The sequence below is a fragment of the Rattus norvegicus genome, chromosome 8 (assembly GCF_036323735.1).
Source record: "Rattus norvegicus strain BN/NHsdMcwi chromosome 8, GRCr8, whole genome shotgun sequence".
Taxonomy (NCBI): Eukaryota; Metazoa; Chordata; class Mammalia; order Rodentia; family Muridae; genus Rattus; species Rattus norvegicus.
The window spans coordinates 94,339,825-94,411,913 of NC_086026.1; the positions used below are offsets into that span (position 1 = coordinate 94,339,825).

A 72,089-nucleotide genomic window follows, 5' to 3' on the forward strand; every position below is an offset into this window, starting at 1 on the left:
TGTATGAACACAACACTGAAAGAGTAATTGCCCTGAAGTCATCACAGAAGCTTACACGACTACAGAAACCAGAAGCCAAAACAAACCAACAAACAAAAATTTTCTTTGGATGGCTTTTGCATGTTCCTGAGCAGGAATGTCAGAAAACCCAATCCTAATGTGAATTCTTTGTGCTCAGGTTGGTGGCAAATATTTCTTATATGACAGTTTCTCCTCAGCTGACTCTGCTACTCTACCTTGAATCTGCTACTTTTGAAACACCTAGAGACCTACATGCTAGGTGTCTGTCATAAGTTTCAGCCATTATAGTGCTAATGTAAAAGGACAAATTCTAATAGTGTGTACATCATCACATACTGCACACATACACAGTGTCAAGTACTCAGAGGGAGAATTGGCTGTGGGGTTCACTCTTCGCCATCCCTCAGGTGAAGCCTATTGTGCAGGTAGTCGTCAGCTAGAAAACAGTGTTATAATTAGTCATAATGAGTTTTAGAATCTGGATTCCCCTATTTTTATATTACTCAAAGACATTTTTATATTTTTTATATTTTATATGTTTTATATTTTAAAACATGCAACAACTCTTTCATTCCCCCATAACTATTATTACATTTGTCTATGTCAAGGTAGATTAATGTTCTAAAGGTTTGAGTATAATTTACTCATTAGTAATTGACACCTTTCTTCAAGAATTAAACTATAAAGTGCTTCTTTTAAACTTTATTAACAAATTTCACCTCTTTTACAATTTGAAAATAAATATTCATTTGAAATTCATTAAATGGGTTTCCTTTGGCAAGTTGCTAAGTATATTAGAACAGTGTTACCTAAGGATACTTAAAATATCTGGTTGATACTTATTGCTTGTTTAAACAGTTTAACGGCAATAGGAAAATAAAAGAATCCTTACAAGCATACATCTGCTAAAATTATCCAATCTTCTATATTTTTCTTGATTAAGGAAATACATTTATATTCTATCCTTAAAGAGTAGAGTGTAATTGCAGATGCCAAGAATCTCTTGCTGACAGGAGCCTGATATAGCTGCCACCTGAGAGGCTCTGCCAGAGCTTGACAAATACAGATGTGGAGGTTTGCAGCCAACCATTGGACTGAGCACAGTGACCCCAATGGAGGAGTTAGGGAAGGGAATGAAGGAGCTGAAGGGGTTCAACCCCATAGGAAGAACAACAATATCAACTAACAAGACCCCCTAGGAGCTCCCAGGGACTAAACCACCAACTAAAGAGTAGACATGGCTCCAGCTGCATATGCAGCAGAGGATGGACTTATCTGGCATCAATGGGAGGGCAGGTCCTTGGTCCTGTGAAAGCTTGATGCTCCAGTGTAAGGGAATGCCAGGGTGGTGAGGTGGGAGTGGGTAGGTGGGTGGGGGAGCACCCTAATAGAAACATGGGGAGGGGGGATAGGATAGAGGGGTTTGCAGAGGGGAAACCAGGAAAGATGTAACATTTGAAATGTAAATAAATAAAATACCCAATAAAAAAGAAATAGAGTGTAAAATGCCAAACCAGATAGATCTGTTTGATATACAACATTTTTATTACATTTACGTATGTATGTATGTATGTATGTATGTATGTATGTATGTGTTTGTTTATGTATTGTGTTATGTTCCTATGTACCATGAAGTGTGTGTGGACATCAGGAGATGATTTGTGAGAGTTGATTCTTTTCTTTCTGTATGTGGGATCCAGGGATTAAGCTCAATTTGTCACCTTGGGGAAATTGACTTTACTCAGCTCTTTCAGGGGCTCATTTATATACAAAATTCTTTAATTCTCTCATTCTAATACATATTTTTAAATATGCAACAAGAAATGTAGTGTCAGACTTAAATAGCTTTTAACTTGCCCATGTGTTTGTTGCCTTGGTTACTAGATTAGATGATCTGAATTAATAATGGACTCATGTAATACCCTGTCACTGTATACTTGTATATGGTCAGTTTTAATTGTTAACAGTGTGTGTGTGTGTGTGTGTGTGTGTGTGTGTGTGTGTGTGTGTGTGTTTGTGTGTGTGAAATAGACCAGAATTTGAAGTTATGTGTCTTTCAACTTAATTCACCCCTGGCTTCTGTCTCAATGCAGAGCTTCACTGATTTGACTAGTTTGGTCAGTCTACCTACCCCGATTGACTCTTATAGTCATAATTTCGGTTAAACAACTGGCCAAATGGTGCGTTTGATGTTTTAAGCCTGGTAAAACTGTGTTCATCATTTTCCTCAGACTCACCTCTTGCCTCTAATTCTACACTCTAAAGAAGTGCTATTTTCCCAGAGAGCTGAGCCAGAACCAGAAGGTTCACAGTAACTGTTGGAGTCTCCTCTTTCTCTCCCATCAACAAATTTCCACTCTCTTCACCGGAAGAGCTCTTCAGGATTGCAGATTGAGTCAATTTTCTAGCCTGTTAGTCATATTCTAAATTAAGCCACCATTACGTCTACTTAGGGGACCTGCTGCGTTTGTTCAGCAGTCAGTCTCTCATCCGGTTTACACACTTCCGCTACTGCAATTTCTCCTCTTGTGGAAAGAGACCAAGGCAAATGAAAACTAAAAAGCAAACAAAACAAAAAGATTTTCAACATATGATGTCTTCACACTGACAAGTAAAGTCAAACAAACAAACAAACAAATGTAGGCTTTGATTTTCCAAATCCTACTTTAATAAGGGTACTTAAACACTTCAAGCTCTCTTCTAGCCATCAGAGGTCAGGGAGAAGAAAGATTAATAGGAAATGGGGGATGTGACTGTGACCCTGTTCAGAAGTAGTTCTTTGGAGTGATTCCAAACATGAGTCAGTAGAGCCAGTCCAGTATAATAGGCAAACACCAAACTTGAATCAGTAGCAGCATCTAGGTCAGGAAGACAAAGCAAGGCTCTGTTAAATTAGCAGAAGGCTGTCACCAAATCAGCAGGCTCCACCAAAGTGACAGGGGTCCAAAAAAGCAGCAAGAAGCAACCAGAATACCATGGGAATCTCCATTGCCACTTTTCTCTCTATGAAGTCATGACACAAAAAGCTCAGCGAAGACCAGCAAAGCATTGTAAGACATGCCAATGTAAGAGCGTCGTCAGTAAGGACCAGCAAAGCATTGTAAAGTAAACCAATGCAAAGCACTGTCCATTGTCTGTTGGGCTATACTTAAACGCTTTCCAAATATCACCCATCCTCTCAAGTGCTTGCCTCAGCAAAATATCCTCTCATGTGTCTGCTTCAGCAAAGCATCCTATAATAAGACAGCTTCCAGAAAAAAATATAACATGACACAACTGAGTATCTCAAAAACCCATGAATTGCCAGTTCAAGGAAACAAGCATTTATTTTGATGTTCAGTATTCCACATCATTTGGATCCAGTAAATCTGGCTTTGTATCACATGATTGAACTACATGTGTGCTCCCTTTCAGGTTTAGTCACAATGGCAGGACTCTAGGGTTACCTACTAAAGAACCTTCATTTCTTTTCTCCAGGATTCATCTTTTCTGGTGCCTGGAGTACGAATCATGGTACATTCTTTTTCTTCTTGCAAAAAGCTAGCTTGAGGTCATTTATGTGACTTTACTAGGGTCAATTAGAAATAAAGGAATTCTGTTTTTATTTTAAATGACTTTGTTACATGAGGAGGGGTGAAGCTTCCTAGGTATAAACCTAATAAGTTTTCCATTTTTCACTTTGCTTTACTATGCGAGAATTGTTAAATACATTGATGCCAACCAATCATGATACAAGAGATATGAAGTCCCCAGGTTAGGGAACAAGCATCAGGAAATGAAGATACTGGCATTACCAAAACAACACTAGAATCTTTCGCCCCCAAGACCTGATCAAGCTCAAACTGTCCAGAACCCCAGCATGAGTAGGTGAGGACCTCATGAAGTTCCACCCGTAGCCAAAGAGCTGTTGGCAATTGATAACTGCTCTGTGATTGAGAGCTGATATCTTCAGGAACGTGACCCTTAAAAGATTGCCCAGGCTCAGTAGACACATGGACAACACCCAGGGAACTCAGAGGACTTAAAAACAAGAAAGAGCACAAGAACTAGAGAGGGGAATAGGGAAGGACTTGGAAGGGAAGACATCGTGGTGCATTTTATTCAAATATATTCTGCATGTATTGAAGTCTCAAACAATAAAAAAATGTAACGTTGTGTTTTAAATGTAAACAAACAACTTAAATACTTAGATATCTAATTATTTGAGTATAAGCATATATTTATTTCTCATCATGGAATGTGCCACACCTGTTCCTAAGTGAGATGATTTAGTTGGAAATTAAAGCATTGTTTTCTGACTGACTTTTCCAAATCTAGGTTTTTACTTTCAGGTTTCAACGTCCTTCTCTCCCATTTGCTGATGCTTTTCTTCGATCTACTTATCAAAGAAACCAAGAACATTTTTTTTCTGTTGCATATCATCCAAAACCAAACCTTTCAGTGGCCAACAGAGTTATGCCACTTTTTGTTTTTCTTTTTTTGTTTGTTTGTTTGTTTTTTTTTCGGAGCTGGGGACCGAACTCAGGGCCTTGCGGTTGCTAGGCAAGCGCTCTACCACTGAGCTAAATCCCCAACCCGCCACTTTTTGTTTTATTTATTTATTTGTTTGTTTGTTTATTTTTAAGATTACTAAGAATAAATCAGTACTTAAGAAAATATTGTTGTAGAAAATCAAGCATAAATTGTTTCTAAGAGTATTGAATTAGCTTGTTATGGTTTTTAGTGAATAATACATATTTAGGGTTATTTTAGTGGTATTTTTTTATGGATGTTTTTATTTACATTTCAAATGTTGTCCCCTTCTCCGTTTTCCCACCCATAAACTGCCTATCACATTCCCCACTCCTGCTTCTTCTCTGAGGGTGTCCCCCTACCTATCCACCCACCCCTTCCTGCCTCCCTGCCCTGACATTCCCCTACACTGAGGGATCCAGCCTTGACAGGACCAAGGGCTTCTCCTTCCATTGGTGCACAAGGCCATCTTCTGCTACATATGCAACTGGAGCCATGGGTCTGTCCTTGTGTACTCTTTGGATGGTGGTTTAGTTCCTGGGAGTTCTGGTTGGTTGGTATTGTTGTTCTTATGGGGTTGCAAACCCCTTGAGCTCCTCCAATCCTTTCTCTATCTCCTCCAATGGGGAACCTGTTCTCAGTTCTTGACTTGCAGTTGGCTGCAAGCATTCACCTCTGTATTTGTCATACTCTGGCAGAGCCTCTCAGGAGACAGCTCTATCAGGCTCCTGTCAGCATGCACCTCTTGGCATCAGCAATATTGTCTGGGTTTAGTGGTTGTATGTATATGGGCTGGATCCTCAGGTGGAGCAGGCTCTGATTATCCATTCCTTCAGTCTCTGCTCCAAACTTTATCTCCATATCTTCTCCTATGAATATTTTGTTCCCCCTTCTAAGAACTGAAGCATCCGCACTTTGGCCGTCTTTCTTGAGCTTCATGTGGTCTGTGGATTGTATCTTGTGTAATCTGAGCTTTTGGGCTAATATCCACTTTTTTTTTTTTTAAGATTTATTTATTATGTACAGAGATCCACCTGCATGTACACGTGCAGGCCAGAAGAGGGCACCAGATCTCATTATAGATGGTTGTGAGCCACCATGTGGTTGCTGGGAAATGAACTCATGACCTCTGGAAGAGCAGTCAGTGCTCTTAACCACTGAGCCATCTCTCCAGCCCTAATATCCACTTATTAGTGAGAGCATACCATGTGTTTTTTTTGTGATTGGGTTACCTCACTCAGGATGATATTTTCTAGTTCCATCCATTTATCTAAGAATTTCAGATAGTTATTGTTTTTAGTGATTGAGTAGTACTCCATTTTCTGTTTCCATTCTTCTGTTGAAGGACATCTGGGTTCCTTCCAGCTTCTGGCTATTATAAACAAGGCTGCTATGAACATAGTGGAGAATGTGTCCTTGTTATAGGTTGGAGCATCTTTTGGGTATATGCCCAGGAGTGGTATAGGTGGGTCCTCAGGTGGTACTATGTCCAATTTTCTGAGGCACCTCCAGACTGATTTCCAGAGTGGTTGTAACAGCTTGCAAACCCATCACCAAAGGAGGAATGTTCCTCCTTCTCCACATCCTTGCCAGCATCTGTTGTCACCTGAGTTTTTGATCTTAGCCATTCTGACTGGAGTGAGGTGGAATCTCAGGGTTGCTTTGATTTGCATTTTCCTAATGACTAAGGATGTTGAACATTTCTTTAGGTATTTCTCAGTCATTTGCTATTCCTCAGCTGAGAATTCTTTGTTTAGCTATGTACCCCATTTTTAATAGGGTTATTTGGTTCTCTGAAGTCTAACTTCTGGAGCTCTTTGTATATATTGGATATTAGCCCTCTATCAGATGTAGGATTGGTAAAGATCTTTTCCAAATCTGCTGGTTGTTGTTTTGTCTTATTAGCAGTTTCCTTTTCCTTTCCTTTGAAATTTTATGAAGTCTTATTTATTGATTATTGTTCTTAGGGCATAAGCAATTTGTGTTTTGTTCAGGAAATTTCCCCCAGTACCCATGTATTCAAGGCTCCTCTCCACTTTTTCTTTAATTAGTTTGATTGTATCTGGTTTTATGTGGAGGTCTTTGATTCACTTGGACTTGAGCTTTGTACAGGGAAATAAGAATGGTTTGATTTTCATTCTTCTACATGCTGACTACCAGTTGAACCAGCACCATTTACTGAACATGCTACCATTTGATGCATGGATATCACTGGATAGGTTTAGCTCCTTTGTCAAAGATCAAGTAACCATAGTTGTGTGGGTTTAAACACCTATTCATTTCTCCTACAACCTGATGCGTCTATGATAAAGGAAGCAGTGAAAGTGAGAGTCTTTGCTTTTCTTCAAATCATAGGGAGGACCCTTTCAGTTTTTCCTTATTAGCTCTTGGTTTATTATGAAAGAATCATTATCCTGAAACACATTCTTTTTAAACCTAGCAAATAGACTATTTATTTATTTGTTTATTTATTTTCCTGGAAGGATTTGGAATTCAGCAGAAGATGCCATCTGGTCCTTGTCTTCTCTTTGATAATTATTTTATTTTATTTAAAATTTTTATTTATTGTTTTACAATTTGCCACAAGTGTTCAATGCATTTTGTTCATATTACTCCCTTTGTTATCCACTCCAGTACTTGCTCTAGGCCTTCTTCCAAGCGAGTGACACTTCTTTTATGTTTTCTTTCTCATTCTGTGGACTACTAAGTTGACTAGGGGAGCTGGGGATTACATAAGGGAGTATTCACTGAATCATGAGGAATTAATCTCACTTCTTTTAGAATTTTGCTCATTGTTTTGAAGTTAACTTTTCCCTTCAAGTCAATAATTTTATAGATAGAAAATGCTAAAGACTCCACAAAAATAACATGGAACCCAGCAATGTGCTTGGGGAAGTTTCAGGATTCAGAGTCAGCCAAAAATATCAGTGGCATTGGTGTATTCCAGTAATGGAGGATCTGAAACGAAGAGCAAAGATGAAATTTCATTCTGTGAAACAGTGATGAGGGAAGTTTTAGAAGAAACACACACAAGAAAAAAAAGAAAATTAGAAAATGGAAACATCTCATTTTCATAAGATAGTCATAATATGCAAGTTAAACTGGAGCGTTATAGAAATCTCTATAAAAGTAGAAATGGAATTCTTGCAATAACTAGAAAAGATGAGTAAAATTAATGTAGAACTGTAAAATGTTCCACATCACAGAGATAACTTGTCAAAATAATAAGCTGAGTCTCATGCAATAGCTGACTTCCAAACATCCTGCAAGGCTGTGGCAATGCAGAGTGGTTTTCATATAAACACAGACATAGAAAAGTCACAGTCTTTTTAGAAATGTTAGGAACCTTGTGCACCCACTCACAAAAGTGGAACCAGACACCTACATATTACCAGTTGCAAAAATCAATCCAAAATGGATTAATATATTAAATGTAAGATCTAAAATTTAAAATACTTCCTGCAAAAGCATAGGGGAAGCTTCAATGTCATTAGAATGGGCTTTTTATTTCGAAGACAACAAAAGCACAAATGCACATCGTACAGCAGATAAAACGTACCACAGCAAACCAAAGAGCTTTGTTAAAAGCACAACAACCGAGAGTCAATGGGGTAAAGAAACAACTACCAAACAGGATAAGGCATCTGCAAACTGTGCATAAGACAAAAGTTTGATATCCAGAACATGGAACAAATTAGACTTAGAGCAAAACTACCAAGTAACTACTATAAATTGGTCATTAGTACTAAATAGATAGGTCTTAAAAGAAGACTTAGAAATTGCTCTGAGATGTTTGATAAGACTTTCATCAATTAATCATATGAGAAATTTGAATTGAAACCATAATCGTATTTTCTCTCGGCTATGTATAAATGTCTATTAGATCCAGAAACTAAGGATTTCATTATTGATGAAGAATTAAATAAGTACAATCAATAGAAGAATCCTTGTGGAGTCTTCAAACTATTATAATAAATATAAGAATGTAATCTCGTGATGCCTGTGCAAGGCAGGTAGACAATGGCAATGAAATCGGTGTGTTGAAGAAGCACTGGCACCTCTATGCTCACTGAAGCTTTACACAGGAAAGCCCAGAAATACCAGCCACCTGAGTCACAGCAACTGATGAGTGGAGGAAGAACGAACGGTTTGTATACACGATATAAAGGAAAATGCATTATCAAAAGTGCTTTATTTTTTTCTTTATTAACTTGAGTATTTCTTATTTACATTTCGAATGTTATTCCCTTTCCCGGTTTCTGGGCCAACATCTCCCTAACCTCTCCCCCTCCCCTTCTATGTGGGTGTTCCCCTCCCCATCCTCCCCCCATTACCGCCCTCCCCCCAACAATCATGTCCACTGGGGGTTCAGTCTTAGCAGGACTAAGGGCTTCCCCTTCCACTGGTGCTCTTACTAGGCTATTCATTGCTACCTATGAGGATGAAAAGTGTTTTAAATAGGCTATTGTATAATGAGATGAATCAAAATAAGTGCAGTCTACAGGCACAGAAGAATGTGTGCTTTGCATGTGTCTAACGGACTGAGATTAACCCCTGGCACCAAATGCTAATGAGTCAAACTGCAAAACAGAAAATTAAACCAAATGAAAAAAGATCGAGACAGCTAAATATTGCAGAATTTGAATGGACAATCAGGCTAAGTGTGTGACTGAAACAATAAGTAGAAGGGATTGGACTATCACTCTAGTCTTAAAATAGGGCTCAATATGTTATCTCATAAATAGTCTTAGTTTCAACATGGAATAGAGATTTATACAGATAATTACCACCAGAGGTTTGGATTAGGAGTTTGACTTCTTTGACCATCGTTGAGTTCTGACAACCTAAGGGCTAACAAGGTGCACCTAATGAACAGCTGGAATATATGCCAGATATGTTTGCTGCACCTGCCTTGATGTATTAAGGACTCATTTTTACATGAGGAACGCTTTGAGAGCACAGGCTGGTAATAAAATCATTCCACTAGGCAAGGTTGAGATGGAGAAGGTATGAGAAGGGGAAGGGAAGTAGGAGGGAGAGAGGAAGGGAGAATAAGAGAGAGATACTATATTTGTTAAGTTTCTATAGCTGACTTATTCATGGGCTGAGGCACATGAAGGTGCTGACAGCAGATTGCCACAGTCACCTGTAGTGGTGTGCATCCAAGTCATCAACACATTTAGAAGAAGAGACAATATTCTTTCTGTCCCAGAAGGCAGGCTTGAAGGTCAAAGCTGACAGTGGAGATTAAAGCACTTGCTTTTGCTGGAGTTTTGACTAATTTAGTATTTCTATAATAAAAAAGAAGAAAATGGCTTGAAGTGTTGTAAAGAGACTTCTCTAGTGATTCCAGAGTGTGATGTGAACAAGGATAAGGAAGGAGAAGGCAGATGGAGGAGGCCGGAGTGTCCATCCATCCCTCTGCTGAGGCTTTCAGAACTAATGATGAAATCTGTATCTCACGCTGAGGTTTCTTCTTTATTTTTTATTTCTTTTATTTTTATTTTAGTTGGATATTTTATGTATTTACATTTTAAATGTTATCCCATTTCTCCCTCTCCCATTCCCTTCCCCCTGCTTCTATGAAGATGCTCCCACTCCCAACCATCCACTTCAACCTCAACAACGTGACATTACCCTACACTGGGGAAATGAGCCTTCACAGGGCCAAGGACTTCTCCTATTGATGCCAGACATTGCCATCCTCCTCTACATATGCAGTTGGAGCCATGGGTTCCTCCATGTGTACTCAGGTTGGTGCTTTAGTCCCTGGGAGCTCTGGTGGGATCTGGTTTGTTGATATGAAGGACAGGGATGGGTGGACACTCAGGCCTCCTCCATTTGCCTTCTTCCTATGGGGTTGCAAACCCCTTCAGCTCCTTCAGTATTTTTTTAACTCCTCTATTAAGGTCCCTTTGGTCAGTCCAGTGGTTAGCTGCAAGCATCCTCATCTGTCTGTAAGGATCTGGCAGAGTCTCTCAGGAGACACCCATATCAGACTCCAGTCAGCAAATACTTTTTGGCATTAGCAATATTGTCTAAATTTGGTGGCTGCCTATGGGATGGATCCCCAGGTGGGCAGTCTCTGGATGACCTTTCCTTCAGTCTATGCTCCATACTTTGTCTTCCTATTTACTCCTGTGAGTATATTTTGTTCCCCCTTCTGTTTTTTTTTTCCTGGAGCTAAGGACCAACCCAGGGAGTGCTCTACCACTGAGCTAAATCCCCAACCCCTTTGTTCCCCTTCTAAGAAGGACTGAAGCAGCCACATTTTGGTCTTCCTTCTTCTTGAGCTTCAAATGGTCTGTAAATTGTTTCTTGGGTAATCCGAGCTTTGGGGCTATATCCACTTATCAGTGGGTGGATACCATTTGTGTTCTTTTGTGACTGGGTTACCTCACTCGGGATGATATTTTCTAGTTCCATCCATTTGCTTAAGAATTTCATGTAATTATTGTTTTTAATAGCTGAGTAGTACTCCATTGTGTAGATGTACCACATGTTCTGTATCCATTCCTTTGTTGAAGGACATTTGGGTTCTTTCCAGCTTCTGGCTATTATAAGTGAGGCTGCTATGAACATGTGTCCTTGTTATATGTTGGAACATCTTTTGGGTATATGCCCATGAGTGGTATAGCTGGGTCCTCAGGTAGTATTATGTCCAATTTTCTGACGAACCACCAGAATGATGTCCAGAGTGGTTGTCTTAACACACATCCAAAAAATATTTTTCATTTTTCCCTCTCATTGAATTCATTATTCATCAAGATGTGAATATATTGGATTATTACCTTACTTATTGACTATTCAACAACAATTTGTTTTAGTGTCCTAGTGTGTTTCTTAAATAAACTAAGAACCCATCTGATTGGTGTAGAAAATAGAGGACTTCAAATACAGCAGTTCAATCCACAGAATTGATTATGTTAAATATCTAAGAATATTTACATTTTATATTTACCATTAACATGCCATTACCATAAGAATTTTATATGTATTATGTAATGATTCATCTCTAATATTCTTGTTACTGTAAATCTGATCAGAAGTCCATGGTTAAGAATGTCATACTGTGCTGCTGTATGGTCATGTTGTCTGTATTCTATGTATTTACACACAAAACATACACACACACATGTACATACACACACACATTACACAAACACACAAGTATGTGTAATATGTGTGTGTGTGTGTACATGTGTGTGGTAGTGTTCTCAGTTTTGGTAAGTGAAGCTTCTATTTACAGTGGACAATGACCAATCAGAGACATAACATTGTCAAAGTGCTGAATGTAAGTGACTCAGTCTTAAACTGGATATTTACACCCCCTCCAGGTTAGGGAGAATTATTAAAGATGTAATGGAAAGAATATAAGAACCAAATATCCATAGGAGGGGATAGGGAGACAAAGTTTAGAGCAGAGACTGAAGAGCCATCCAGAGCCTGCCCCACATGTGGCACACACACACACACACACACACACACACACACACACACACACACACACACAGCCACCAAAACTAGATAAGATGGATGAAGCTAAGAAGTGCATGCTGACAGGAACCAGAGGTAGATCTCTTCTGAGAGACACAGCCAGAACGTGTCAAACATAGAGGCGAATGCCAGCAGCAAACCACTGAACTGAGAACAGGACCCCCATTGGAGGAATTAGAGAAGGGACTTAAATTGCTGTAGGGACTTGCAACCCCATAAGAACAATAATGCCAACCAACCAGAGCTTCCAGGGACTAAACCACTACCCAAAGACTATACATGGACTGACCCAGGGCTACAACTGGATATGTAGCAGTGAATAGCCTTGTTGAGGCACCAGTGGAAGGGGAAGCCCTTGGTCCTGCCAAGGTTGGATCTCCAGTGTAGGGGATTGTTGGGGGGTGGTAATGGGGGTGGATAGGGAGGGGAACCTCCATATAGAAGGGGAGGGGCAGGGGCTAGGGGGCTGATGGACAGGAAACTGGGAAAGGGAATAACGTTTATTTAAAATATAAATAAGAAATACCCAATTTAATTAAAACGGAAAACAGAGAGAAAAAATGGAAATGAAACTCAATATGTAAATTTATATTTAAATTACATATTTTATTAGTTTATTGATTTGTTAAAAAAACAAACAAAAAATAACAACAACAAAAGAAAAACAAACAAGGGTTTGGGGATTTAGCTCAGTGGTAGAGCACTTGCCTAACAAGCATAAGGCCCTGGGTTCAGTCCTCAGCTCCAGAAAAAAAAAATAAGAGCCAATGGATGAATAGGAGTGCAGTGGTATGCTGTTTTCTTTGCATAGAAGTTATTATATGTATTACCTCATAGCAACTGTGGTTACATATACTACAGCTTCACAACATTCAGACAGTTGAAACTTCAGAATCCCCATCAGCTTCTGTACCCTCCTCACCTTCTCTTTTCAAGCTCTGTCTTCTTTTAAAGTAATCACTAACTCTGATTTGTTTTGCCCTCATATAGACATGTGCAGCTGCTTACTGTACATGATAGATATGCAAGGAAACTAACACTAAGGAGTTTTTTTCTTCCCTAGAAGCAATTAACTTTCTCCTTGATTACTGGTAGGGGTTTGTGAGTTTCTCCGAAGTTATGCTGGAATGTTAGTTGGCTTGATCTGGTAAAGGTCTTAACCAGGCAACCACAATTGCCACTAACTCATTAAGAGTACAGTAGTCCTTTTATATGCAGAAGATCCTGTTTCACTTTAGTCCTTGCAATTCCCCTTTTTCTCCTTCTTTTCTGTTCTGTGTTCTCACTCCCTTCCCCGCTTATGCCTCTCTATTATCCCCCTCCCACCGTCATATTGTCTGTGCTGAACTAAATGTCTATTCTCTATATTCTATAGGAGAGCTATATAGTTCTCTATCCTTTTAAGATTTTTTTCTTGCCGTAAAAAGTCTCCCTTTAGATTCCTTGCTTCTATAGGTACTTAACTCAAGTCTTAAAAGAATAAAATAAACCCACTTTTTTGGCTAAACCATTCCACAAATGAAATAGTTTATTATGTTATATGTATTACCAGAGTATTACCCTAAAATCATTTATGGTAATTCAATATTTGTTACAATCATGCAAGAATTAACATTCAATAAGTGCTTTTTTGTGGACAGATTCATTTCATCCTAATTGCCATTTATATGCAAAATATTGCATTCTTTATTTATATTTGTTTACTAACACTATATTTATATTTATTTACATGTATATTTGCATAAAACACTTTCTGTACATGTATTATCTTTTAGTGTTTATTATATCATATAGTGATTTCCCATAAACATTTCTAAAACTCTGAATTTGTTTTAACGCCTTTAAATTTTATTTTTACTCTTATTTATAAATGTGTCTCTATGTCATATGTGTGCTGGTATCCCAGGGGCCAAAAGAGGACATTGGAGCCCCCAAGTTATAAATAGTTGTGATCAGTACAACATGGATCCTAGGAACCAATCATCAGTCTTCTGGAAGAGCAGCAAAAGGTCTTAGCGCTTGAGCCACCCTCCTTCCTCCCAACTCATAGCTTGAGAACTGGATATAATTTACAAGCTTTCTATTGTAACTACCTCTTGGTGTAGCTATAATACAGAAATCAAGTGAATATTTCTGTACTTGTAGTGATTGATATTTTTTTCTAAATAGAAATTAAATAGATATACTGTTAACAGACTTTTAGGACTGTAACAACTTGTGAAGGGGCTCATATTTTTTTCACAGATGCTTCTTGCATTCTCTAACTTGGATTGTGTGATTTATTTCAGTGAAAAAGACTATAACAGGGGATATCTAATAATTATCCCCAACTAAAGATTGTAAGTTGCTCACAGTTCTTATCTCTTTTTCTGTAATTATGTATATTTCCTTTAATAGTATTAGTAATTAACAGGTATCACACCCATTTTTATGCCAAAGAGGAATGGTAAGCACCATTTCTATGAAAACACCTTCTGCTCTAAAAGAAGCAAAAGCAATATATTTGTCCAAAGTTGCTTCTGTTAAGCACAGCTCAGAGTCGAGTGCAAGACAGATCCTCAAAGGACAGTTGATGGATCAGTTAAAATGTTTCAGCAAATAAAACAAGTATGTCCTTTCCAAGGACACCGTCTGAACCTTTATAGTTCCTGTAGACGGTTATGTAACTAAACACATACCTTCTGAGCAACTGGGTTGGGTCACAGTTTCCTAAACTCAAAATATTTGGGGGTGGTTTGTGCAAAATTCTAATGTTAAAATAAAATGCCTAATTTGCACAAAGGCCCCAGGAAATTTCCTGTTTTCCCCATTAGTTTTATGCCACTGGACATTGTAGTATTGCTAACAATTTGATGAGGGAGACGGAGTGAATTAGTCCTCCAGACGTTGGAAGCTTGTGGAGTTATGCCCTTTTGGAAGCATTTTTTTTGGGGGAGGGTCTGAGGAATGTCAAAGCTGGCAATTTTGTGATGCCAATTTGTTTTTCCATCTGTCCCATACATTCAGACTGTTGTGAAGAATGGACATTACACTGTGCAGCCAGGCCTTTCATTATGTGTGTTGCCAATGTGATTTTATTTCCCAAGGCGAATTCACCTGTATGCTGGACTTCGGTGATTACCCACATGGAACCATTAAATCCTTTGACTGCTCAGAAAGAAACTCAAAAGTGACATGAAAAAATATTAGCTCAAATCTGAAGTCTGTTAGGGTAGAATACACAGGTTTGGTTCCAAACACATCCCTCACATATAGTGACGTCATAAATGCAAGCATACCTTTTACAGTCACAGAGTTCCACTGAGCATTCAAAAGGAGGAAAGCAAGAGCTGATAGGATGACCAAATATGGGTGAGCATGGGAGATCTCCACTACGGCTGCCAGCTCGTCTGTGTTTAAAATCTTGTTCTCTCAGTGTCTGATGCTTGTTGAAATTGCACATTGCATAATCTGATTTATCACTCAGATGAGTAATGTAGGTTTGGGCTGGTTTGTAACTTACTTTGAAATAGGAACAAGATTTGCAGCTTTTGGGGGAGTTCATTTGTCCAAGTCTTTGCCTGTTGTGTTCAGAAAATTTATTAATGTGGTATTGTAATCCGAAGGATTAATGTTGCATCACTTTCTCAATCAGGATATAGTTAGAAAGGAGTTTTAGCGAAAATTGGGAGATTTGAGATAAAAGTAGGAAATTATTTTTAAATTTTTCTAAAACATTGTAAACCCTATCATTTGGTAATATTTTGGTTTTGCGGACCACTGACTGCGTGGCCTTGAGTAAATCATTAAAATCCACCAGTCCCCATTGCTTCAGTGTCATTGTCTGCAGAATGGTCTTAAGAGTGAAAATCTATTCAAAGATGGAGAACAGCCATTGCTATGATGACCAATGAAAAGGTAGAGGTCACGTGCACATCCTATTACGCTATGCTCAAGGCTTTCATTATTACTGCCATTTCTCACAGTCTGGAAGGTCGTTAAAGGTTCTCTATGAGGTAATATTAATAAGTCACTGGAAACCATTAAATGCAAGCTAACATTAAGATACTTTATCTGGGGAGTTTGTTTGTTTTCGAAGTTTGCATTCCTTTTCTACAGTGCTAGCATTTAAAGTTCTTTTTGTGCATTTAATATATTTACACACAGATATGCAAACCTCTAATTTATAGTATATGTTAGCAGGTTAAAGTCAATGCTCATCATAAATTACTAAGCATTTTAATTAAATACAGTTTATGTATGCCTAGGAATTGTGTGGTAATAGTAGTTACAATATTTTGAAGGTTAATTTATTTTATTTTATGGTTGTATTTTTCTTGAATGTGTGTATACGTGCAGTGAGTAAGTATGCTGCTTGCAGAGATCAGAAGAAGGCACTGGATCTGTGGCACTGTATTATTTATGCTTATGAACTGGCATGTGGGAGCTTGGATTCAAATATGGGTCTTCTGCAGACACAAGTGTTTTTAATCATCAAGCCATTTCTCCAGCTTCTCGTTACAATGCTTTAAAGCACTTCTCTGCTTTTTAAACATGGCAAATTAAGTCTCCTACAGCCATACCTCAAATCAATACATTGAAGTCCTAAACTTTAGCATGTCAGACTATCATCTGCATGGCCTACCTCACTGTTGTAGTTAGTTGTTTCAGACTGGAACAATGTGGAATCCTACTTAGACATAAGTGGAGTTCTCATAAGAAAAGGAAATTTAAACACAGGAATGCCCAGGCAGGGGGGATGATGTCATATGCATATTTAAGCCTCATTAAATTAATATTCATTCACCTTTCTAGTAATTTAGGAGAAATTGTGCACTAGGTTTAACGCACAGTATTATATTGTGACCATATAAGAAAATAATGGGCAATTTAAATAGATAATATTAAAATTTACCTCATAAGAATAATTAAGTGACTTGAATAGTAAAAAGTATTGCCTTTACAGGGAGAGCTTGTCTCTAGCTGCTTAAGACATGTTTCGTGAACCAGTCCATGCATTTCTGTTCCTGATGTTTTCATGTGGAGATCTGCATATCTTTGTGCTCCTAGAATACATGTTAATTGCTCACAAACAAAACAGTTGGAAATGTCAAAATGTACAAAAGTGAGTTTTGTAAAATGAATAGATATTCACACAATTGTTTTTGGTAAGTAGTAGAACTAGAGCCAGAATTAATATAAGGGGAAAAGACATTGCATTGCAAATTTCTTTCTTGGGTATATAATAATAATAATTGAGACCTTTGAATTTCAATGTCCATAACCATGATATAGAATACTTTTCTTTTCCTTTTTAGCTGTTACTCGTGTTAACTAGAAATGGCTTAATTTGTGCAAATTGTTGGATTTTCCCCATTAAGTCCGCTAGCTATTCTCCTAACAAAGCCATCAAAATCGTGTTTCAAAAAAAATAAAAAATAGACACGAAATCTGTACACTTGAACTTTCAGCATAAACAAAATTCTCGTTTTAATTTGCTCCTTCCTTCACACTTCCCACTTCTCCCACTTAGATTGCTGCAGTGAATTCTTGGTGTCATGTAATATCCTCACAGGAGCAATTGAGTAAGTGTCTAATGGGAAGGAGAATGTGCGGACGCTAAATCAAGGTCTGTTATTGTACCCAAGAGATGCTACTGAAATGTCTGCAAGGCCAGAGTACACAGAGCAGGGATCAAGTGTGAGAGCAGACCTTGATGCTTTGGCTTCACAGTTGCCAGTGTGCTTCTCTTGCTCTCCCTTTGAGGCGGGACATTAATTTCTCCCAGTTTTGTAACCTTAGGTGAAATCCTATGAATATAAAATTTCTTCTATTCATACAGCACGCCACTGTAAAACAAAAGCTGGGTGGTATTTATTGTGCCTGACAGCTAGACCAGTAACCTTTGTCATTTCTTGCCAGTCCCTTAATGTCTTCGGTGTTGTGTCTTAAAAACAGTTACCTATTCAGTCTAGTCATTAATTAAAAGTCACATCTTATTTAATTTATGATATCTTAGTTGACTTTTGACATCAAGAATAGAATTGATTCTATCCTGGCTTTTTTATTTGTTGGAGCTTTGGTGAGTGAATTAGCACTGATTTAAACTAATAGCTCTTTTCCTTTGCTGCCCAAGTCGGAAGAGACACTTCCGCATGAAGGTGATGTATTGAGTTGGCCAGGTGCCCACTCAATTTGTACAATCCCAACTCTACCTTCATTCGTGATTATTAAACTTTAAGAGGAGATTGGTTTTCGTGTTTATTTTATAAGCCCATTCTAGCTCAAGGTCAGGGAAATCATAGCCATGTTGGCTATTTTCTATCATAATTCTTTTCTTAAAAAAAAACAAAATGAAACTTGGAGAACCACATCAGAGTTTTAGACAGTGGAGTCTGGCTTTGAACTCTGATAGAGCTTTCTAGCCAGAGCATCACTGTGGTATTATTTTGCTCCCTGTGTTTGCCAGAAGTGTGACTACTCAGCTATTAAGTCTATTCCATTGACTACCTATCACGACTCTCTGTATACAGCCTACACTTTCCCCGTCCGTCCATGCAGCGATGCCCTCCTACATCCTTGTCATTTCATCACTGAGAATAGCACAACGATAGGTATGAGTATGCAGGTTAGACTCTAATCTACACTCTTTGGAGTGCATGCCTAAGAGTGGTGGAGTTAGGTTTTAACGAGTCGACATTTTAAGCTTTTAAAAATATTTCCACAGTGGATGCACACCTAACGTCCTTATCTTTCTTAATTGAAATTAGACACAAATTTAAGTATCATCTGTTTTCTTTTATGTGAAATTAGAGGAGAAGGTTGCTATGGACCAACAAAGGGAAAAGGAAGATGAATAAAAAAGGGGGTGAGCCAAGTCTAAGTGCCATCCGTGCTGTGCTGAACAGCACAAAAAAATGCCATAGATGAAATGCCCTTGCTGTTTAACATTAATATATACTGAGTGAGTCTATAAATAAATGTGTAACAACAACTCTAAGGAATTGGCTACCAGCTGTAGCAATTAGATCTTGATAATATTTCAGCAGAGACAATGTAGAGAGACACCTGCTTTTGTGTCACCTCTGTCAATTTCTCCTTCACTCCTCTTCTTAGTAGCTTTTAAGGTAGGAATATTCTTGGGCTGAATGTTCTCTAATCACAATGATAAGGACATAGCCTTATATGTAACATGTAAAATCTGAATGTGATTTACAGGTACACATTAAGTTTGCTCTTGTAGAAAAAAGACCACAAGACTCATTTAGAAATTCAAGAAACTGGATGTACCTTTTATTTTGAAGAAAATTTGAACATTTTTCTGTACCTAAAGCCAAAGTGGATTAGCAACCTTAATCCTAAGATTACAGCATTGGAATGCGTTACACAACAAGTATACAGAGATTGTAGCATTGGGTGGTTGAGTTCACAGCTCAGACATGTTCTTAATCAGCACTGTGCCTTTGGAAAACTTGCTTAACTTTCTCAAGCAACCTTATTACCTATAAATCAGGGTTATAAGTGAGGCATAATTATGCACATGTGCAATTGCAGAATTTGAGAGAATGAGGTAGGACTGTGAATCAGAGGGAACCTGGACTTTGCATTAAGACTCTGTACATCCTCATTCTCATATAAAATATAATAAGTTTGTGAGATTATTTTTACAAAGCAAATGTCATGGTCCATCCCAGAGCACCCAGATGATGCTAGGTGGTTGGACCTCTAACAGTCTGTTAGCCTCTGTTGCCTGTCTTTGGATCTCTTTCCTTTGTCTATCCTCAATGGAGGAAGATGGACTCAGTCCTACTACAATGATGAGACAAGGCAAGTTGATATCCATGGGAGGTTTTCCCTTCTCTGAGAAGAAAGGGAAAGGGTATAGGGGAAGTGAGGTGAGAAGTAGAGACTGGGAGGAGAGGAGGGAGGATAGCTCACATTGAGATGTTAATTAAAACAAGGTGAATGGCATGGCACAGCTTAGGTTTCTCATACATGATGATGCCACTCAATGCAGATTCTCCACCAATAACCTCTAACAGAAAGAACGGTAGTGATAGTAAGCTAGATGTTTAAAATGTGTTAGCCGGGTTTTATTAGTTGGATGAAAGAAAAACTCAGTTATGAAATTAAGGAGAATAATGTATGCTTGATTGTTAGGCACAAATTTCATTTTGTATCCTTTAATGCTTTAGATATCTGAAGTGGAAAAGAGAGAATGATAACTCTAATCAGATTATATGCTAAGAAATCATCTTTTAAGTATGTAGAATATCTTATTTATATCTGACCAAATTGTTAATAAACACCTAAAGTTATCAATTTTCTTTAAAATGCTATAAATATTGATATGTACTCTTGTTATCTCTGTTTTGTTGCTTTATGTTGATTTAAGGTATAGTCTTTTTGTTAAAAAAGTCAAGGGAGACCTGAATGTGATAGCTCAGGTTGGCCCCAAGCTTTTTAATGACTTGGATTTAAGTGCCCTGATACATTCCCAACTGGTTACAGTTTTTTTCTTCTTCTAGGATTGTACATCCTTAAGATAGGGCCTAGCTAATTGAAGTGAGGTGATGGGATGTGGTCCTTATGGATTATATATAGTAAAACCACTGTTACTTCCCTTCCTCTTTTTCCTCACTCATAGAGAAATTAGCATGTCACCTCACATGCCTACTCCACTGGGACAGGGACTGCTCTCATCCTATGAACATCCTAGGAACATACTTAAGTTCCTCTCCCATGAACATAAGTATCCTTGCCCATGAAGCCATGACCCAAAATAAATTCTTTGTCCCCACATTCCCTTTTGTCAGGCACTTCAGTGTTAATAAAAGTAGCTGGTACACTTGTACTCTTGGTACAGCTTCTCCTATTACTTTTTAGATGGCCAGTTCTGAAAGATGGTGAGGATATCAGTAAGTTATAAATTCTGTAAAGATTATAACTTACCAATAACACAGTTGAGCAAAACTTTTGAAAAAAATAATTTTGATGGAACAAGATCCCCTTTTAAAATAAATCACACATTTGTTACGGTACATAAATAAACAGCTGGTCTAGCACTGCAAAAAAAGTCCAAGGAGACCAGAATGTGATAACTCAGGTTTGCTATAGGGTTTTTTTTTGATTCTTCTAATTCTTGCAATTTGTCTTTATTTTTGAGATCCATTTTAATTCTTAGCTTAGACATTATTTTTCACATGTGAATTTAAATTTTATGACGTGATTTTTTGATAAGTCAATGAATTTCCCTGTATCTTTGTAAAAATTAACTTTTCCCTGAAGCTGTGATATGTTCTTGTTTTCTCTTCTGTTCCTGTAAACCATTTATCTCTTTTAATACTGATATAAATTGAGTTTCTTTGATAGCATTTTAGATGAGATAGTTTGTAGTCTTTCTCATTTATTTTAATCATTTTCTGTACAAGGGTATCTTGATTTAGTTTGTTGATTTATACTAAAAGTTGTCTGGGGTTTTGATTGATTGTTTTCCCTCTAAGACTAACTTGAGTGGAACTAACATCTGAAAAAATACCAACTCTACTGCCCCCTGATTTTGCTATTTCTTCATTAATTATCTGATATCTCTAAGCAATGGTTTCTAATTTTCAGTGCATTGATCTTAAGAGTTTTGTGTCAGGATCATTCCTTGATATTTCACATTTTAATGTTTTTCTTTAATTAAAAATAGGGTTTCTTTTAAACAATATATTCTGATTTGTTTCTTCTACCCCAGCTCCTTCCAGTTCCTCCTCACTTAACCTCTCTTTGGATCCACATCTATTTTATCTCTCCGTAGAGAGCAAAGAGGCAAGTTGGGAACAATAATAAAATAAGATAAAATCACAAAAAGTACCCGAAAAAGCTAAAAGGAAAAGGTAAAAATGCAAAATAATTTGTCTTTCAGTGAATAACATATATAGAGGCAGAGACACATATGTTCCTACATATAGGACTCATATAAAAACACAAACCAGGGAGCCATAATATATAGTTTAAAAGCCTGGAAGGTAAAACAAACACTCTTGCACAACATATGAGACAGAGGGCTTCCAAAGATGCCTTTGATTTTGTTTAATGTTGGTCATCTACTACTAAATTTGGGGCCTACCTGTGAGAATCCCTGTGAGAATCCATTGGAGAAAAATGTGTTAGTGCTTATCAATGGGTGATAGCTTTTGGGTCAATGATGGGGGTATGCATATATTTTTCTCTGAGCTCTAGGACCCCATCTGGTGCAGACCCATGCAGGCCATGTGCTTACTATCTCAGTCTCTGTGAGTTCATGTTTGTGTTCATTGTGCTGTATTTATAAAAGCATCTACCCTTGGCGTTCTCTGTTGCCTCTGGCTGTTACATTCTCTCTGCCTCCTCTTCTATGGTGTTGCCTGAGCCCTGAAGGGAGAGATTTGTTGGAAATATTGGATTTATGGCTTAGTGTTTCCAGCTTTCTCATTCACTGTACATTTCCTGGTAGCGGTTCTCTGGATGTGTTCTCATCTGCTACTGTTGGAACCTTCTCTGATGATGCATGATCAAAGCAAGGATCTATGAATACAGCAGAATGTCATTGGGAGTCATTTTATGAATATGCTGGTAAAGTAGAACCGTAGTCTTTGCTTTCTTTATAGGTCTCTGGCCTCTTTATTCTTGGGTTCTTGACCACATAATCAGTGTGGTTATGGGTTCAGTCTCACAGAGTGGCCATACCTCAACCACATCTTGGTTTGTAACTCCCAAAAGCTTATGCAACAAGTGTGCCAGTGTGTCTCTCAGGCAGGTCACCACTGTAGATTGAGAGGGTTGGAGCTGGGTTGGTGGTTACTTTTCCCCTTTGGTAGTGTGCAGAGTACCTTCCAGGGCCATGACCTAGTCTACAGGAGTGAAGGCACAGAAGTCTAGGCAGGCACAGTGTTTACATCTCCGCAATAACTGATTTGTGCATTGGTAGCTGTCTTCAGCATTGGTTGTTGACTTCAGCCTTACCATCAGTCTGTGAAGAAACAATAGGCATAGCAATAGCCTGGGTTATTTTGAGATCTGTCATGGGACCCTTTTAGCCAAACAGACGTATCCCATTCCAAGTATCCAAAACTTTATTTGGTGGTGAAAGCTGTCCAGTCATGGTTTTGTCTCCCTTGTTCTTTCATGATTTCATTTCTGTAGACTTCATAGAAGTATGTATTTTAGAAAACTTCTTCTGTATTAAAATTTCTTCCTCCTCCTTCTCTCCTTCCTCTTCCTCCTCCTCTTCTTCAGTTTTATCCTCCTCCTTCCTCCTTCCCTTTTTATTTAGTATCTACTATTATCTATGAGCTCAACTTGCTATTTATTAAGGAATCATGTCTGCCTTCATTAACATCACAAGAGTGGGCCTTGACCATCGAATTTCTAGAAACACAGACCATTTGAAATAGGAAAATAAAGAGATTTTCTATACTCAGAGCATGGATAACTTTTAAGGACCTTAAAAGTCTATGGACTCCAGCTTGAGCTCAGAATAATACAAGCAAAGCTGAAGACTAGATTCAGATATTAGTATGTTTATAAGTCTTCCTAAGCCCCTCTCTATTCTGAGTTACCCTTGATCTTGAACCCCTTTGTTTTGATTTGTGCCAATGTGTGTTGTGTGCCATCTTTGACTATCTTTGTGAGCAGTTATGTTTAGGGTTCAGTAATGACGAATATGTAGATTTAGTTATGTTTTATTCCTCCCCTCTAACTTTAAATTCTCTATGACTTAAATTACAGGCACCTGAAGTTTCTATTTTTCCCATGTCTCGTGGATCCCTAGACTTCATGTCTCTAGATTTCATTCTAAAGAGTTCCTATAGTTCTACCTCTCAGTTTTCTAATCTTTCTTCAACCACTGATCGATCCTGCATATTTTTCATTCCATAGATTGCTTTTAGCTCTAGAAGTTTAATTGAATATATAGTTCCAAATTTCTTTAAATTTAAAACCCTACACATTATATGTGCAATAGATGCCTCCATATCCTTATCTGTTTGGATTGACTTTAATCCTTTGTGCTGTTTTGTGAATGGATACATTTTCCTACTTGTTTTACTCATGGCAATTGTTTACTAGATATGAATTCGGAGTTTGGCTTGGGTGTCGAATATTTCTGTATTGGTATGAATGTACTTGAGCATTATTTGCTACTTGATAGAAGTTATCAGATATGCCACATCTCACTTGTCAAATCAGTTGCGGTCTAAATATTCCTGAACAGAATAAAAGTACATATTAAACCACACAGAGAAAATATAAGACTTTTTATTTATTGAGTAAAGGAGAGAAAATGGATTTTTCTAAGAAACCTTGAATATAATTGCAGTTTCATATTCTTGGCATAAAAGAAATCAGGGTGGAGCAAATGGGAGTTGAGCAACAGTGTAATGATGAAAATCATAATATATTTAGTCTGTTTTTCCCCTTTGTCTGGTTTTCATGCTAATCTACTTGGTGCAGAGGCACTTATGTTCTCTTACAATTTTCTACGTGAATGATATTCAGTAAAGGAATGTGAATGTATGAAATCCCAGCTGATGGGTGTGAAAGAGGCATTTAAAGCTGCAATCAATTCTTGAGGGTGATTTATGGATTTAGATTCAAGTACTTTAAATTGCAGAGTGCATTACTTATTATAAAACCAGTACACATCAAACAGAAAAGTAGAGTGGGTGGATCCATTCGCTCTACCTTAATGAAATCAAAAAGAATTGGCTGATGACCTGACAGTGGGAGAAGATTGCCACGAATGGTCCTGTGATGACATGATAAATAAGCTGGAGAAATAAAATAATTACCATACCAGATCCATTGAGGAACATTTTAAATTTGCCTTCTTCTATGGAACCCCATTGATCAAAATGATGATGCTTATTTGTATTGGAGCGTCAACATTCACATTTTCATTCAACAGAATGTTTTGCCACCTGATTTTTGCTATACTTGTCTGAGTTCTGTACAAGTAAATTTAGGAATACTTATAATTCCCTTTGTTTGTTTAACTATTCTCTTTTTAGTTATAATATTTGAAACTTAGTTATATTTGCATGCCTAGGTCAAAATGGACCTTTAATCCTTAAACCTAACTTTTGAGATTTTCAGGAGAGAACACTGTGACATGTCACCTCTGATGCTGGACAACACAGGATAGCCTGCTGTGAGTGCTGCAATCCAAATTTATCCGTCCTGCTGAATCTGTGTTTTGAATTATTTTTCCCTTCTATGTGTTAGTTCTTTTTTCCAACTTGAGTTTTTATTTTCCTTGCTGAGGCCCATTTTATTATTCCAGCATTTCCCACTTTAGTATCATCTGCAAAATGAATTAAGACCCTGTTTACTCCTTTGCTGAGGTCTCTGAGACACAGAGGCTCACAGACGTGGGGTTAGTATATGCCTTTGCTTTTCTCTCTTGCACCATGCTGCACTGGCTTGCAGGAAGCAGTGCTCAACCTACTCTCCAGGATTTCTATGGGTGAAGGAGGTTTTTTAATTCATATTTATAACCCATAACAGAAAGGGAAAATATGGTTGTAGTAATAAATTTTCCCTTTTAAATCTGGACTAAAGCAATCTAAAACTTTTATTAATTATCCCTCGGCACGTGTTCAGACAGGGCAGAGCAAAATTCAGGAGAGAATAGAAAGAAATCTTTGATGCCTTCTCTTGAGTAATTTACAATCTAAATAAGATGTCTATATTTTCTATTTCTCTCTATATATGTACACCACATAATATATATACATGTGTATGTGAAAGTATGTGCATAAATATAAATATGGAAATCATGGAGGATATAAATCAGCTGGTACTCTCTGTGTGGAAGAGGGCATTTGTGTGTTAGGAAATCAACTTAGGTGAATCCTGAGGTCATTAATATAGCAAATCTGTGGTTTTCCAATGACTTTACACACAAGTGTATACACACGCGCATGCACGCGCGCGCGCGCACACACACACACACACACTTTTTATAAATTCATGATAAAAGTATATGAGATCACAAAAGAGAAAATTATCTACCTTGCAGTACACACACACACACACACACACACACACACACCCCACAATCAATGTACTTAAATTCAAGACAAAATACAGAAGATTATATTAGAGAAAAAATATCTACCTTGCAATCCATTACTGACACATTAATAAACTAAAGATTACTTTACTCACTAAAGATTCATTTAGTTGAAGGACTTAAACAATTCTGATCTCAGTGCTGCTGGGCAGGCAGTGTAGAGTTTCAGTTATGCATATCCAGGGCTACCTCTTATAGAGAGAGTCTCTTATGAGCATCACCTGTCAATAAAAAAGCTTATGGCCAAAGAGCCGAGGCAGGAAATAGGAAGTGGAACATCCAGCAGGAATAGAGAGAATTCTGGCAAAGAAGCAAAGATGCAGGAGACTTGCCCTGGTGGACTTAATGTTGAGATGGACTTAAAAAGACAAGGAGAGGATTTGAACTCAGGTTAGAGTAAAAGAGTTAATAAGTTAAAATCAAGTCATAGAATGAGCTGAAGCTCATCGTCTAAGCATTTCTTAATAAATATTTAATTTCAGAGACACTATTTAAGGAACTGAGTGGTCTGGATGAAAAGTATGAAGTCTCAACCTCTCCAGGAAGTAGGGAAGTGTGTAGGACACTCTCCAGGAAGTAGGGAAGTGTGTAGGACACTCTCCAGGAAGTAGGGAAGTGTGTAGGACACTCTCCAGGAAGTAGGGAAGTATATAGGACACTCTCCAGGAAGTAGGGAAGTGTGTAGGACACTCTCCAGGAAGTAGGGAAGTGTGTAGGACACTCTCCAGGAAGTAGGGAAGTATATAGGACACTCTCCAGGAAGTAGGGAAGTGTGTAGGACACTCTCCAGGAAGTAGGGAAGTGTGTAGGACACTCTCCAGGAAGTAGGGAAGTGTGTAGGACACTCTCCAGGAAGTAGGGAAGTGTGTAGGACACTCTCCAGGAAGTAGGGAAGTGTGTAGGACACTCTCCAGGAAGTAGGGAAGTATATAGGACACTTCCGCATTTGAATCTGCAAATATCAACATTTCTTTTTTCTGGAAAATTTTCTTGGAGGTTTATGTTTCAGATTTTACTAGAGATGAGAAATGAAGAATAATTACTGAGAAATACTTCATGCTCATTAAATTACATAAAACATGAAATATTTTTCAAATTCATTGCCATGGTGAAATACACTTTTCTTTTCATAGTCTTATTTTCATGGAACCACACATTTTCCTTGCTGAGACTAAATATAACCTTTGAAAAGATGTCAATTAATTTATTCTAGTGAATTTGGGGGATTTTTCGATCCCACATCAGTGCTTTTCCTGGACGGTTTAAATTGGTTCATGAAATATTTTTGACCAGCTAAATCTGATGACCTCTCTGCTCTCTAAGTTTCATACCACAAATGTCATAAGCAGAGACCAATGAAAAGTGCATCCTACATTCCAGCAGGCAAAAGTAGCAAGGAGCTTTTCTTGTGGCTTAGTAAAGAACAGGTTTGTTGATTAGAAAATGACCACTTGAGCACAGTAACAAGTGGCGTCATTTCCTGACCTACATTGTGTATATGACTGGCCTTCTATTATCTGATACACTGAGTTCACACTCTTCAAGCCTCTGAATCTTGTCTCTAACTTTGCTAGCGATCTTTACCTAACCTCGAAATTTCTTTGATGGACTTAGCTGCCAACTTCCCATTTCTAAGCAAAATGACTATTGGAAACAAATGGAGAAAAAAAGCTATGTTGGTATTCTGTCTAAGCTCCACCCCCACAGCTATCTGGCAGCAGCCAGCTATGCTCCACCCCACCATCACCTAGCAATAGCCAGCTGTGCTTGACTATATAAGGGGCTGCTTGCCCCCTCCTCCTTCTCGTACCCTCTCTCTTACTCCCCTCTTACCCTCTCTTGCTCTTTTTTCTTTGCTGCTCTTGCCCCCTTCCCCATCCCCCCTGGCCCCCTCATGTGGCCATGGCCTGCTACCTTTCTGCTCTTCTACTCTTCCCTCATTAAACCTATCCACGTGGAACCATGGTGGCTGGGTGTGATTTGTTCAGGCACCGGCCGAGATTCGAAACCCTAACAAGCTGAATGAGTGATTTCAGCAGTAAATTTAGGTTTATTATAGATTATGATACAATAACAAGATTGAGAGAGACTACTATGAACAATTATGTACGTAAATTGGATAACCTAGAAGAAACAAAAAATTTCCAGATACAGACAACCGTCAAGGCTGAATCATGATCTGAAAGTCTAAGCGGACTGAAAGCAACTGTAAAACTGATCAGTAACTGAAGTTTTACACCAAGGAAGTCCCAGAGCTTTATAAGTCGGGGAAGATAACACATACAGAACTTAATGAACATGGAGAGGTTGAATTGGTACCAAGTAGAGTCTTTGCCCCTATGTGATTATTCTATCAAAGGAGAAATATAAAACCAAATATCACAACTCAATAATATGCTTCTTAAGGACAGTTACACTGATACCTAAGCCACATAAAAACTCAATAAAGCAATTCCACTAAAATCAGGGACTAGACAAGACTGCCCACACGCTCCCTATCTATTCAATATAGTACTTGGAGACCTAGACAGAACAATTAGAAAACAAATGGGCAAAGGGATACAAATTGGAAAAGAAGAAGTCAAAATATCACTATTTGCAGATGATAGGATAGTATACTTAGGTGACCCCAAAAATTTCACCAGAGAACTCCTAAACCTGATAAAAAAACTTCAGCAAAGTGGCTGGATATAAAATTAACTCAAACAAATCAATAGCCTTCCTCTACCCAAAGGATAAACAGGTTGAGAAAGAAATTAGGGAAACTACACCCTTCACAATAGTCACGAATAATATACACTACCTCGGTGTGACTCTAACCAAACAAGTGAAAGATCTGTATGACAAGAACCTCAAGTCTCTAAAAAAAAAGAAATTGAAGAAGATCTCAGAAGATGGAAAGATCTCCCATGCTCATGGATTGACAAGATTAATACAGTAAAAATGGCCATCTTGCCAAAAGAAATCTACAGATACAATGCAATCCTCACGAAACTTGCCAAAAAAAAACCAAAAAAAAAAAAAACCAAAAACCAAAAACCAAAAACCAAAAACCAAAAACCAAAAAACAAAACAAAAAAAAAAAAACGAAAACAACAACAACAACAACAAAAACCAAAACCCAAGGAGAGCAAAAACTATTCTCAACAATAAACTTCTGGGGAAATCACCATCCCTGACCTCAAGCTGTATTACAGAACAATAGTGATAAAAATAAAAACTGCATGGTATTGGTACACAGACAGGCAGATAGAACAATGGAATAGAATTGAAGACCCAGAAATGAACCCACACACCTATGGTCACTTGATTTTTGACAAAGGAGCCAAAACCATCCAGTGGAAAAAAGATAGCATTCTCAACAAATGGTGCTGGTTCAACTGGAGGTCAACATGTAGAAGAATGCAGATCGATCCATGCTTATCTCCTTGTACAGAGCTCAAGTCCAAATGGATCAAAGACCTCCGCATAAAACCAGATACAATGAAACTAATAAAAGAAAAAGTGGGGAGGAGCCTGGAACACAAAGGCACAGGGGAAGATTTCCTGAACAAAACACCAATGGCTTATGTTCTAAGATCAAGAATCAACAAATGGGACCTCATAAAATTGCATAGCTTCTGTAAGGCAAAGGACACTGCTAATAGGACAAAATGACAAATGACAGATTGGGAAAAGGTATTTATTTATCAATCCTACATCCTATATAGGGCTAATATCTAATATATACAAAGAACTCAAGAAATTAGACTTTAGAGAATCAAATAATCCTATTAAAACATAGAGTACAGAGCTAAACAAAGAATTATCAGCTGAGGAATACTGAATGGCTGAGAAGCACCTAAAGAAATGTTCAACATCCTTAGTCATCAGTGAAATGAAAATTAAAACAAACCTGAGATTTCACCTCACACCAATCAGAGTGGCTAAGATCAAAAATTCTGGTGACAGTAGATGCTGGTGAGGATGTGGAGAAATAGGAACACTCCTCCATTGTTGGTGGGATTGCAGACTGGTAAAACCATTCTGGAAATCAGTCTGCAGGTTCCTCAGAAAATTGGACATTGAACTACCTGAGGACCCAACTATAACACTCCTGGGCATATACCAAAAGATGCTCCAACATATAAAAAGGACACGTGCTCCACTATGTTCACAGCAGCCTTATTTATAATAGCCAGAAGCTGGAAAGAACCCAGATGTCCTTCAACTTAGGAATGGATACAGAAAATGTGGTGCATTTACACAATGGAATACTACTCAGCTATTAAAAACAATGACTTCATGAAATTCTTAGGCAATTGGATGGAACTACAAACTATCATCCTGAGTGAGGTAACCCAGTGTCAAAAGAACACACATGGTATGCACTCACTGATAAGTGGATATTAGTCCAAAAACTTGGAATAGCTAAGAAAAAATTCACATATCATATGAAGCTCAAGAAGGAGAACCAAAATGTGGATGCCTCAGTCCTTTTTAGAAGGGAGAACAAAATAATCATGGGAGGAAATACAGGGGCAAAGAGTGGAGCAGGGACTGCCCTACCTGGGTTCCATCCCATATGCAGCCACCAAACCCATTCACTATTGCTAATGCCAAGAAATGCTTGCTGATAGGAGCCTGATATAGGTGTCCCTTGAGAGGCTCTGCCAGAGCCCTATTGATACAGATGAAGATGCTTGCAGCTAGCCACTGGACTGAACAAGGAGACTCCAATGGAGGAGTTAGACAAAAGACTGAAGGAGCAGAAGGGGTTTGAAATCCCATAGGAAGAACAACAATATCAACCAGCCAGACCTCCAGAGCTCCCAGGGACAAAACCACCAACCAACACATAGAAGGCTCCATGACTCCAGCCACATATGTAGCAGAGGATGGAATCGTCCAGTATCAATAGGAGGAATAGCCCTTGGTCCTTTGACGGATCATTTCCCCAATGTAGGGGAATACCAGGGTGTTGAGGTGGGAGTAGGTGGGTGCGAGTGGTTAGATGGGAGTGGGAGCATTTTCATAGATTCAGGGGAATCTGGGGGGAGTGTGGGAGAAGGGGTTAAAAGGGATAACATTTGAATCTAAATATATAAAATACCCAAGAAAAAATAAAATTTAAAAAAGACTCAATAAAGAAATAGCATAAAAGGGGTTGGGGATTTAGCTTAGTGGTAGAGCGCTTGCCTAGCAAGCACAAGGCCCTGGGTTTGGTCCCCAGCTCTGAAAAAAAAGAAAAGGAAAAAAAAAGAAACAGCATAAAATATTAATTTCTCTATGAATATAGAGTCCAAAATTCTCAATAACATACTTGCAAACTGAATCCAAGAACACATCAAAAAGATTTCACCATAATTGAGTAGGCACCACCACAGTAATGCAACATATAAACAAACAGAAAAACAAAAGCCACATGATTCCATAAGACTCCCCGAAGCCTGCCTGATGTTTGGCTGTAGATCTCTGCATCTGTTTCCATAGCTGCTGGATAAAGTCTCTTGGGGGCCAGTAATGCTAGACTGTTTTCTGCAAACACAATCTTATTAGTATGAGGGGTTCCTTCTCTCCCATGGGATGAGTCTCAAGTTAGGGCAGTCATCGGTTGGCTATTCCCTCCACCTTTGCTCATCTTTATCCCTGTGTTTCTTAGTCAGGACAAATTTTGGGTCAAACGTTTTGTGGCTGTGTCGATGTTCCCCTCTTTCTGCTTGGCCTTGCCACAGATGTGGCCACTTGAGTCTCTATATCCAATCTGCTAGGTGTGTCAGCTAGGGTCACCTTCATAGGCTCATGGGACTTTGCCTATCCCAGGTCTCTGGCCAGTCCCAGATATTTCCTTCACCAATTTCCGTTTTCTCTCCAAGCCCTTTCCTCCCCTACCTCTCCATACCTGATCACCACCTCACTACCCTCTTCACCTCCTCTCCCATTCAGTTCCTTCCTTCCATCCACCACCAATGTCTATTTTATCCATTCATCCTCCCTTTGGCTGTCCTTATTACCAAGTTACTTTGTGTCTGTGGGTTGCAGCATACTTATCTTCTACTTCATGGCTAATGGGCACTTACAGGTTAGTACAGATCATGCATGTCTTTCTGGGTCCAGCTTACCTTCCTCAGGACGATATTCTCAAATTCCACCTGGTTTCCTGTAAATTTCATAAAGTCTTTGTTTTTAATAGCTGAGTAGTATTCCATTGTTTAAGTGTACCACATTTTCTTTATTCTTTCTTCAGTTAAGGGACATCTAGGGTCTTTTTTTCAAGTTTCTGGCTATTATAAACAAAGCTGGCATGAAAAAGTTGATCAAATGTCCCTGTGGTGTAGTGAGGCATCTTTTGGGTGTATGCTCAGGGGTGATACAGCTGTATCTTGGGGTAAAGGTATTGCAATTTTTCTGAGAAACTGCCAAACCAATTTCCAAAGTGGTTTTACAAGTTTGCTTTCCCACAAGCAACAGAGAAGTGTTCCTCTTGCTCCATATCCTCACCAGCATGTTCTGTCACTTGCGTTTTTGATCTTAGCCATTCTGACGGATGTAAGATGAAATTTTAGACTTGTTTGATTTACATTTTCCTGATAACTGAGGACGTTGAACGTCTACTTAAATGTTTCTCAGCCATTAGAGATTCCTCTGTTGAGAAGTTTTATCTCTGTACACCATTTTTAATTGGGTTATTTAGAAAACTCTTAAAAAGAAAAAAAGTATTCTTTGAATGGGTAAATGAAAGAACTCACTAAAAACAAGCATGATGGCAAACTGCAGGCTTGTATAAATCTCTCATGAAGATAAAAAGCTGATATGTGCAAAGGAACTAAGGGAAGAGTATTCTACAGTATAGGGTAGTACCAAACAAATATTATACATGTATATGGCAATTATATTTCCACTTGTTTGTATGTTGATTTGATTGCCTCACTATATTGCTCTGGTTGGCCTAGAACTCTCTTATGTATATTCTGTAGACTAGGTAAGGCTAGGTCTCACTGAGATTCACACTTCTCTGCCTCCTGCAAGTGCTCAATTACATGCATGAACTTGATGAAATGATTCTTAAGAAAAGTGATTTTTCTGACCGGAGACAGTCACCCCACAATATTATTTTCAAATGGACATATAGTTTGTGTATGGATAGATACTAATGATCAGCTCCTTAAAAGGGTCTGAGTTGTTTCGATGAAATGATAAGATGTGAAAAACCTAGACTTATTTGTGATTTGGAAAATCCGAAGTATAAATTTCAGTCAGGCTGGGGAAGAACTAAAGTTGGAATTCTGCTTTTCAGATAGTTTTATTTTTCAGGCTTCAGTGACTTAGTTGCAGAATTCATTAAGCTTCCATTGAATCTTGCATTCCTGAAAAGGTTCCCAGAGACATGATTCCAGATCTTACTCTAACACTAGCCTTCACAAAATTTACAAGAGTTCATGAAATAGTGTTTGGCTATTTTTGTGTTTCTGACCTTCAGTTCACATGGGCATGCATCCCTAGTAAATTAATGGAGTGCATCTGGAGAAGGTCTGGAAGGTTATCTTACGGGAATCCCTCCTCCAGTGAGATGTTTTTCCAGCCTTAGTATGTATGAGCACTTCCAGGGACTTGGCTTTCTCTATTTTCTCAGGGAATTCTTTGCAAGTTGAAGATATTTTTCTTGTATTATTCTAAATCATGCCCCTCTGCTAACAACATTGACCTGCTGGCCTTAGGAGTTTTCTTTTACAAAACCTGATTGATCATAAGACAAACTTTTACATTTCTACATTAAGCTTTACTTAAATTTAAATTTATTTTTAATAAATTAAATTTAAATATCTTTGGCACCTTTGTTTTATAATTTTTCTTTACTTAAATTTGTAATTAAAACAGATGACTTGAATACTTGTTGCTATAACTGTTACCTATTCAGTATAAGCTTTTTCCTGCAAGGTAACACAATGAAGTATTATGTTCTATTTTAATTTTGTTTTCTTTTTTACATTCATACTCTTTACTTTGTTTTTCATTTTATCAGATCTATCCTAGGCCCTTACACATACTATGTATAGTGGTTTGAATATGTTTGTCCCAGGGAGTAGCACTGTTAGGAGGTGTGGCCTTGTTGGAGGAAGTGTGTCTCTGTGTAGTTGGCTTGGAGACCCTCCTCCTAGCTGCCTGAAAACAGCTGACTTCCTTTCAGTGAAGATGGAAAAGTTTGGCTCTTTCAGCACCACATCTGCTGGGATGCTGCCATGTTCTGCCTTGGTGATAATGGACTGGAGCTCTGAACCTGTAAGCCAGCCCCAATTAAATGTTGACTTTTATAAGAGTTGCCTTGGTCATGATGTCTCTTTATAGCAATGGAAATCCTAAGTAAGACAATTGGCAAGTGCTTTGTTATTACCCTATTCACCCAGTTTCAGAAAGTGTCTCTGAAGTAAATCTTTGAAAGAAATTATAAAATTTCAAACAGTGCTAGATATATGGAGGAATGATAAAGAGATAATGATAATGATTTTAGTTGGGATCTATGGGAGGACTTCAGCAAGAAAGTGATAAGACACTCCATAGATGGTTACAGGCTAATCCTCTGTAAAGTATCACCACCGCCCAGCTGGTAGAAGTCTGGAACTGGACAAAAAATGACAGACAAGGATTAGAAGGTTTCCTTTCTAGCAACAGCATAGTATTGCTGTATATAGATGTCGTTGCTTGGTGAGTTATTTTAGGTTAGCAGTCTTCAGTTCTCAATAGAGCTCACTGAGTTCATTTCATATTCTGCTATGCCCTCAATAGTGCTCTTAAAAATCTCTTCTTCCCCAGTATCTATTCTAAAGATATTTTGAACATTGAACTAAACCTATTGTTCTAAAAATAGAATGGTAATAGCAAAACTAAGTTTTGAAATTCTCCCAATTTGATACAACTCCATGACTTCCTCTCCACCTTCAACTGTTGGATCCTACTTCTGCACCTGCAGCACCATTGCAGCTGAGTTTAACTTTCTTGATCTCCAGTTGATCTCCAGTTTTAAATATGGGTTCAAATAAACTACTGATAAATGATAATTAATAAAAAAACAACTGGTTCCTGTTGCTGTTTAAGTATGATATTACCAGATTCACAGGTTAAAATCTTGGTCCCAGATTTGGGGGTCTCATCAAGAAGTGCTAGGAACTTTAAGAGGTGGGGCTGAGTTAGAGATCAGTAAAGGCAAGATTTATCTTGCTTTGGCCCTTTCAAATCTCTTACCTCTTGACTTTCTACCTCTAGGCATCTATCTATCTATCTATCTATCTATCTATCTATCTATCTATCTATCTATCTATCTTTCTATCTATCTATCTATCTATGATGCTTCTGCTTGTCATGGTTCTGAAGGTAGCTTAGCAACAAAAACAAAACAAACAAACAAAACAAAAAACACTGAGTGAAATCTCTGAAGATATGAGCTAAGATAAACTTCCCCAGATTTATGTTGTTTCTGTCAGCTATTTGTCATAGAGATGACATATGTCCCCTTATTCTGTAACTAGTTTTCTGAGTTTAAAGGAGAAGTACCAATTATGTTAAATCTTTTAATTTTTTGAACAAAACTAGCTGGCATGGTTTTGATTTATAATAGCAATCCGAATAAAGCATAAAACAGGAGGAACTAGGCTTTTCTCTTGATCTACAAGATACTATTTAATACGAGTTTTATTTTGAGACAAGATCTCATTTGGTTATCTCTGCTGGCCTAGAATTTGAGGGAATCCTCCTCCTACAGTCTTCTATCTGTAAAGATAGCAAGAAAAAGCTGCCATAGTAAGTTACTCAAAGTCAATCTCCACTATAATGTAAAGTTTTAGAAGGTAAATAAATCTAACATTTATTTCATAATTTTACCTCATTAACATATTTCTTTTAAAAATTTGCAACTAACTGGCCAAATATAGAATCTATTACCTTAATGAAGTACTAATGAGCACTACTATAATTTTAATAAGTTATGAACTATCATTCATTTTCCTTCCAAATATACCACACTCTGTAATTTCTTCATATTATCCTTTCTTTGCCTTTATTGTCCATCAATTTGCTACTCCTTACATTATATTATTTTATTATATTATATTATTTTTCTTTTATTTGCATATCTTGAATTATTCTGAGTTCCTTTTGTGGGTCCTGTTCTTACTGATGCATAACATTCTTAATTTTTCATTTACCTCTGGAAACTTTTTCATCCATCTATGGTTCATATTGTTTGAAAGATTCATTTCAGTAACTTGCTATCCTTTAAATACTTATATTGATATATATTAGGTAGAAAGCAACATTAGGCTTCTAGAAAATAGACACATCCTCAGGACATATCATTATCATTTCAAACGATGAATGTGTTCATTTTTAATATCTCATTTATGCTCATATGGATTGGCCAAGTATGTAAAAATATTCTATTTTTTCTTTGCTTTAGGCAAGGATGAACCAAACTATATTTCTATTATTTCTTTGCTTCAGAAAAGGAAGCACAAAACTAGGAATGTGGAACTTTGCATAATTTACTTAATATATACCCTGACTCCTGAGTCTGAAAGGGATTCCTTTACTTCTTAATATTTTAAACATTTCCTAAGGAAAAGAAATGGCTCTGAGCTATAAAAGATTAAATGGAAACATCTAAATAAACACTAAAGACATTTTTTAAAATGTTGAACTATCCCTTACTATTCAGTCATGCATCTTTGAATCCAAGCTCTAGTTCTTTTCTCTGAAATTCCTAGCCTTACAGAAACATGAAAGCATTCACTCTCTCTCACCAACTGTGAAGTACCTAATCCTTATATAGAAAAAAATTCCAATTAAGGTAAGACATCCCTAGCCCTTAAGAAGAAGAAATAGAGAGTAATAAAAAGTAAGAAATATATTGTTTATGTGTGGAAAGAATTGTAAAAAACATATACTTGTATTGGTGGCCAAATCTTTGGTTTGTAACTGTTCAATAAGGTACATTTTCAGGTTTTGGGTTTTAAAATGTTTGTTTCCTAAATGTCTTAGAATGATTCATCTAGTCGATCCCACTGTTTAGCCAGATATTGTGGCTATCTCTATGTCATTTAAAACAGAATACCAAGTTGAAATCTTTCCCCTTCAATGTTTGTCATATCAGTTTGTCTTTTCTGGATCCCTGGCTTAATAAACCCATAGAACACCAAATAAAACCAAAAAATAAACTCTCCATGACACAACATATAGTTAGTACATCAAAGATTAGAATAAAAGTCAAAAGGCTACAGGAAAGATTCTTCTATAAGGATGGTCAGTAAAAGTCCTACAATTGCTATGGGCAGAGACTGTCATCCATATTGTAGTCTTCTATATTTGTTATATTGTTTTCTTGTTATTTTTGTAAATGGGGTTCTGAGGGCAGAATTCTTATTATATGAGATATTACATTTAAATATCTATTTTTGGTCTTGATGGAGAAAACATCATATTGCCTATATCTTTTGGTATTCCTACTAAATATGATGATCCGATTAGATTTTCATGGTCTCCCTAGAGCCTGAATAAGACATATTTGACAGTGAAGCAGGTAGAACACAGAAGACATGGGTAACTGTCACCTAAACATTCCTGCTCCTCCATGGGTTGTAGTTTTTAATGAGAACCACGATTTCTCATGTCTTCATGGATTATGATTCTCTAACCAGTACTATCTAATGGGATATGAGTAGAAATTACTTGGACCATTTCCTAAACTCACACAAGTGTCCCTTATATCCTCCACTCCCCCACTTTTTTCCTCTACGGTCAGCTAGAATGGAGACAATGCCTAGTGTGATTTTAGAAGCCACATACTAAAATAAAATAGCCTTCCTTGGTTTGAATATAAAATATGACATGGAGGATGACTTGTTTTGCTATCAGGATTGATTATCAATTTAATCTCTGAAACTTACAGAAATAAAAAAAAAACTGAATCCTGGAAGTTTCCATTTGTTTCTCCACATATAACATGTCATCTGTGAGCTGTCAAATATGCTTTAAAATTGACTTCAAGATGAGGCATTGGTCATATTGTTTACTTGTTCAAATTGGTACTGGGGCTTGAACTTAGAACCTTTTGCACTCTAAGCAAAAACACCACAGCTGTACGTAATCTTGATCTACTATAATCTTTGTCCTAGCATATAACTTTAATAAGTGCTCTAAGAATTGTGACTTTCGCAGTAATATTTCTTTCTCAATATTTTATTAGTTAAAATAGAATGACCATCCACATCTATTAGATCCTCTCTGGATGCTCATTGTAATTTATTTTCTTTCAATTCCTAAATTACGAATCTCACTTTTTATTTTTAAATTTGTTTTCCCTTATTCTCAATTCTTTTCAACACTCCTGCCGTCACAAACTCATATACACAGGACTCCGAGTTCCTGGAATTAGAAGGAAAAATATCCTCTTGGAATTGTCAACTCATTATTTTACTCACTATGGACAAGTCACACAATCTTAAGCTGCCGCTGAGGTGACATTCCTTCTCTGGATATGGCAACCATTGAGGATTATTGACCTCATCACGACTGTAAGAATTTATTATTTGTTTCTTCACAAAAATCTTGAATTTTTTTCACATTCACTTTGCTTGGCTCAAGCTGACAATGAATTGGCCACAGCAAATGGAAAGGAGTTTTCCTTTTAGTCTCTAATACTCAGTTTACTTTAGTGAATTTCTAGAATTAAACTTCTTACATATATATATATATATATATATATATATATATATATATATATATATATGTGTGTGTGTGTGTGTGTGTGTGTGTGTGTGTGTGTGTGTGTGTGTATGTATGAAATGATTAATTAATGACCAATTTCAGCTTGCCAATTTTAGGCACTTCATTTTTTTATTACAACTGAATTTTTTTCTCTCCACAGATACTTAAAGCAATATTCACATGATTATGTCCTGATCACAAGAGTTGACACCATACAAGTTCACATGGAATATTCTTGTAATTCAGATTTTCAGAAGAAGTTAATTTCAGAGTTGTGATTTTACTTGTTGTCTAAGGCATTTTTATTGAAAAAAATGGAATATGTGGCTGTAAATGAAAGGCCTCTGTGGGATAACAGATATGTTCACAACACAACAGACAATTCATGGAGCTAAGATTCAATCTTTGAACAAATCCAGTAGTAATGTTAAAAACAGCCAACAAATGAGAGACATTAATTTTAGCATAACAGATGAAAAGCTCCTCAAAAATGTGCTGCCACAAAACTCTTTTACAAGAGCAAAAGCAATACTTATGACTTCTGCCACCACCCTGCTCCCAACTCCTGCTGAATAGCTGTGGGTAGTTGATGGCTTTTAGTCAGTTTTCTTGAAGAATCTGGCTCCTGAAAGGCTACTCAGGCTCCAGTAGACAGCCCATACAAATGGCACTAGTAGACTCAATGGATTAAGTAGATTTGAAGAACAGGGAGGAGTATATGGGGGACCAGGAAGGAGAAAACTGAAGGCTGAAGTATTTTAATTAAAGAATAACCTTAAAATAAACAAACCTGCTTTGCTACTATTTGGTATTCTTGATTACATAATAAATCAATAATATTTTGGGAAACAAAATATCACATAAAATTGGAATGGAGTAGTAGTGAGGGAGATAGGGTGGAAAAGGAAGGGAAAATAGGGCATACATTTAATTGAAACATGTTATATGGATATACACATACACATGTGTATATCTTATGAGTATCCCAAATATCAGTCATATATTTTATGAATATTCCTTGATATCTAGTGCTGGCCTAACTAACTAATCACAGATTACTTGAGACTAAGCTCAATAGCCTGAGAATTTGTCAGCGCCTTATTTAAGCAGGTTCTTGTATAGCAGTCCTGACCTTCTGTTCAGGTAAACTTCTTTTTTATATAATGGGAATTTTTCCATTATAATTTTTTCTCTGTAATTTAAAAATGCTATAAATTTGTTTTAACATCTTTTCAGTTTTATAAACAAGAATACTACTGTAAAGAGCCTGTAACTGTCCCTCTTCTAGTAGTCTTGAAAGAAAATACCTTTATGTCACTTTCTGTGGACATTTAAAACTCAATATGGAAGCAAAGTTTAGAGCAGTGACCGAAAGAATGGCCATTCAGAGCCTGCCCCACATGTGGCCCATATATATATTATATATATATATATATATAATATATATATCAAAACTAGATAAGATTGATGAAGCTAAAAAGTGCATACTGAAAGGGACCAGATATAGATCTCTCCTGAGAGACACATCCAAAGCATGTCCAATACAGAGGTCAATGCTAGCAGCAAACCACTGAACTGAGAACAAGACCCCCTTGGGGGGAATCAGAGAAAGGATTGAAAGAGTTGAAGGAGCTTGCAACCCCATAAGAACAACAATGCCAACCAACCAGAGCTTCCAGGGACTAAACCACTACTGAAGGACTATACATGGACTGACCCAGGGCTCCAACTGCATATGTAACAGAGAATAGCCTTATTGGGGCACCAGTGGAAGGGGAAGCCCTTGGTCCTTCCAAGGTTGGACCCCCAGTGCAGGGGAATATGGGGGGGTGGAGTAAGGGGGATGGATGGGGCAATACTCATATGGGGAGGGGAGGGGATGGGTCTTATGGACAGGAAACTGGGAAAGGGAATAACATTTGAAATGTAAGTAAAGAGATGTATCTAATAAAAAAAGTTAATAGATTACTGAAACATACTGTTCAACTATTTCTTAACATCCTATAGGAATTTTTAATACCTCATTGAGAACTAAAAATTCCAGAAGATTTCATTATTAGTAGATTTGAAAGAAGGGAAGCCCATGGAAGAAGGGGAGGAAGAATTATAGAAGCCAAAGGAGTCAAGGACACCAGGAGAACACAGCCCACAGAATAAACTAAGCTGGGGCTCACAAATGCCAGAGCAGCAATCATGGAGCTGCACGGACCTGAGCTAGGTCCTCGACAAATGTGTTATGGTTGTTTGCTTGGTATATTTGTGGGACTCCTCCATTGGGGATTCAAGTTCTGAGAGCCCCCTTAGTCATAAACATGAAGAAATATGTAAGTGTTAAATGAATGCATTTGCATATGCATGTATGTATGTGTATATATGCATATATACACAATTGTATACAAACAAGTAAACAAAGCCAAACAAAAGTTATACAACTGTTATTTGCATTTTTGTATATGTCTGTCTATTAATATGATGGTTCTCCAGGCTTCTAGTCTCTAGAGCACCAGTCATTGGCAGAGAGCATAACATTTTGTATAATGGTTTGAACATTATTAATTCTTTCTCTTAGATGAGGTAACTGTTTCTAAATACTTGTCACATAGATAGAGCACAACATTAAATAGAAATATGATTGAATATTGATTCTCAAGCAGAATTTACTATCCTTTCGTGTCAATATACTTTGGTGATCCTAGTTCACTTACTTGCTTACTTATGTATTTAGTTATTTATTTTTATTCATTAACTTATACATTCAACAGATAAGGATTTCTACTTTTTAATGCCTTCCATACCAAAGGACAAAACAGTTGTAAATCATAAGAAGCAACAGGACTATTACACATGACCAAATAAACAATTTAAAACAGAATCCTTGTGCATAAATGTTAAGGTACGTTATCTTAATATTCAAGACTGATCCTTATTATAATTTTTCATTTTTACTTTTTATAATGTTGCAAATGTACTAAAACAATTTTATTATTAAATGATTTTATTTGTTTAGAATCCAAATGTTGTACCCCTTCCTGGTCCCCCTTTTCAGAGTTCTTCATCATATCCTTTCTCCCATTTGCTTCTGAAAGGGTTCTCACCCACCACCACCTCACACTCCCCAGCATCCCCCTTCCCTGGGGGTCTCTACAGGATTAGGCACATCCTCTCCAACTGAGGACAGATAAGTCAATCCTCTGCTACATATGTGCATGCTCTTTGGTTGGTAGTTTATTCTCTGGGAACTCCCAGGGGTCCAGGTTAGTTGATACTATTATTCTTCCTTTAGGGGTGCCACCACTCAGCTCCTTCAATCCTTCTAATTCTTCCATAGTGGTCCCAACCTCAGCTCAATGGTTGACTGTAAGTATCTGTCTTAGTCAGCTACTGGTAAAGCCTCTAGGAGGACAGCCATGTCTGCAAGCACAGCATGGAATCAGTAATAGTGTCAGGGTTTGCTACCTGTCCATAGGATGGTTCCCAAGTTGGGGTCACTGGATGGTCTTTCCTTCAGTCTCTGCTCCATTTTTGTCTCTGTGTTTGACTTAGGAACAATTCTGGGTCAAAAAATTTGAAGTTAGGAATCCTAAAACATTTTGAAATATTAAAAATTAGTCTTTTATTATGACTTACAAAGTATTATCAACATCATCAGGTGATTCAATGTATTTTTGTCTGTACCAAATTGTTGAGAGAAAAGAACATACCAGTTTATAAGGCTTTAATGCTGCATATTTAGGAGACATTGTGGCATATGTTAAAAAGCACACTTGAAAAAAAAAAGAAATAACCCATACTTGATTCTTCAAAATTTAAAGACATAATTTATAACTTTCAATAATAAATTTCTAATTTATGTTTTAAAATATGAGTATAAGTCCTTTGGGAGAGATTATCTTGTGAGCTAATAGACCTCACATAGCCAAACAGATGGAAATTTTACTACTGACATCAGCTTTTCCTATCATTCTGGGAGAAAAATGTGATTTTTCTTCCAAATAATATTGAAGGAAGTATAATATGACCATGAGTGTCTGAGATTTATGCATGAATATTGAGTAAATGACTATTTACATGTCCTTCATTGGTGAAATTGTACTACATAAGCACACACATACATGCACTTGTGACATACTGGGTGCATTTACAGAGCCTATATATGCTTGCTGTAACTGTCAACTTTGAATTGAAGATACTGCCAAAGGACTGATTGGACTCACTTGTGGGTTCTTGTACACCGCTGATAATTCCTTTAGCTGTGAACCTTACTGAAGACCTTATGGGTTTGCCAGATTATATTAGATTTAGAATTTGTGACAAGACTCATCAGAAACATTTCTTCTTTCCCTTTTTTATAAATTTGTTAGTTGTTTCTTTTTTTTTCTTTTTTCTTTTTTTCGGAGCTGGGGACTGAACCCAAGGCCTTGCGCTTGCTTGCTAGGCAAGTGCTTTACCACTGAGCTAAATCCCCAACCCTCTTTTTTAATCAAATAGTTTATGTATTTGCATTTCAAATGTTATCCCCTTTCCTGGTTCCCTCCTCCTCCTGCTTCTATGAGGATGCTTCTCATCCCACCAAACCACCTCAACACCCTGGCATTTCCCTACGCTGGGGAAGTGAGCCTTTCTAGGATCAAGGGCTTCTTCTCCTACTGATACCAGTGTAATCCTCTGCTACTTATGTAGCTGGAGCCATGGGTTCTCCCATGTGTACTCTTTGGTTGGTGGTTTAGTCCCTGGGAGTTTTGGGGGTGCCTGGTTAAATGATATTGCTGTTCTTCCTATGGGGGTACAAACCCCTTCAGCTCCTTCAGTCCTTTTTCTACAAGTATCTTAATCTGTATAAGTAAGGCTCTGGCAAAGCCTCTCAGGAGACATCCATATCAGTCTCCTGTCAACAAGCACTTCTTAACACCAGAAATAGCGACTGGGTTTGGTGGCTACATATGGGATGGATTCCAAGGTGGGACAGTCTCTGGATGGCCTTCCCATCAGTCTCTGCTCCACTCTGGAGGTCTTCAGAAAATTGAACATTGTACTATCTGAGGACCCAACTATACCACACCTGGGCATATACCCAAAGGATGCTCCAATATACAACAAAGGCACATGTTCCACTATGTTCATAGCAGCCTTATTTATAATAGCCAGAAGCTGGAAAGAACCCAGATGTCCTTCAACAGAGGAATGGATACAGAAAATGTGGTACATCTACATAATTGAGTACTACTCAGCTATCAAAAACAGTGACTTCAGGAAATTTATAGGCAAATGGATGGAACTAGAAAATATCATTCTGAGTGAGGTAACCCAAGCACCACCACCACCACCACTACCACCACCACCACCACCACCACCACCACCACCACCACCACCACCACAACAACAACAACAACAACAACATACATGGTATGTACTCACTGATAAGTGGATATTAGCCCAAAAGCTCTAATTACCCAAGATACAATTCACAGACCACATGAAGCTCAAAAAGGACGACCAAAGTGTGGGTGCTTCATTCCTTCTTAGAAGGGGGATCAAAAATATTCATAGGAGGAGATATGGAAACAAAGTTTGGAGCAGAGACTGAAGGAAAGGCCATTCGGAGCCTGCCCCACCTGGGAATCCAGCCCATATATATACAGCCACCAAACCTAGACAATATTGATTAAGCCAAGAAGTGCATGCTGACAGGAGCCTGATACAGCTGTCTCCTGAGAGGCTCAGCTAGAGCATGATAAATACAGAGGCTAATGCTAGCATCCCAACCTTTGAATCGGGAACAGGTTCCCTGTTGGAGGAGTTAGAGAAAGGATTGAAAGAGTTGAAGGGGCTTGCAACCCCAGAAGAAAAACAATGCCAACCAACCATAGCTCCCAGGGACTAAACCACTAGCCAAAGAGTACACATGGACAGACCCATGCCTCCAGCTGCATATGTAGCAGAGGATGGTCTTGTTGGGCACCAGTGGGAGGAGAAGTCTTTAGTCCTGCCAAGACTGCCCCCCAACTCCCAGTGTAGGGGAATGTCAGGGTGGGGAGGCAGGAAGGAGCAGGTGGTTTGGGAGGGGGAACACCCTTATAGAAGAAGGGGAGGGTGATGGGATATGGGGCTTGGGGACAGAAAACTGGGAAAGGGAATAATATTTGAAATGTAAATAAAATATCCAATAATAAAAAGTAATATATATATAAGTAATATATATATATATATATATATATATATATATATATATATATATATATATATTTCTACAACCATTCATAGAGTAGAAGCAACCTATGCCTACTCCTAGGCGGAGCACATACATGGCAGTTGATAGTTTCTGGAGAGGGTCAGTCACTTTCCTTTGGTGAGTGGTGGATGCTGGTAGATTGTCAATGCTCCAGTGAATGATCCTACACTTAATTTGACTCTGTGGGTTACAATAATAAATCCAAAAATAATGAGTGCATATGTTGAGAATTTCCAAGAGGGATATTTGAGAGTAAGAGTCAGGAATATACACGATCAAGACTATATATATATATATATATTAAAGAATAAGTATAAAGGAGTTTTTCAAAATAGATAAAAGGGCCATAATTTTAGAAGGTGTAGGTTAGTAAACATACAGTAACAAAGACAAATTGGCCATGTCTTAGCTGTGCCTCTTTATTTCTTGGTAATATGGTTGTGTTAACTTTAAAATGTGAATAATAATATTCCTGTGCCATAGAGCCCTTGAGAGAAGTAAACCAAATCACTACATGTTGAAACATTTGCTGACCCATCATGGATGCTGTGTGTTGTGTATTATTAGTCACATTTTACCTCTTCATTAACTTATCTAAAGATAAGAAAGTAGAGTGAGCATGGATTTATAAGTCACAACCTTTCTGCTTTGTGAGCTTCTCCTCAGCAAACTATAATTTAATAATAGTGCAATTCAGATTAATATTGCCTTTATCATTTTAAATATTAACTCAGATCATTCTGATGAAAGAGGAGTGTTTTCTTAGGACTAGAAGAAAATAATCTTCCTACCTTCCAGCAAGAAAAAATTAGACAATTAAGATAGTCTTTAATGAAATAAAGTCATTTTCTTTAGTTAATAATGTGGTGTTTAGTTGTAATGGATCACTGACAGACCATAAAATACTACTGTGTGAGCCAATAAGAAAAAAGAATTTCTATGTGCATAGGAAAACTGGTAGGGACTGAAAGGTTAGACTCAAAGGAAAGAAAAATGAACAGGACAAAGGAAAAAAAAACTAAGAAAACAATTTCTTCAGTGCAATAAGAATATAAAAAGAGAAGGAGAATTGGAAGAATGATATTATCAGAAAATATTATTCAATGCTTTATTCTTTTCATGAACTGTAAGGGACTTTTGGTAGAGTCCTACAGACTTTAGAGTGTGAGGTATCCACTTCGGAGATTAAGAAGAGGATGTTAAAGAGAATAAAGCAAAGTGCATGAGATGCATGTCTGAAAATGTTACAGTGAAACCATCATGTTATACCCTAATCAGAAAAGGGGAAATGCTAACTGGGAGCAAAATGTGACCATCAAAAAGAGCTAGATTTCTTTTCTTTGAGGAGAGAGGATGTTCCTTTCTACATGGCGGTAACTGTACTATTCGGGTGGACTTGGGTAGATGGGCTCAAAGCATTTTTATGTATCATCATTGCACTGTTAGCTAAGGCTGACTCCTACTTTAATCCAGCTTATGACCCACTGAGAAGAAGGTTTTTTTAATTAATCTGTATGAATTAATAAATTTGAGTCATGTATAAATTGTAGTCATCACAAAAGAATCCAGGGCTTCTGATACAGCAGCTAATTTCACCTCCTGCTAAGACTTTTGAAGACCTGAGTTTGATCACTATGTCCCACGTAGTAAAAAGACAGAATTGATTTATCCTCTGAGCTATTTTTAGATCCCTACGTGTACTATGCAACATGTGTGGATATATGTGTACATATATGTACATGTGCACAAATACATGTGCACATAACACAACTCACACAGACACACTAATGTATCCTGCTGTATGCAGAAGATGAATTTATGATGCGTATTCTTGCTTTTTAACTGTTGAGTTGTTTGAGAAAGGGTCCTGGATTGTTTCTACTATGCTGTTTACTACAGGCAAGCTTTATTGAGAGCTTAAGCAGAAGTCTCCTCTCTCTGTCTACTGCTTCTCTTGAATCATAGAATTACAGACACCATGCATGCAGTAGTTCTGAAATATATTCTATGAGAATTTCATAACATGCATGAAATGTATACTGATAATGTTTAATACTACCCTCCAGAACATACCTGCCAATTCCATTCCTAACATCATCTCCTATTTTATCTTAAATAAGTAACTTAATTTAATTATCTATGTGGGGTCATTCAGTGATGCATGATCAGCTTATAAAGGACCACAGTCCTAATTAAGACTAACTCACCTTTTTTGACTATCAAATGCTCCCCAGCAAGGGGTAGAGTGTTTTGTGTCCCTGTTAAGCAATTCACACAGTTCTTGTACAACCAGCCACAGCTACTGTGAGTTCACAAGTATAAAGGTCTTATCTTGTGAGAAAAATAAAGCCCAGGGCACAAAAATTGTAAGTGCTAGAGGTAGTCTTGCTTTGCTTTAATTAATTAATTTTTTATTATTTTAATACAATGTATTTTGATCATACACTTTTACTCACCTAATTCTTAAATCTTCTAACCTCATCCCTGCCCACCCAATTTCATATTCACTCACTCTCTATATTTGTGTGTATGTGTGTTTATGTGTGTATATTTTTGTTTCTGACTCCTCATGTGCACTTAAATTAAATAGAAACCTAAAAACCAAAACCAAAACCATATAGCCCAAAAAATTCAATAAAAGGTGGGTGCTACAAAAATAACATTCAGTTCATTTTGTGTTGCCCAATAGCTCCTGGGCATGACACCTGACCGAGAGTGTGGTATACCCACTGACACTCAGTTGAAGAAAGTGACATTCACTCTTCCTGTAGGTATCAATTGCAAATAGTTTTAGGTAAAGGGTAGGAATTTGTATCTATTTTCCATTTTTCATGCTAGGATTTTCTCTGATATGAATGTGTGCAAATCTTCTGCATGCTATCACAGTCTGTATGAGTTCATGTGTCCATCAGTCCTGGTGTGTCTGAAAGATTCTGTTTTCTTTAGAGTCATCTATTATCATTGGCTCATATGATCTTTCTGCCTCCTCTTCCTCAGAGATTTCTAAATTTCCAGGAAAAGGGGTTTGATGATGGGAGTAAAGGAGGAACAGGGGAAGGAAAGGGCATACAGGTCTGGGGAGAGGAGAACATGATCTGGTATTGGGTGACTGGAAGGGAATTAAGCCCTGAGGGCCAGCAGAAAGAATGGAAACAGGCAACCTGGGATAGAAGGAAGTTGGGAGGATTCTCTAAAATGTACCAGAGATCTGGGAAGTGAGAGAGACTTATGACTCAAAGTGGGGGGGGGTAACCTTAGATGAAAAGCCCTATAGTGGGGAGAAGTAACTGGTTGAGCCCACCTCCAGCAGAAAGACAGGGCATTAAGGGAGGAATGGGGTTGCTATCCCACAACCAAAGCTCTGACCCATAATTCTTCCTGTCTGGAAGAAATGCAGAAATGGAAATAGAAAAGAGTCTGAGGAAAAGAAGGTCCAGCAACAGGCCCAAAGTGGGATCCAGCTCAAGGGGAGGCCCTAAGACATAACACCATTTTACTGAGGCTATGGAGTGCTCACAAAAAAGGACCTATCATGACTGTCCTCCAAAACACCCAACAAGCAGCTGAAAGAGTCAGATGCAGATCTGTGCACCCAACCAATGAACAGAGGCTGTTGACCCCTCTGTTGAATTAGGGAAAAGCTGGAGGAAGCTGAGGAGGAGAGAAACCCTGTAGGAGGACTAACAACCTCAATTAACCTGGGCCCCTGAGATCTCTCAGAGACTGGATCACCAATGGGGCAGCATACACCAGCTGAGATGAGACCTCCAACACATATACAGCAGAGGACTCCTAGGTCTGGGTTCAGTCAGAGAAGATGCACCTAACCCTCAAGAGACTGGAGGCCCCAGGAAGTTTAGAGGTCTGATGGGGTAGGGGTGGGGACATCCTCTTGGAGATGGGGGTAGGAGGTGAACCAGGAAAAATGTAGAGTGTAAAAGTAAATAAAAAATTAAAAGAAATAAAAACCTCATTTAGGACTGAGGGTTCCAACATATCACACTTAGTACATTGACTAGGTGTGTATTTCAGTAGTAATTACCACATATTCCTAGAAGGAACTTCTCCAATTACGATTGAACAATGCTCTCATATATAGGTATATCAGAATATTATTAAATGTAATATATTGTTATGTTATTTTAGCAAATGAATAGTAGGTTTCCCACTAGGGCAAGGACCAATCAATCCTCAGGTTCTTGGCCACTTTGGCAATGTCAGTTATAGATTTTTTTCTCTCAGGATTGGCCTTAAATCCAATTTAAAAAGTGATTGGCTCCTCCCATAACATTTTTGTCACTGGTACATCAGTATATTTTGCAGGCAAGATGCTGATGCAGTCCCTATGTTTTCTAGCAGGGCGATAATAATTACTTTTCTCCTAGGATAGTGTACAGAGTACCTTCCAGGAGCATGAACAGTAAGGATGAAGCTTTAAGTTGTACCCAAGTTCTGTTTTTTCCATGTTTGATGACTTATGTATGCAAGTTGTGTCTTTAGCAACTGTACATTACCAGGTTATGGAGATTTACCAGGAGAGTTAATACTAGCCTGTGATATGTTGGGGTGAGAAAATTATTATGACCCAGTTGACCAATGACTGGATAATATAATCTATTCGTGGCACTGGAGGTTTTATTTGGTGGCATAAGATGTCTAGAAGGTTATGGTCTCCCCAAAATATGTTGAATTCTTTTAAATTACTTTGATGTATGTCTATTTTTTAGGAAACAACTATAGTACATACTTCCATATATTGCATATTTATAAAACTCTTTAGTGTTAGTTGTTCTTCCCCAATTTCTTCTTTCACCAGTCCTCTACATTCCTCCCCATTTAATCCTCCTATCCTAGTTTTACTGTGTTATATAATATTATGCTCTATTTTTCCCGAACTGGACATTGACCTCCCTTATGTTTTTTTATTTTTTAAGTCTTTTATTGGATTATTTTTATTTAACTTTCAAATGATATTCCACTTCCCAGTTTCCATCCTATCCTATCCTCCACCCACTTCTTCTATAAGGGTGTCCCCCATCCCAACCATCCATCCCTTCCCGTTACCCACCCTGACATTTCCCTATACTGAGGGGTCAAGTCTTTACAGGAACAAGAGCTTCTCCTCCCATTGGTGCCCAACAAGACCATCCTTTGCTACATATGCAGCTGGAGCATGGGACAGACCATGTATACTCTTTGGGTAGTAGTTAAGTCCCTAGAACTCTGATTGGTTGGTATTATTGTAGTTATGGGGTTGCAAGCCCCTCCAGTTCCTTTGGTCCTTTCTCTAACTCCTCAGTGGGAACCTTGTAGTCAGGTCTTTCCATCTCCAAGAGATTCTTCAATTTCTTTCCTCAGAGACTTGAAATTCTTGTCATACAAATCTTTAACTTGCTTGGTTAGAGTCACATCAAAGAATATTATGTTGTTTGTAACTATTTTAAAGGGTGTCATTTCCCTAATTTCTTTCTCAGCCTGTTTATCCTTTGAGTTGAGGAAGGCTGCTAATTTGTTTTAGTTATTTTTTTACACAGCCACTTTGCTGAAGTTATCAGGCTTAGGAGTCCTCTGGTGGAACTTTTGGGGTCACTTAACTATACTATCAGATCATCTGCAAATATGTCTGTGGTGAATAATTAGTTGCTGTTGTATCCGGGAGCTATCTCTTTGAATTGAGCTAAAACTCTAGCACATTTTATGCACCATTATTTCTGCACCGTGTGTTCCAAAGTCAACTCAGTGCTTTCAGTGAGGTTCAGAAAACAATGAGATCCAACAACGTCTCAAGACTGAGTACTTAATGACTGTGGTGCTTGTTGCCAGGAATTCACATAAAACTCAATCTTGATGGTGGCTTATAGATACCGATAACTGAGGAAAGCCATCAAATGACCCACCCCAAGTACAGATGTAGAGCCATCAATTAGCACGACAAAAAAAATTAGGTTCTGCAGCTGAGATGCTATCTCACTCTTTATGTGACAAGAGTATATAACCTGGTGCAACCACTATGGCAAACCTCAAAACTTGAAGGTCGAACTACCAGATGATACAGCTGTGCTACTCCTGAGTGTGAACAGAGAAGAGTTTTATCCCATCACTGAAACACTTGCCCATTCACGTTTATTGCTGCTGTATTTACAAAAACAACATAGTAGAGTTTGTATAGATGTCTTCCATAAGATGAAAGAATAAGGAAAATAATGGTACAGGGTGGGAGGGGGCTCATTAAGTAAATTACTCACAAGTTTGAGGACCTGAGTTCAATCATCAGCACCTATCAGAATCTGGACACAGCAGTAAAGTCTTGAGATCCTGTGTAGGCGAAACAAACAGAACCACGGGACTCATTCGCTATTCAGTCAAACTTTGTTCATGAATACCAGGCCTCAGAGAGTGACTCTGCCTCATAAAATAAGGTGGATGGATACTGCGGAATGACACGTGAGGTTGAACTCTGGTTGCACAGAACCACATGTACCCTCTATATATGAATGTGTATACATACATGCAAAGAAAATGGGATATGCACATACCACAGAGTTTTATCCAGATGTTAAGAAATATGATGTTATAAGATTTCTGGGAAAATGGATGAAATTTGAAAATATTATGGAAATAAATTGGAGGTGTGGAGAGATGGGGAAGAAGAGTATGCATGAGGAATGGATTATACAAGACTAAGATTATCTGAAAAAGCCATGAAAAGCCTGTTGCTTTATATGCTAGTTCAAAAGTACGTAAATAAGTAAAACAGAAACATGTCAAAAACATATAATAAACATTTGTAATATGTATCTCTTCTAAAGAATTCCTATCCACAGATTAAAAGAATAATAGCATGTCTTACAAAAATTTGATTTTTGCTGACTTCACACAAAAAGGATCAAGAAACAACCTATGAAAATATTTTGAGGCAGCAGCTCTCTGCTCCCAGACCCGGTGAGAGAGAGACCCAAACGCCTGGTCAGGTGGGCACTCCTGAGGCTGCAGAGCGGAAGAGACCACCAACACTGCTCACCCCTGCCCACATCCCTGGCCCAAGAGGAAACTGTATAAGGCCTCTGGGCTCCCGTGGGGGAGGGCCCAGGAGCGGCAGGACCCCTGTGCCTGAGACACCACCAGAACCTGAAAGAAACAGACCGGATAAACAGTTCTCTGCACCCAAATCCCGTGGGAGGGAGAGCTAAACCTTCAGAGAGGCAGACAAGCCTGGGAAACCAGAAGAGACTGCTCCCTGCACACACATCTCGGACGCCAGAGGAAAAAGCCAAAGACCATCTGGAACCCTGGTGCACTGAAGCTCCCGGAAGGGGCGGCACAGGTCTTCCTGGTTGCTGCCGCTGCAGAGAGCCCCTGGGCAGCACCCCACGAGCGAACTTGAGCCTCAGGACCACAGGTAAGACCAAATTTTCTGCTGCAAGAAAGCTGCCTGGTGAACTCAAGACACAGGCCCACAGGAACAGCTGAAGACCTGTAGAGAGGAAAAACTACACGCCCGAAAGCAGAACAATCTGTCCCCATAACTGACTGAAAGAGAGTAAAACAGGTCTACAGCACTCCTGACACACAGGCTTATAGGACAGTCTAGCCACTGTCAGAAATAGCAGAACAAAGTAACACTAGAGATAATCTGATGGCGAGAGGCAAGCGCAGGAACCCAAGCAACAGAAACCAAGACTACATGCCATCATCGGAGCCCAATTCTCCCACCAAAACAAACATGGAATATCCAAACACACCAGAAAAGCAAGATCTAGTTTCAAAATCATATTTGATCATGATGCTGGAGGACTTCAAGAAAGACATGAACACACTTAGGGAAACACAGGAAAACATTAATAAACAAGTAGAAGCCTACAGAGAGGAATCGCAAAAATCCCTGAAAGAATTCCAGGAAAACACAATCAAACAGTTGAAGGAATTAAAAATGGAAATAGAAGCAATCAAGAAAGAACACATGGAAACAACCCTGGATATAGAAAACCAAAAGAAGAGACAAGGAGCTGTAGATACAAGCTTCACAAACAGAATACAAGAGATGGAAGAGAGAATCTCAGGAGCAGAAGATTCCATAGAAATCATTGACTCAACTGTCAAAGATAATGTAAAGCGGAAAAAGCTACTGGTCCAAAACATACAGGAAATCCAGGACTCAATGAGAAGATCAAACCTAAGGATAATAGGTATAGAAGAGAGTGAAGACTCCCAGCTCAAAGGACCAGTAAATATCTTCAACAAAATCATAGAAGAAAACTTCCCTAACCTAAAAAAAGAGATACCCATAGACATACAAGAAGCCTACAGAACTCCAAATAGATTGGACCAGAAAAGAAACACCTCCCGTCACATAATTGTCAAAACACCAAACGCACAAAATAAAGAAAGAATATTAAAAGCAGTAAGGGAAAAAGGTCAAGTAACATATAAAGGGAGACCTATCAGAATCACACCAGACTTCTCGCCAGAAACTATGAAGGCCAGAAGATCCTGGACTGATGTCATACAGACCCTAAGAGAACACAAATGCCAGCCCAGGTTACTGTATCCAGCAAAACTCTCAATTAACATTGATGGAGAAACCAAGATATTCCATGACAAAACCAAATTTACACAATATCTTTCTACAAATCCAGCACTACAAAGGATAATAAATGGTAAAGCCCAACATAAGGAGGCAAGCTATACCCTAGAAGAAGCAAGAAACTAGTCGTCTTGGCAACAAAACAAAGAGAATGAAAGCACACAAACATAACCTCACATCCAAATATGAATATAAAGGGAAACAATAATCACTATTCCTTAATATCTCTCAATATCAATGGCCTCAACTCCCCAATAAAAAGACATAGATTAACAAACTGGATACGCAACGAGGACCCTGCATTCTGCTGCCTACAGGAAACACACCTCAGAGACAAAGACAGACACTACCTCAGAGTGAAAGGCTGGAAAACAACTTTCCAAGCAAATGGTCAGAAGAAGCAAGCTGGAGTAGCCATTCTAATATCAAATAAAATCAATTTCCAACTAAAAGTCATCAAAAAAGATAAGGAAGGACACTTCATATTCATCAAAGGAAAATCCACCAAGATGAACTCTCAATCCTAAATATCTATGCCCCAAATACAAGGGCACCTACATACGTAAAAGAAACCTTACTAAAGCTCAAAACACACATTGCACCTCACACAAAAATAGTGGGAGATTTCAACACCCCACTCTCATCAATGGACAGATCATGGAAACAGAAATTAAACAGTGATGTCGACAGACTAAGAGAAGTCATGAGCCAAATGGACTTAACAGATATTTATAGAACATTCTATCCTAAAGCAAAAGGATATACCTTCTTCTCAGCTCCTCATGGTACTTTCTCCAAAATTGACCATATAATTGGTCAAAAAATGGGCCTCAACAGGTACAGAAAGATAGAAATAATCCCATACGTGCTATCGGACCACCACGGCCTAAAACTGGTCTTCAATAACAATAAGGGAAGAATGCCCACATATACGTGTAAATTGAACAATGCTCTACTCAATGATAACCTGGTCAAGGAAGAAATAAAGAAAGAAATTAAAAACTTTTTAGAATTTAATGAAAATGAAGATACAACATACTCAAACTTATGGGACACAATGAAAGCTGTGCTAAGAGGAAAATTCATAGCGCTGAGTGCCTGCAGAAAGAAACAGGAAAGAGCATATGTCAGCAGCTTGACAGCACACCTAAAAGCTCTAGAACATAAAGAAGCAAATACACCCAGGAGGAGTAGAAGGCAGGAAATAATCAAACTCAGAGCTGAAATCAACCAAGTAGAAACAAAAAGGACCATAGAAAGAATCAACAGAACCAAAAGTTGGTTCTTTGAGAAAATCAAAAAGATAGATAAACCCTTAGCCAGACTAACGAGAGGACACAGAGAGTGCGTCCAAATTAACAAAATCAGAAATGAAAAGGGAGACATAACTACAGATTCAGAGGAAATTCAAAAAATCATCAGATCTTACTATAAAAACCTATATTCAACAAAATTTGAAAATCTTCAGGAAATGGACAATTTCCTAGACAGATACCAGGTATCGAAGTTAAATCAGGAACAGATAAACCAGTTAAACAACCCCATAACTCCTAAGGAAATAGAAGCAGTCATTAAAGGTCTCCCAACCAAAAAGAGCCCAGGTCCAGACGGGTTTAGTGCAGAATTCTATCAAACCTTCATAGAAGACCTCATACCAATATTATCCAAACTATTCCACAAAATTGAAACAGATGGAGCCCTACCGAATTCCTTCTACGAAGCCACAATTACTCTTATACCTAAACCACACAAAGACACAACAAAGAAAGAGAACTTCAGACCAGTTTCCCTTATGAATATCGACGCAAAAATACTCAATAAAATTCTGGCAAACCGAATTCAAGAGCACATCAAAACAATCATCCACCATGATCAAGTAGGCTTCATCCCAGGCATGCAGGGATGGCTTAATATACGGAAAACCATCAACGTGATCCATTATATAAACAAACTGAAAGAACAGAACCACATGATCATTTCATTAGATGCTGAGAAAGCATTTGACAAAATTCAACACCCCTTCATGATAAGAGTCCTGGAAAAAATAGGAATTCAAGGCCCATACCTAAACATAGTAAAAGCCATATACAGCAAATCAGTTGCTAACATTAAACTAAATGGAGAGAAACTTGAAGCAATCCCACTAAAATCAGGGACTAGACAAGGCTGCCTACTCTCTCCCTACTTATTCAATATAGTTCTTGAAGTTCTAGCCAGAGCAATCAGACAACAAAAGGAGATCAAAGGGATACAGATCGGAAAAGAAGAGGTCAAAATATCACTATTTGCAGATGACATGATAGTATATTTAAGTGATCCCAAAAGTTCCACCAGAGAACTACTAAAGCTGATAAACAACTTCAGCAAAGTGGCTGGGTATAAAATTAACTCAAATAAATCAGTTGCCTTCCTCTATACAAAAGAGAAACAAGCCGAGAAAGAAATTAGGGAAACGACACCCTTCATAATAGACCCAAATAATATAAAGTACCTCGGTGTGACTTTAACCAAGCAAGTAAAAGATCTGTACAATAAGAACTTCAAGACACTGAGGAAAGAAATTGAAGAAGACCTCAGAAGATGGAAAGATCTCCCATGCTCATGGATTGGCAGGATTAATATAGTAAAAATGGCCATTTTACCAAAAGCAATCTACAGATTCAATGCAATCCCCATCAAAATACCAATCCAATTCTTCAAAGAGTTAGACAGAACAATTTGCAAATTCATCTGGAATAACAAAAAACCCAGGATAGCTAAAGCTATCCTCAACAATAAAAGGACTTCAGGGGGAATCACTATCTCTGAACTCAAGCAGTATTACAGAGCAATAGTGATAAAAACTGCATGGTATTGGTACAGAGACAGACAGATAGACCAATGGAATAGAATTGAAGACCCAGAAATGAACCCACACACCTATGGTCACTTGATTTTTGACAAAGGAGCCAAAACCATCCAATGGAAAAAAGATAGCATTTTCAGCAAATGGTGCTGGTTCAACTGGAGGGCAACATGTAGAAGAATGCAGATCGATCCATGCTTATCACCCTGTACAAAGCTTAAGTCCAAGTGGATCAAGGACCTCCACATCAAACCAGACACACTCAAACTAATAGAAGAAAAACTAGGGAAGCATCTGGAACACATGGGCACTGGAAAAAATTTCCTGAACAAAACACCAATGGCTTATGCTCTAAGATCAAGAATCGACAAATGGGATCTCATAAAACTGCAAAGCTTCTGTAAGGCAAAGGACACTGTGGTTAGGACAAAACGGCAACCAACAGATTGGGAAAAGATCTTTACCAATCCTACAACAGATAGAGGCCTTATATCCAAAATATACAAAGAACTCAAGAAGTTAGACCGCAGGGAAACAAATAACCCTATTAAAAAATGGGGTTCAGAGCTAAACAAAGAATTCACAGCTGAGGAATGCCGAATGGCTGAGAAACACCTAAAGAAATGTTCAACATCTTTAGTCATAAGGGAAATGCAAATCAAAACAACCCTGAGATTTCACCTCACACCAGTGTGATTGGCTAAGATCAAAAACTCAGGTGACAGCAGATGCTGGCGAGGATGTGGAGAAAGACGAACACTCCTCCATTGTTGGTGGGATTGCAGACTGGTAAAACCATTCTGGAAATCAGTCTGGAGGTTCCTCAGAAAATTGGACATTGAACTGCCTGAGGATCCAGCTATACCTCTCTTGGGCATATACCCAAAAGATGCCTCAACATATAAAAGAGACACGTGCTCCACTATGTTCATCGCAGCCTTATTTATAATAGCCAGAAAATGGAAAGAACCCAGATGCCCTTCAACAGAGGAATGGATACAGAAAATGTGGTACATCTACACAATGGAATATTACTCAGCTATCAAAAACAACGAGTTTATGAAATTCGTAGGCAAATGGTTGGAACTGGAAAATATCATCCTGAGTGAGCTAACCCAATCACAGAAAGACATACATGGTATGCACTCATTGATAAGTGGCTATTAGCCCAAATGCTTGAATTACCCTAGATCCCTAGAACAAACGAAACTCAAGACGGATGATCAAAATGTGAATGCTTCACTCCTTCTTTAAATGAGGAAAAAGAATACCCTTGGCAGGGAAGGGAGAGGCAAAGATTAAAACAGAGACTGAAGGAACACCTATTCAGAGCCTGCCCCACATGTGGCCCATACATATACAGCCACCCAATTAGACAAGATGGATGAAGCAAAGAAGTGCAGACCGACAGGAGCCGGATGTAGATCGCTCCTGAGAGACACAGCCAGAATACAGCAAATACAGAGGCGAATGCCAGCAGCAAACCACTGAACTGAGAATAGGTCCCCTATTGAAGGAATCAGAGAAAGAACTGGAAGAGCTTGAAGGGGCTCGAGACCCCATATGTACAACAATGCCAAGCAACCAGAGCTTCCAGGGACTAAGCCACTACCTAAAGACTATACATGGACTGACCCTGGACTCTGACCTCATAGGTAGCAATGAATATCCTAGTAAGAGCACCAGTGGAAGGGGAAGCCCTGGGTCCTGCTAAGACTGAACCCCCAGTGAACTAATCTATGGGGGGAGGGCGGCAATGGGGGGAGGGTTGGGAGGGGAACACCCATAAGGAAGGGGAGGGGGGAGGAGGATGTTTGCCCGGAAACCGGGAAAGGGAATAACACTCGAAATGTATATAAGAAATACTCAAGTTAATAAAAAAAAAAGAAAATATTTTGATTCCACTGTCTAAAGAGAATTAGATAGAATGTGAATTCTGCATACTCTACTATACATGCATTTAAATATCGATAACACTAAGGGAACTAAACGTTTGTGAAAATGAGGAAGAGTTCTTGTACATTGGTGGAAATTTAAAACAAAGGTAGCCAGTTTAGAAAAGTAATTTGAGATCTTATAATTTTAAATATTTAACTGACCTAATATGTCATTCTACTCTGAAGTATTTAACTTGGAATAATGAAAACACTCATCTGAAACGCTTGCACAGATATGTGCACAGCGGATTTAATCACAATAAATCTAACTGCGAAATAACCCTGGTGTCCATCAGCAGATGCCCGGAGTAAAAATGAAACCACTGCCACTTGGAATGAAGACTCAAACCAGACACGAAGGAGGATGTACTGTGTGATCTGTTTGCACAAGTACACACTCCTTTATGTTGACAGAAAACAGACTGATAGTTGTCTGGAGTAGAAACAGGAAACAAGTGCCAACAGAGGCACCACCAGGCATCCACTAGAGGGGAAGGAACCATTCTGACCTGGGATTACATCGGAGGTTTCACAGGTCTGTGCACTTGTTAGAATGCATAATTGTCTAACTTCAATGCATTTACTTTGTTAGACATTAACTGTTCTTTAATGAACTTGATAAAATAGAGTGTAATGATGTTCATCAGTATATAAATTTCCTTAGAGCTCATGCTAATCTGTATCTAAAGAGGAAAGAGACATAGGTTAGAATCTGGGATAATCGTTTCAACTCTGTGTTTAACTAATATACACGAATATGTGGCTATACACATGCACATACATGTCTGTATACACACATGCAAGTTTAAGTGTAAATTAAGAATTTTGTGAGATTTTCTATAAAGCTTTTTCTCATCTTATCTTTCTTTTAAATTCTGAAATTAATTTTTTTTTGAACACGAGATGCCGAAGCTGTCGGCTTTGTCTCTCATGCTAGAAAGGGAATTGGGTTCTCAGAACATCTTGGTTTGACTGGCTTTTCCAGAAATGATAGGAATTCCTATTAGGATATATTTCCAAGGCCTGGAAATGTTTTCAATAAGCCATCAGGAGTTTTGGCTCAAACTTCTGTTCAGCTCATGCTTTTTGGGCTTCACAGAACACTGAATCTACAACATGTGCTAGAAACCTGGATGGGGCTAAGATTGAAAACGTCTGCTATCTGTCATCTTCCCCTTTGCTTTCTCTTTCATTCAGTGGGATGCTTCCACCTGCTTGGGGAAATAAACCACTGAGCAACAGAGAAAGGCCAGGTGAAGCTGAGCTTATCCGAAGCAGCGTGTTGGGTACTCACTCCCTTCCTTGTCACCAGTATGTTGCTCCCCCAAATTACCATCATGCCCTTTGCCACGCCACTCAAAAGGCAACGTGTTTGAGTGCGACTTTATCTGGCACACTTTAGAATTTGACTAGAACAAAGTTCAATCCAGTTCAAGCATGCAACAGGAGCAGCAGAAGATGCCAAGCACTGGTGAACATTGGCGGAGGGTAGGAGACGGGGGAGGAACAGATGTTGGAGTTGATAATTTTCACTGCGTATATCAAGACATTGACACATGGTGAATATTTACAGAGTAGATTCTTATCTCCCACTGTCAGAATGAATGCAGCACAACAAAGGGGTTTTTGCAAGGAAAGTTTTAAGATTCATCTTGGAAAAAGATAAAAACAAGTTCAAAGTATGACTTGTTGGGTTGCGAGTTTCCTTATTTGTCAAGTAAGCGTTTGGATAACACTAGAAACAATGCCTAGCTTTCAATCTGAAGATGGAATGGATAGGTCCGCCCTGAAGGTCAAATCTTGAAATTGACTCCATCTTCACAAGCCCTACATCCTCCAGTCCCTCGTGACGTCTCCGGGAGCTAACAAGGGCACTGGGTTCCCCAGGCAGATCTTTCTATCTTCTTGTGCATGGCGGCGTCCTTTCACAAACGTTTGGTTCATCTTGCCAGGTCTACTACAAAGACGCAGATGTTTCTTGCAAGTGGCAGAAAGATCAAAGAGATTGTTTGTGCCTGATGTGCTGGAACAAGCCTGAGTTCTGCTAAATCTTATTTGAAGATATTAAATAAATCCAGAAACTAGCGCTTTGCAAAATGTTGCTGAGGAAGAACTTCATGGGTAAAACTTTATCAAAAAGTTCCAGATTTAATGGCAAAGAAATCTTATCTAGAAATAAAATACTAACTAGGAGCTTCTACACCTGACTGAACTCTTTCAGAACTCAGTACCTCTGCCTTTAACTAGCACAGGTCAATGAACAGGCGCATGCTTTTTCTTTTTTTTCTTTTGTTTAATTTTAAGCATGGGCAGCTAGTCTAATAATTACATATAATGATGGTTCTAAGCAAAATTTCATACACAAGCACAAAGTGGGCATTTGTCTCACTAAACACAGACTGCACAAGAAACAAGGACACAAAGAAATGTGTATTAACAAAATTATACTTGTTAAAGGGGGGTATTACCACTAAGATAAGTTTATAGGGAAGCCTGGCAATTGAGTACACAGAGTTATGGAATCTCAAGTAAGAGCTCCCAGGCACTCATCTTTGTTGTGCTTAGACTGGCTCTGGCAATCTCCTGCTCCTGCCCCACTAAGTATTTGCTGTGTTTTTGGTATCAAGCTCTCAGACTGGGGTAAACAGAGGATTAGTGATCATGACAAGGTCTCATAGGGCAACTCATGTACTTGCGTGTATGAATTTTTGAATTTTTGAATCTTAAAGCTTGTAAAAGTAATCGTAGGCATGAAAACTCGGTGCAGCTGGCAAAGCCTGACAATACTTGCCAAGGGCTCTTGATGGTCACGGTGACATCTCTTTAAATAGATCACGGCAACTCAAAGTGACAGCAGGGTCCTAAGTTGGGTAGCTTTCTGATGTGTACAGTAGTAGTCCTCTATTTCAAGCCCTCCAGAATTAGCTGCTACTTGGGATGTAAATATTTGGTCTATATTTTTCACATTTCTGTTACCTTGGAGTCATAATTTCCTTCATCTGGGATACTGAGCTTTTACATTAAGTATAGGAACTAAGAAAGGAAAGCAGTCCCTTAGTATAGGATGTCACTCCATGGGCATTGGTGGTCACTTGTGGCTATCAGCAGCAATGTTCAGTAAACAGTGTTATCCTTCCAACAGGAGGAGAAAAAAGTCTGAATTTAAAAGCTTTCAGAAAAAAAATGTACATAACAGAAAAAGAAATGCCACAGTGTGAGGAGTGAATTTAGATTCTTGTTCAGTGTATTTTGCTTCAAGTCCTAAAATTATGGTAGTCACCAAAAGAGGAATGTCATAAGTCTATTTGGACAAAATTTATACTTTTTTTTGCCTTTTTTGTTTGATTTAACAGACATTTATGGAGCCTTTTTAAAAAAACTTTTTAAATTGGCTATTTTATTTATTTACATTCCAAATGTTGTTATCCTTCCCGGGTTCCCCTCCAGAAACCCCCTGTCCTATCCCTCCTTCCCGATGAGCAGGGGACTCCCTCATCCACTTACCCACTCCCTCCTGCCTCTCTACACTGGCATTCCCCTACACTGGGACATTGAGCCTTCACAGGACCAAGGGCCTCTCTTTTCCCATTGATGCCCAACAAAGCCATCCTCTGCTACATATGCAGCTGGAGTCACAGGCCCCTTTATTGAGCCATTTTTATGCTGAAGATAGGGCAGAAGACACTGGGAGTGAGTGCCTGGTTTTCTGCTGTTTGTTTTCCTCAGAGTCTGGTTGCTTTAAGCATGCACACAAAAAGACCAGAAAATATACTGCAGATGACACATATTTAATATCCATTGTATTATTTTTCTCAACAATTTTAATCTTACTTCATTATTTAGAATTAAAATATGATTCAGGATCTGAGTTTGCAGTTCATTTCTTAAAGGAGGAAACATTTTCTGAACTATGAAAACAAATTATTCAGAGACCAGCAATATGTTTCTTTTTAAAGAGTGTCATTAGTTTGTTTATTTGATTGATTTTTTGAAAGCATCTTACTAAGCACTTCTTAGCTGGCATGGTGGAGACCAGGCTTGCTTTGAACTCATGGAAATCTTCCTGACAATGTGTCCTGAGTGTTGCGACTAAAGGCGTGGGCTAGTACACACACACACACACACACACACACACACACACACACACACACACACACACAGAGGATTTGGGAAAGACAGAGATAAAGGGAGAGGAAGAGAGAAAGACACACATACTCACACACACACAGAATCAGAGAGAGAGAGAGAGAGAGAGCGAGAGAGAGAGGCAGAGAGACAGAGAGAGAGACAAAGAGAGACAGAGACAGAGAGACAGACAGAGACAGAGACAGACAGAGACAGAGACACAGAGACAGGGAGACAGAGAGAGACAGAGAGAGACAGAGAGAGAGAATATGTTGGTGTGTTGGTGTTGGGTAGTTAATAACTCTGATAATAAACTGCTTTATTTCATTATGCAGTAAAGACTTTCATAGGTTAGGATGTGAACTGGTCAACAAAAAAGAGGAAGGTTAGGGAAGGTTAAGAACAGCATCAACGGCATCAGCTCACCTGTTACCAGGAACAGTGATAGAGTAGGCAGCTAGAAACAAAAAGTTGTGTTAGATGATCCTGAGTGGAAGGTTCCATTTCTACAGGACTCCTGCCTTTAGTTACCACACATCTCTTTAAAGAATGTTCTGTTGTCACCTGAGATTTTTATCTTAGCCATTCTGACTGGTATGAGGTGAAATCTCAGGGTGTTTTGATTTGCATTTCCCTGATGACTAAGGATGTTGAACATTTCTTTAGGTCCTTTTTGGCCATTCAATAATCCTCAGCTGAGAATGTTTTATTTAGCTCTGTACCCCATTTTTTAAAATAGGGTTATTTGACTCTCTAGAGTCTAACTTCTTGAGTTCTTTGTATGTTTTGGATATAAGCCCTCTATCAGATCTAGTATTGGTAAAGATCTTTTCCCACTCTGTTGGTTGCCATTTTGTCCTAATGACACTGTCCTTTGCCTTACAGAAGCTTTACAATTTTATGAGGTTCCATTTATCAATTCTTGATCTTAGAGCATAAGCCATTGGTGTTTTGTTCAGGAAATTTTCCCCAGTGCCCTTGTGTTTGAGACTCTTACCCACTTTTTCTTCTGTTAGTTTGAGTGTATCTGGTTTGATGTGGAGGTCCTTGATCCACTTGGACTTAAGCTTTGTACAGGGTGATAAGAATGGATTGATTTGCATTCTTCTACATGCTGACCTCAGGAGATAGCAGATGCTGGGGAGGATGTGGGGAAAGAGGAACACTCCTCCACTGTTGGTGGGATTGCAAACTTGTATAACCACTCTTCAAATCAGTCTGGAGGTTCCTCAGAATATTGGACATTCCACTACCTGAGGACCCAGCTATACCTTTCCTAGGCATGTACCCCAAAGATGCTCCAACATACAACAAAGACACCTGTTCCATTATGTCCATAGCAGCCTTATTTATAATAGCCAGAAGCTGGAAAGAACCCAGAGGAATGGATACAGAAAATGTGGTACATTTACACAATGGAGTACTACTCAGCTATCAAAAACAATGACTTCATGAAATTCATATGCAAATGGAATGAACTAGAAAATATCATCCTGAGTGAGGTAACCCAATCACAGAAAAACACACTTGGTATACACTCATTGATAAATGGATATTAGTCAAAAAGCTCGAATTACCCAAGATGCAATCCACAGACCACAGGAAGCTCAAGAAGAAGGATGACCGAAATTCGGATGCTCCCACTCCTTCTTAAAAGGGGGAAAATATCCATAGGAGGGGATATGGAAGCAAAATTTAGAACATCAACTCAGGGAAAGGCCATTCTGAGACTGCCCCACATGTCACCTATATATACACAGCCACCAAAACTAGATAAGATCGATGAAGCTAAAAAATGCATGCTGAAAGGGTCCGGATATAGATCTCTCCTGAGAGACACATCCAGAGCATGTCCAATACAGAGGTCAATGCTAGCAGCAAACCACTGAACTGAGAACAGGACCCCCTTGGGGGGAATTAGAGGAAGGATTGAAAGAGTTGAAGGACTTTGCAACTCCATAAGAACAACAATGCTAAGCAACCAGAGCTTCCAAGGACTAAACCACTACTGAAAGACTATACATGGACTGACCCAGGACTCCAACTACATATTTAGCAGAGAATAGCTTTGTTGGGGCACCAGGGGAAGGGGAAGCCCTTGGTCCTGCCAAGGTTAAACCCCCAGTGCAGGAGAATATGGGGGGCAGTAAAGGGGATGGATGTGGGGAATACCTATATGGGGGAGGGAGAGGAGATGGGGGTTTATGGACAGGAAACTGGGAAAGGGAATAACATTTGAAAGTAAGTAAAGAAATATATCTAATAAAAAAAAGAATATTCTAATTTTGAGGTTGGGAGGGAGTCATGGGAAGGTAGGAGGGATTAAAGAGTGTGAAAACATTGTATGTATATATGAGATTCTCAAAGTATAACTTTAAGAAACATTAATTAGAGTCTACTCATGTGTCTTTCAGGCATAGTCCAACTTTTTAAGCCATAGCTTACGGGGTTGTGTTAAGTAGGGGGTTGTTTAATTAGTGATATGATAACATTTATGGTTAAAGTTCTGAAAGATATTTATTTTTTTGTCTAGGTTTGTCTTAAGAAAATAAAAGTCTAGAGCCACGCACAGTGCTGCTTCCTTATAATCTTGGCACCTAGAAGTAGAGGCAGGAGAATGAACTGTTTCAGGGCATCAAGTTTTTTTTCAATTAAAACATAATTACATAACTTCCTCCTTCTTTGTCCTTTCTCCAACCCCTCCCATGTCCCTTCTTTCCATCTCTTGCCATATACCTCCCTCACTCCCTCTCAAACTGATGGCTTCTTTTTTATTTTGTGTATATGCTTAAGCATCTGATTTTAAGTTAAAAGTTGTATACTCACCTCTTGCTGCATTTGGATATTACTAAATTCCACAATCTCTGTATTGTGAAGTATTGACAGAAGAATGTTCATCACAGATCCTGACCATAATATTTGCTAGCTATATGTGTTAAAAATGGTTTCCCTTTGTTCTGATTCTTCATCAATAACATGTGACTGATGATATCACTAATGTTTTTTTGATGATTAACTAAGGGAAATTTTTAAAAAATATTTTAAAGTATAACCATATGTTTTAATAGACACTCATGAATTTCCCCCTATTATCATGTTTAATAGTTTTCTGCTAAGCATTTTATTATATCAAACAAGACAGGACAAGCCTGAATCCTTCTACATCTCTCATTTCTCTTATTTTTATATTTTGTCTTCCTCACTAAATTCTTTGCTCGTTTCCTTTTAAGTTTTATTATTTTTAGCCTTGTGAGATAGGGTCTCATGAAGCACAGGGTGAACTCACACTTACTTGAAGTCTTGTTTCCCTTGTCACTACCATAGTACTGAGGTTATCAGCTCAGTTAAGGTTCAGTAAAGATGCTTCCTCCTCATCTTCCTCCTCCTTATTCTCCTCCTCCTTTTCCTCTTTTCTCATAGAAGAATTTTAATCCAGCAACAAGACTGATCTGGCAATATAGTATATATCTGGCTGGAATGCCTTTATATGTAGGTACACTATATACCTTTAATACCTCTGGCTGGAATATAGACATGCTGTTAGTACACACCTTTTATACCTCTGGTTAAAATATAGACTTGCCTTTAGTATATACTTTTAATCCCAAACAATGACATCTAATTGAGATATAGACAAAGTGATGAATCAGAGGAAGATTTGAGAGAATGAGTCAGAGATAGAATGTGCTCAACTGTATAATAGACAGAAAAGAGATGCTACTAAAATAGCAGTGAGGAAGAGAGAGTCAGTTTAACTAGTTCAACTCAATTCAATTCAGTTCAGTTCAATTCAATTCAATTCAATTCAATTCAATTCAATTCAATTCAATTCAATTCAATTCAATTCACTCATGATCAGTTCAGCTGAGACCAGTTCAGTTCTTGGAGATCAGAGACTATATGTCCAAGAGAGCAATTTGGTCAGAAGTTGAAAGAAGCCAATTTGAATCAGTCGACTTGGAAAGGAGTTTGAGCCTAAAACTGGGTTGAACCAGCCAGCCAGAGTTCAGAAAGAGCTAGAAATGATGAGGTTATTTAGCAGTAAGCCTCAGAGACTAGAAGCTTTCAGGCTTAGGGATAGTTACATAGAAATGCTCTAGGTTCAGCCCAAGCCTTGTGTCTGTAAAGCATAGATATGACACACATTTCTCCCCTTCTAAGAATATAAGAATGACTTTACATTTATCCTCCCCACCTCCTCCTTTTGTTCTACTTGTTCTTCTTCTTGTTGTTCTCGTGGCTGGTGTTTTCCTTCTTTGTCTTCACTTCTTCATCTTCATTACTTACTATTCTTGTCTCCTACCTCTTTCATTTTCCTTCTTTTTCTAAATTGTAGAGACTTTGTTTTTATCATTTCGAACTCTATAGACAATTTCATCACTGATAACCAAAAACTTTTGCACATGGGCATGTGAGGAAACAGCAACCCTTCATTATCAGCTGCACTAGCGGCATTCTGACATTTGGAATGCAGTCATCGCTTTGTGGTGCTTGTTCTACATAAGTTATATTTCACAGGCATTTCTGGAGTAAGGTGCTTTTCCTATGTTTAAACTTTTGTCAATATGTGAACTCAAACTATGGCATTTTGAGGTGAGACTATCAGAATCGGCATGACTATTTCCTCATTAAGATTGTGTCTTAATAAAAAAAATCTTTGCTTTGCTGAATAACTGCTGGAAGTGGTTATCCCTTAATATTGGATTAGAGAGTTTACATGCCTTGCGGCAAACTCACAGCTGAAGAAAAATAAATGGCTTTCCCATTGCAGGTTTTTTTCTTTCTTTCAAAATGTCTCCAAAGTAGAAGGAGACAAAGACCTCTGTAAAAAGCAAAAAAAGTCTGTTTGCCCCTGTGTTTATCAGGTGACCAGGCACTGATGAAAACAGAAAAGAGTACACAACCAAGTGTAAATTGCTAGGTTTTATAATGAAATAAATCAAATATAACTTGCCTATTCTGGCTATAATAATGAAAAAATGAATAAGTCACATGAACTTCCAAGACATTCTTAGTTTCATGCTTTGTGGATAAAAAGCACATATTACTTTAAAATATGTCAGAACCATAAATAAAGGGTAAAGAAGTTAGGTTAAAAGTTTAAGCACATTTTTATTTTCTCTACTTGTCTTCTCTATCAATTAATGATTTATGTCCATTGAGAGAGATGTAGCACATGTACACTTCAGAGGAATACTATTGTGTATTTATGTTATAAATGATATCACATGGAAATAGGGACATTGTAGTCCTTACCACATTTCTAGCTTAATTTTGTAGAGCAGTTACCAACATAGTACTTTGAGAGGATACAAGGGTGAAAAATAAATGTTATTTTTCAAGGTTTTCACTCACAATGCCATGAGTGTTGCTCCATGGAACATATGACCACTCAGTAGCACGGAACAAAGGCTAAGAATAGTATATTATGATGGCGTCTGTTCATAAATATGCTGGCCATTGTACTAGAGTCAGACTTGCTCCTACCCCCTCAATCTCCATCCTCTCTTTTATCTCTCATGTATGAGCTTTTGAGCAAACACACACACACACACACACACACACACACACACACTCACGCCCTCATGCATGCAGAGTGAGGGAGGAAGAGTAGGAGGGAGGGAGAAAGAGAAGGGGGTGTGGTATATATCTTGTTTTTTTTTAAAGCATTATCTTTCATTCTAGTTTGTGATAACCCCAAACTCAAGTACTCTAACTTTAGAGTCTTAATTATAAATCTGTTCCTTTTTAAATCGTGGACTAAATGGCTCCATGGATTAGAACATTTTAATGTCACAGTTTCATTGGTAGTTTTATATTTTATTAATAATTGAATTCATTCACTTTCTCTGAAACTTAAACTTTTTCGAGATTTCATTTTAATGTGTATCTGAATGTATCATTGTGTACTCTATCATTTAGTACCCAAAACAGCCAGAAGACAGCATTTGCTCTCCTGGGACTACTTACCAACAGTTGTTATCTGTTACGTGGATAGTGGGAATTAAACTCAAGCCCTCTGGGAGAGCAGCAAGTGCCACTGACTGCTGAAACATCTCTCCAACTCCTCTCTCAAATTTTCACACACCACATTTCAATAACTAAGAATATAGTTCTAATTCCAGTAATCTAGCAGCGTTTACCTCCCAGAGAGAAGGACATGCAATGCGTTGTGGTTTTATTATGATTATTATTGACTTCTAATAGTAAGATGAAGATTATAAAACTATAAGTGAATAATGTCTGGATAGCTGGACTCCAAGGTTCTTTAAAATCTTTGATGATAATCAAAGCCAAAGTTCACCACAGCTTCCTGAGTGTTTATTTGTATTAATCATTCAGATGTACATTTCATATATATTTTATTACATATATGAAATACTTGTGACTTTCTCATTACATTACACAAAATATATGCTTAGCTATTTTCTCTGAACCATGAAGTGACAAAGGCCGAGGATTTGCAATGAGGCAGTGAAACAATGAATACTCTAGTTGGTCCTGGGTATATGAAACATCCATAGAATATATACATTTGGGATATATGGATGTCCATGCAAAGCAAGTAATCATTGACTGCTACTAGCTACTTTTGGGCTTACCCATGCAGTCATATTCAATAAAGCTTTACCACTGAGAGTCCTGCTACTGCCATTTCTGCAGAGCTTGCTGACTGGGCTTTAAGTTAAACACAGAAAGTTTTTACATAGAGATGACTAAGTCCTCCTCCCCTTCAAATATACTTTGGACTTAAATCCCCTGTTTAGTCTGTCTGCATTTTCAGCTAAAGTAAGGATGTTACCAATGATCTCGATGAATATAGTTTGAATCTATCAGAATGAGAAGAGCTAAATAACTGTTTTAACAGCAAAGATAAGTGTGATGGCATCAGATTTCCCTATTGTTGGAGTCCGTGAAAGGACACCTTGTTGGATGTGGTTTGAGCTGAGGGGCTGCAGTTATCTCTTCTGACCTGTAGCTCAGGTGGCTACATGTACCTGTCAGTCTACAGAGCCAATGCAAACAACATGTGAGTTTAACTAGTTATGACATGCTGAATATTGCTTTAATCTGCCTTATTTGTTTTGTTAAAGAATAATTTGAAGGTACATATTATGAGACTCTTAAAGAATAACTGTGTCTTTGAGATAATGTATTTACTTTCATAACACTTCTAAAATAAGTGCTTAAAACTCTAGTGACTTAGCAATGATTATATCAATTCCTTCAGGGGGGAAAGTATAAAAAATAGTCAAGACTCTTCAGAGAAACAAAACTGAGAGAGTGAATAGATGATATAAAAAGGGATTTATTAGATGGGCTTATGCAATATAGCTGACTAGTCTAACAGGCATTGCCTACACATTGAAAAGTCTGATATCCCAGTAGTTTCTCAGTTCACAAACCTGGATTATTGAACAGTCCCCATCCACAAAATTGAATGTCTGAGCATTTCCAAGCTTGTACTGAGGGCCTGAAGGATGACTGGAGATATGATGGTCTTTAGTACACATTGGAAGCCTGAAGGGGTGGTCTCTGTTTTCTGCAAATGCTAGGACTACCAGCAACATTGAGTTGATATATTTAGCAAGAAGTAAAGGTAGGCAGGCGACCAGTATAGCTTTTCCTCAGCTGTCTTAATATCTTGGTTACTGCAGTGCACCTATTCTAGTGGAGGGTTTTCTCTGCTCTGCTCTACTGATCCTTCTGGGAATTTCCTTCACAGGTTCACCAAGAGGCTAGACTCTTAGTTCATTCTAGATTCAAATGATTAAGATTAGCAACACATTAAATACTGTAGCTATAATTGACATATGTGTGTCAAGTGCATGCAAAGTTATATTTCAAAGCATTTTCAATGTTTCCAACTCCCCTCCAAACTCTCTGCTTTCTGATTTTATCTTTTCAAGTCCTTGACAACCCTGGTGCTGACTATGGAATGAAATATATATATATATATATATATATATATATATATATATATACATATATATATATATATCACAGGGAAGGTGCATGTGGAATGACAGGCACATTCAGTTGACAAGGCTGGGGGATCGAAGTTTTCATTAAACAGGTAGCAATAATCAATTGTGTTATCTTGAATGATTCATCTGAGTTCTTCAAATTTTAGAGTTCCCATCTAAAATAAAAATGGGAGGACCACATAATTGACTGAACTGACAGATGCCAGTATTGACAAATGGGAGGAAATGTCTATGACTAATTCTTAAAGCCAGAGAGTGGAGATGCTATTCAGACCTAATGGAATGGAAGCACAATCAAAAGGAGTAAACCCTTTAACAGGATGCCCTGAAATGGGCTCTGAAGAACTGGAGGTGAACAGGGCGTCTGTCATCTATGCACCTCTGTCCTCACCACTTCTCACTTGCATCCTTGTCTTTTGACCTTCCAGCCTATTGCCTAGGCTGCCCTTCCTACCTCTTCTTCAACCACAGAGAGCTCTGCTGCAAGCTGTTTTCTCACCCACTCAGGGAAAATGAACCTAAGCTGTGCACCATGTTCAGTCTTTCCCAAGTGTGATGTATTCTATAACTTTCCTTCAGATGGAGGATAAATGAATTTAACTCCTCTATAAAAAGCAACCTGGGCAGAAGGATGGTAGGTGAACACCTTACTGAAAGAAGAGATCTTCCATTTAGACCATTTACCTTCTCAATTTAACATAAATACTAGTTTCTAAAATTGTCTTCTGCTGGTTACGCACATATACTACTTTCTGGAAAACCATCTCCGTGAAGTTTCATACATGATACATGGGTGAGATTATTTCTACCAGGGAATGTTTCTAGGATTGTCTTTGAACTATATTGCCTGCAAAAACTCCATCGCCTGTAAATCTTCATCCACTATATTCCATTATATCCATAATTTAAATACCAGATACAGCTCTCAGGGGTCTCCTCTGGAATTGTTCTTTGTGTAATATGCCAAGAAAATTAATTACACTCATGTTTTCATATTGTTATTTTGAACATTTTTAATGGTTTTTCATGTTTTTCAAATTTTATTTATTTGTTTTTATACTCTAGATTTTATTCCCCTCCCAGTCCACCCTCCAACTCTTCTACATCCCATACCTCCTCCCTGCCATCTCCCATGTCTCCAAGAGGATGCCCCTCACCCCATCCCACCAGACCTCTAAACTTCCTGGGGCCTCCAGTCTCTTAAGAGTTAGGTGCATCTTCTCTGGTTGAACCCAGACCCAGGAATCCTCTGCCATATATGTGTTGGAGGCCTCATTTTGGCTGGTGTATGCTACCTGATTGGTGATCTAGTGTCTGAGAGATCTCAGGAGTTCAGGTTAATTGAGGTTGCTGGTCCTCCTACATGGTTGCCTTCCTCCTTAGCTTCCTCCAGCTTTCCCCTAATTCAATAGAGGGATCAGCAGCTTCTGTCCATTGGTTGAGTGCACATATCTGTATCTGACTCTTTCAGCTGCTAGTTGGGTCTTCTTTATTCACTTTACATCCAGCTCATTCTCCTGCCTTCTGGTGGTCATCTCC

At 38.2% G+C, this 72,089-nt stretch overlaps 1 long non-coding RNA gene across 1 annotated transcript; it reads left to right on the forward strand.

Annotated features, from left to right (window-relative positions):
* Positions 1 to 15,308: 15,308 nt before the first annotated feature.
* LOC102557561 (uncharacterized) lies at positions 15,309 to 39,646 on the forward strand. Its single transcript, XR_594054.4, has 3 exons — positions 15,309 to 15,381; positions 38,489 to 38,649; positions 39,003 to 39,646. It is a non-coding gene; the product is annotated as an uncharacterized LOC102557561 (long non-coding RNA).
* Positions 39,647 to 72,089: the final 32,443 nt, after the last annotated feature.